This window comes from Pangasianodon hypophthalmus, chromosome 4 (assembly GCF_027358585.1).
Source record: "Pangasianodon hypophthalmus isolate fPanHyp1 chromosome 4, fPanHyp1.pri, whole genome shotgun sequence".
In the NCBI taxonomy this organism is placed as follows: Eukaryota; Metazoa; Chordata; class Actinopteri; order Siluriformes; family Pangasiidae; genus Pangasianodon; species Pangasianodon hypophthalmus.
Window position 1 is genome coordinate 15,908,244 of NC_069713.1, and position 72,089 is coordinate 15,980,332.

Here is a 72,089-nt window from a genome sequence, read left to right on the forward strand (position 1 = left end):
TTAGACTAGACCTCTTAGTCCAATACACAAACAAGTGCAACATGAGCTTGCAAAATCTGATGTAGTACAATACGGTTTTACAATCAATATCACTTATTTACCAGTAGAAAACAAAGGCCTATGGGATTCAATTTAACTCACAGCCTACAGAAAATACCTCTGCATTAATGGGCACCTAAATATTCACCTGTGGATGTTTCAATTACTAATATTAGCCTTACAGTGGAAGTGGGGGCGTGGTCTAGCATTGGCTGCAGACGGAGAGGAGGCGGGGGGACCAGCAGAGGGCCGTGAACCAGAGAGGGTGATCTGAGTGGAACTCCGTGTTTGTGTGTGCATGTGTGTGTCCACAAGTGAACGCTGAAAAGCACTCACCGAATAAATTAAAATAAAAGGAGCACAAAGCTTTGTTAAGAGTCGCTGTCTCCTGAGTCCTCCTGCCTACTCATACACGCCAGGGTTCTACACTTACAAACTGGGCATGAAGTAGTAGTGTGTGTTTGTTCAATAGCACTGGCAGCACAGTGTGTAAACCACTTTAGCAAATATCATCCTAGAGCCTACAGTCAATGTCAGGCAGAATACTTTGAAAAAGTATTGATGGGTGAATATTCTGTCTCAAATATATTCAGTAATGTATTCTTTTACTACACATAAAAAATATCTTATTCAGAATATGTTTTAAATAAATTCTGAAAAGACACATGGCAGACAACTGTAATGATTCAGATTTAAAGCCTAATTCAAATTTAAATTTGTATTAAATTGGTGTCAGAAGTATGGAAAATTAAGAGTAGCTGTAAGTACTCAAGACCTTCTGAGGTATCAGTGGTGAAAATACTATATATTGGTGCTAACAGATTTTGGTGATTTTTTATTTATTTATTTTTTTTTTATGAGTAGTATACAAGTCAGCAGTTCTATTGCCAAGACAGCTAGAGTGATTCCCCCAGAGCACATGGCATCACGGGGTTAGCTTTAAATGCCAAAGATGATAACATAATATTCAACATATCCTTATAGATTACTTGCATAAGACTTTAGTAAGGGTTTCTTTGAGTCATACCACAAGCTTTCATAGGGAAGCTACCTTGCAAGCTATAAAATACTCATGATTTAACATGGCTAAGCTACAGCTAAACTAACCTTTTGAAAAAGTCACTCACTACACTACACGTTAGTAAGAAAAAGGAGCCAATGACACTGAAGCTACTTTGTCAAACCGAGGAAAGTCAACTGTGACATTTTCATTTTATTGTGCAGCTAATACAAAAGATACAGAGAGGCCTCAGTCCATTTATCTTGCTTCACTTTGTTTCTGGAAACATCTAGCTAGCTGGTTAATGTTAATATTCAATATAACATGGAATTAAATAGCTATGTGTGGGCATATCAGTGGTAACAGATATTGGTGAGTTCATATATATATACATATTTTTTTTTTATTAGTGGAGAAGTATTCAGGAGCATCCTAAAAATGTAAAGCAACTGTTTTCTGAATACAAATCATGGACTGAATGCAGATATTCCTACTTCAGGGGGTTGTGTTATGAATACCCAGTGGCACAGTGACTCAATGTAACCAACATAATCTGAATTTAAATTGTTTACAGATTAATTTTTAAACCGACTCATTTCAATAATAAGAGTCATTTCAACTCTATGAGATATATGTTAACACTCTATTTTAAGGAACACATATAAGGTAGTCCTGTAGTTTGCTTAATAAAGTACAACTTAGATACTTGTAAAAGGTTTATTCACTATATATTATCATTTATTCATAAATACATGCATTGCTATATAAATAAAACTTTTATCATTAGTTGTGATAATGGGGAATAAATAATAATCTAAACTTTTATAGAGTGAATAATGACAGTGTGTTTTTAAAATCTATTCTTTAGGCCTCTAATTTTCATATCTACATCATATAATAATTTTCCCCCAGTATAACCACCTGATGCTTTTAACACATAAACAATAATGTATTTCCATTAGGTCATGGTTTTGACTCTTTAGGGTTTTGATTGTTGTGCAGTTTTATACTTCAATTGTGCTGTAATCTGTATTTAATTTATTGTTCATATCAACATTTATTTACACTGCAAAAGTGATATCTTAGAAAGTGTATCTTAGCAAGTATACATAGCTTGAATATTGACAAATTCAACTAATATTTCTCTTTATTAGATTGTTTTTAAACAAATATAAGATTATTAATCTTATTTCTAGATATTTTGTACTCATTTCAAACTTGAAATTTGTTTTATTCCTTTGACAGATAATTTTACTGATTTCAGCTGTTTATTTCGAGAAAGAAGCAAAATGATCTGCCAATAGAATATGATTTGAAATGAGCTTGAAATTTTAATCTTGAAATTAGTAAATATGTCTAGAAATAGGGTGAACGGTTGTATATTTGGTGTACAATAACGTCATAATGAGAAATATATGATATATTTGATTCAATATATCTTCACTTGTCAAAATATCATTTTTTGCAGTACGGGCTAATTTGTTTATTTAGTGTCACTTCAGCATCCATGCTGGTTCATTGTGCTTCACTGGAACAGTCAAACTATGCATCCCACCATTCAAAGAAAAAAAAAAAAAAGAAAGAAAATGTGAAAATACAGTTAGTTTCCAAACACTAGTCTATAGAAACCTAAAGTTCATGGCTGACCCTCATTGCAGTGTATATACAGTATAGGATGTATAAATGCAAGTAATTCATGCTATACTTTATTTTTTCCCTCTACATATTTTCAGATTAATTATCACTTTACCAATTACATTATAATAAACAATTTGTCTTAAAATTTATATTATGCTGTATTGTTGATTACTTAGTTTTCAGCAGGCATTTATAGGAGAAACTATTTCTGGAGATGAATCTCAGCACTACTGATAAGATTTGCTCAGTCTGTGGTAACATAGCATTATAGACTCATTAATATTTATGGCTGCAGAGCCTTATTTCTGGACAACAGAAAATGCTGTGAAATAAATATCAACGATGATTAGGCGCTCGTTGCATTTGTGGAGCTTTATTCTGCATGCTGTGCATATTTTTCCATCCCATATACTCACCTCAAGAACACACAGCACAAGACAAGAGGCAAAATGTAAATGTTCACACATAGCATGTACTCATTGCTATTAACCTTCAATAGGAGACTGCAAGTAGTTCATTTTCTCAAAAAAAAAAAAAAATCTAAGGAGAAAACATTATCCCACACAGGCATGCTTACATCTCTTCAACAAAACCAAAGCTAAACTCAAAAAAAAAAAAAAAAAAAAAGGTTGTTTTCAGGCAGCAACCCACTAAGGCACGCACCTCTGTGTGTAAATACAAAATTACAATTGGCCCATCATGGCTGCCATATCCAGCAGGACATGTTCTCTCTACCTGGCAAACAGGAAAAAAGTGCTTGGCCTTTGAATCTCAATATTTATACTGTAGTCTAGCGTGCAGTCAGCTAATGAAATTGCAATCTGTGCTAAAGAAGTCTGTCTGGACCTTTTACCAGCTCAGAACAGGGGTGGCTTTGAAGGTTGGATTGCAAGTTAAATTACATCCCCGGTTTAGCGGCTGTCTCCTTTTGCACTTACAAGAAATATCGGGTGCCCTTTCGGATCTCAACATGCGGTGCATATGCTAGGTGATGCAGGAAGGAGTGAGGGAGGGAGAGTGAAAAACGAAAAAGTGTCAGAGTCAATAGGAAATTGCCATGTAACACATTCTGCTTTTAGTGGAGGTTGGTTACCAGGGTAATTGGTTGAATATGTATCATCAATAATGTCAGGTCACCTAGACCCTTATTTTCACTTCAATTTTAAATATAAAAGGTTTTTTTTTTTTTTTTTTTTTTTGGTTGCTGTGTGGATATTTCTGGAAAGCATTTTGGCTGCACTGTATAATCATGTCTTTGATCTGAGCCATTACATCTGGTAGTGTTGAATCTAATTAAAATCTGAAAAGAATACGAAACCCCACCAATAAGATGCATCTCCTTTATAAATGCTAATCACATGATTGTCAGTTTGCATGAATTTTCATGAGCTCCTAATAGTTAGAATAAGGACTAACACATTATTTGATTAGTCCATTTTAGACAATCTACAAACAGTCAACTAGCCATCTAGAGTTTGTCAGCAACCTGCAAGGAGACTATCATGAATGAGCCTGTGAACTAATGCTCAAAAACATCTTTTATGTTTGTTGATGTTTATTAGATAATCTATAGGCCAGGAGTATTCAACTGTAATTTGTAAAGGTCCAGTTACATAAAATCCCTTTCATACAAAGGTCTGAATAAGCGACTGACATGACTGAATTGAGACAACAGTTAAGAATCAAGATTCCAAATACTTTAAAGGTTATCCACTCTGATTAGTGCCTAGGTTTCAAAGAGACTTATCAGGGCTCCTAAGTGACACACAGAAAAGCATTCACCCCATCACCAGGAGATTGCTAATTTGAATCCTGATGATGCCACATCCATCTTTGACCAGAAGTCTAAAAAGCAAACCTGGCTGTGCTCTCTGGTGGGAGGGATGGCATACTCTTTCTTCCCTGTCAATCTTAGTGACACTAGACAATCATGGTCATTTGAGAGCTCATGTATGTGGAAAAGGGCAGATATCACTTTCCTCTGAGTGTGTTATACACTGCCCTGTGATACAGCATGAGCAGTAGTTCAAAAAGATGTGGTGGCAGTTATGGCTGTTGATGTTTAGCAGACTATTACCTTGTCCCTAATCCTATTGCAATCTCAACTCAAGTCCATGTGGACCATTTATAACCTGCTGTTGAAAGGATACATAGAATGACAGACCATAAATCATTTGCAGAGTATCTAAAGCAGACTATTCAAACAGAGTTACCAAATAAGGTTAGATGAGGGTCTATGTATTATAGATATATACTATGCATTATATATATCAGAAGAAGGTGGTGCTTATGAGTCAGCGGAACAGAAAATTAAATTAATTATTGGCACTTCCTTTGAACAAGGTTGATTATTGCATGGGAAGATGATCAATCTGTCTTCCCTTTAGAATGCACATGTTGTTCTCACATACCAGAAGGAAGTACATTTATATCATCTATATTTTAGAAACCCACCCCTGCTCTCTCCTGTAGTCCATTCGAGTGAGACAAGAGTTAGCGCTGTTTGAATGCTAGAACCTGCTGTGTGCTTGGCAGGCACAATTCAATATGCCTCATCCAGAGATGTGCCAATCAACACTATTAGCACTACAGGACAACTTAGTAGGCATACACTGTGCTCACTGGAGGTGAAAAGCAAAGGAAGCATTATTGATACAAAAAAAGTACTTTGACTAAAAGTTTGAATGAGGAACAAATAATTATTGATGTTTCCTAAAACCTGGAAGAATGCATTTTACACTTTGATGGAAGTATTAATCTTCAGTTACTGTCATTGACCACTTTAATAGGAACACCTGCACCCCTGCTTGTTCATGCAATTATCCAGTCAAGACACCTTTTGATTTGATAATTGTCTGAATGTTTGATAATTGCCTGAACTGATTTGATAATTGCCTCAGTATGTTTACATGTATTCCTAATAAAGTGGACGGTGAGGACAAATCTTTACTTTTAACATCAAAGTATATGAACACCCGAGAAATACGTTTTAGCATTGAAGTTAAACCTCCAAAACCACTTTTCCCCTCACTACCTTTATAGTGTATATATTAAAGACCTCGCACTGCTTTTCACCTATTGCATTGCCCTCCTCATTTCACTTCTGTTCCCGGTGTTACCACTCTACATGGCAATAGAGTCAAGTAAATCCATTCCTCAGGTGCTAACAATAGAAATATGCATGTATTATGTGTCTGAAGGACACAGAGCAGAGCAGACGTGGGAGGTCTGGGTGAGAGCTGAATGGATGCCATATTGCACCAGGCTCCTGTAACATCCGACTGCTAAAATGCTGAGTGGGAATGCGCTGTCTGGCCCGAAATGTATTCAGGGCCCCACGGGTGACACGTATCTCCAAGGTGCTGACACTCCCCTTTTCCCTTTTTTTCTCGTCCTTCAATTCCTTTTATAAATTTTAGTTTCTAGTCTTCATCAGGAGGAGTTCAGCAGGTATTGAGATGGGACCAGCTATGACACAATTCTCCTTTTATTTCTCTTTGCTGTTATTATTATTATTATTATTATTATTATTATTAAATAAGATTAGGTGCTTGTTATTATTATTATTATTAATAATAATAATAATAATAATAATAATAATAATACCTCACTGCTTCTGAGCTACTGATTTGAGTCTGGCCAAGTAACAAGGATGGTTCATTAAGCCAGATGGGCCTCGATCTGTCCTCAAGTCCCCTGGAACTCATAAACACGAATATGGACATGGTCTAAATAAACAATCAACTCACGATCTTAACATAAGCACACCTCCAACAGGAAGATTAGGTGCTTGTTTTGTCTTACTTGTCTTCAGAGTGCCCTTTGCTTCTGTCATGTAGGCCATTAAGAGTCTCATTTCTGTCTCATAAGGGCTATAATTGAGGGGAAAACAAGGCCTGTTTACACAGCTGGGCTTAGGTGGTGAGAGCCAATGTGTTGTGGTGCTAATCACTTTTCCATAGGATCTTCTGTCATTTGGAAAAGGCTTATGACAGGCTTTCTTGCTGCCAGAGCTTTAGACTTTAAGCTGTTTTGCAAATTGTGTTGTTCATCGAGCCTTACAGACATAGTGGACAGTAATTGTCCATGAAGCATTGTAAATCTTGGAAATTTGCAGACACTAATCAATAGGGTAAAGAGGTCTGCTAATTTTGGGCTAAAATAAATAAATGATAAATGACAAATAAATGATTTACCATTGTAGTATATCTGGTAGTTTGATATTTAGAAGTTGGGGGAGCCCTACTTTATTAATACATGCCAACAATGGCATGCATTAATAATGTTGGCAATGGCAACAACAGCAGTGTTCATTTAATCTGTTATTAAATGCAGTTTTCAATATCGATCTCATAGAAATGTGCTAAAAGAAGTTGTGAATATTTCTGTTTCTTTCACAAGGGCTTGATTTAATTGATTACAATTCTGTGAAGTTAAGTTTTCAGTTTGTTTGTCAGTTTGGACATTTGCATTACATAATCATTATTATTATAGCCAGTATGTTATACTATGATTAACATTTCCATCATAGCATTGGGGCTCAGCTTCACTTGTCATTCACAGTCTGGGAAAACCATTCATATGGTCAAAACTGTGACATTTTTTAAAACTATATACCTATTGCTAAACAATTACAGATTTTTGTAGTCTGATTACCTCAAGTAGTGAAAAAGCCGAAAATTGCATTTAAAGATTCCAATCCAATTTCACAGAAACTCACCACCACAATGATTTTCTAAAAGTAACTTCTAATTACTTATGTCATTTGCATTTCATTTTAATGTAATATTAAACAATAAAACAGTATAACTTGGAAATGACCATGAAAACTATATTGATCTTACTAACTGACTGAGTTGACTAACTGACTGAAGTCAGGCAACTCTATATTATCTCAGTTGGAAATATCATACCTTACATACCTCTCAGTTTAGTTTGTTCCTTGTGAAGTCTTGTTTACTCCCTTCAGCCTACATTTGTAAGCCTTTTTGCATTTTTATAAATTGCCATTGTGTGACTTTTGTTTTGTTTTCTCCGTTTTTGCCCTTCGGATTTCCCCTTTGTACCAACGCTGTGTTTTTGGGTAAGTTTTTTGTTTCTGAACTTTGCCTGTTTATTTCATTTCGGTTTGCCAAATGCCTTGCATTTTTAGATTATTTGCCTCGAACTGCTTTTTAATAAAGCACCTTTCTGGTTTTTACCAGTGTACATCTGACATCCTCAATGTATCTAATGTAGATAAATCTTGCAGAGACACAAAGATTACTTTTTTCACAGGGGGTAAAGGCTGACTATGGAATGCAAACACGCGTGCTCTCCTGACCTCAGGCACAAGAGTTGCATCGACCAAACAAGCCTTTCTACCCAAAGCTAGATTCTTGGTGTTTTCCTTCCTCCATGCAAAAGTAACATTGTGCAGTGCTAGATTAGTGATCTCAACTCATCTCTCATGCTTTTATGTAAATCAGTGCAATGCAGAATGAAGACTTTTATGTGTCATGTACTGTATTATTACACTTCATATGAAATATTTTTTGTGGTGTATTTAATAAATGATTTGTCTTTAAAAAATATAAAATTCATAATTGTGATTGGTTACATGAGTTTGCCCACTCTGAAAGCATTTACTTTTCCCTGGGAATCCAAGATACTTCGCCGTTTTCATTTGGCCTAATTTACATAAAATCTGAATTTTTAAGATATGAACTCTTGAGATTTGTATTTAGGGTTCTGATGTTTTAAAATCTCAAATCCGTAACCAATAATTTTGAATTATATGTTTCTACTGAATTTTCTTTGAATTATATGGTAAAGGCAAATCTTACTCCTAGCAATTTCCAAACAAAGAAAAACATTGTAAAGTTTTTTTTTAATACAGCACTTCAAAATAATTTGATTGAATGTGTATAATGCGTAAATAATTCAGATATGCACAATTCACATTTAAATACTTTTGTCAATGTCAGCTCTATAGACTGATCCCTGGAATACAGATGAGGGCATAAACTTACATTTATATAGATAGATTGTATAAATATATTGCTTTGTACAGGAACGCATCTATCATTTATTATTCACACTATTCATAATTTAGACAAATGCATTAATAAACAATTTGAAGTATTGACATTTCAATTTTTCAGTGATTTCTTCGCGTTTGATTTCTTCAGTTTCAATTTTTTTAGTATTGGAGAGCAAAAGACTTTTCTCTTTACCTGCACTGCCATCTCTTCATTGCAAAAAAAAAAACAACAAAAAAAAAAAAACACCAAACAAACAAAAAATCCTCAATTGAAATTGCAAATCCTGCAAAGATACTGTAAATAGCCTTCAGGCTGTGGGAAAGGTTATAGACAGGAGTTATACATGGCACTGAGACAGCTTGGCCCTAACCTGCTGTGCTCAGTACTCTTGCAGCCCCTCTCCTGGGGGCATTGCTAGGGGGGATTTTGACTTCCAGGCCTCTTGTTGCATCACTATGGTCCGTATAGCTCTGCAAATTGCTCTCAGGGGGCTGTGAGATAAAAAAGAGACATATGCCAGAGATTTTCTCTTCTGGACACCTGTCCATTACTTCCCTCCACTATCAGTGGTTGCCAAACCAGGATTCAGCAGCCAGCATTCAGTGCACAATTAGGTGACAGCCAATTATATGTGGACAAACCATCCAAAGGTCAGGGAGCATAGCACTGTGTGACCTTGCACTGTAAATGTGAGAGCGACTGCAACTGTGAAAATGGCTGTATGTTCAGGTACAGATCTTTATTATAGTTTTAATACATCTCTAACTGCTTTGCACAAACACTGAACAATGACTCTCAAAGCAGACATGGAAAGTTTTTTTTTTTTTTTTTTTTTTAAACCAGTTAGACCAAAGTTTCAGAAAGCCAGCTCTTTTATTAAGAGATGAATTTGTCTGGAAGACATAAAGTAATTAGTGTGACCTGTTTGTATTGAATCACTGTGCAGACAGAAACAAGACGGTTTCTCAAGTATGACTCTGTTTCAGTCTTCAAACATTATGTGGACTGCAGTATTGTATATCAAATCATGGAAAGCTTTTCTGCTGATGCTCACAGTAAAAGCACTGTGATTAGTCTGGGGGCAGTGTAGGACGTACTTCATCAGACTTCATCATACATTACAGTTGAGCTTAATTTCATTCAAACTTAAATTGCTGCTAATGTATAAATTAAATAATAAACCAGACCAAATAAACATTTGTTTCTACATCACCATATGTTACAAACTTTATTATTATTATCAAATTTCAGATATGAGGTGATTGAAAGAATCTGTGTTATAAAAGTAATTCATATATAGTATGTAGGATAAGGAGTGGTAGGTCACAGCCTTTGGGCAACTTTGTCCTGGAAAGCTGTATTACTTGAGTTCATTTCTTTGCTGTTAAAAATTGGACCTCAAATATCAGGTTTCTGAAAATGCACATTTGTCTACACCAAGCATCACTGAAATGGGACTCTTTGTGATGTAAAAATCTACTAATGAATTTATTCATCATCTCCCAATCACAGGCACAAAATTTGGAATAATTGCATGGCTTTGTGCTTAAGGTTGTAGTTAGGGGCAGGGCTAGCAATCATACCTTTTCTTAGAACTTCATTTGTATGAAACTGAATGACATCCAAACACACTGCTCACATATTTGAGTTTATACATGTTCCATAATTTATGATCTATAATCTGTAGTAAGACACTATCACAGCAGAAGTAAAACAAGGGTGTAGTTCTGGTTCCCTTAAAGACAATAGCTGATGTATCTTAGATAGCATCAGGTGTGAATAATATTTTAGCTACCTCATGATCAGCTTTACTGTATATGTACTTTTGACATGATGACACCTGGGCTATTCCACCGCACTCTGCTTTGTTTTTAATGTTTTTAATGCTAACCTTGTTCCTGTAATTTCACATCTTGTGAAACATCATTGGTTTTATAGGTAGTGCCTTTATTGCTTGTAAAGTCCATCAAGCATCTGCATCTGACCTCTTGTATCTAAGTCTTTCCTCTTTATTACAAATAATGAGTGCTGTGCCGCTATAGGTACCATTGGTCCATGTAGGCTACTGTATTAAACAACAACTATATGACATGGGAGGTTTATCTTATAATAATCTAAAGTTCAATGAATTATCACTAAATCATTACTGGCTGTTCTGTACAGTTTTCTAATCTTAAATAAGAAATTAAGTGAGTCACATTTACAGTGACCTACTGGCAAATTGGCCTCGTCAGCAGCTCGAGAAGAACAAGCCCTCAGGGTAGCGGAGGCATGAAGCCAAGCAACAAACCTTCTCCATCTTAACCTTTTTACTCAAAGAAGTAGACTTCTGCTGAATATTGAGAACAGGGACACAAGACACAAACAAATGCACATACAAATACATGTCGTAGCCCATCACCTTCTCTCTCTCTCTCTCTCTCTCTCCCTGACACTTCCTCTTCATTTTAACCTTTTCAGTAAGAGGAGCAGGGTGCAGCTGAATGCACACATGAAGAGTTGACATTAAGAAAGTGCGGTCATGTGGTGCAGGGAAGGCATATTTTTTTTAGCTAACATAGAGTGTGAAAAAAGCTCCATTTCATTTTATTTTTATTATCTTGTTATGCTGAGTGGAAGACCGAAAATCTGAATGGAAATCATGAGGCAGCATTTAACTGTGAAACAATCAAGCACTGTAACAGTGATATATTTATGGAGTATGGAAGCATTGGTATGGGATAATAGGGCTACTGAGGCTGGTGGTAGAGGGCTACTACACACTGTTCAACCTCAATGAGGAGCTTTCTGCCTCCACAAACCCCCAGAGAACTATTACTGAGGAAGCAAGCAGCACATTGTGAACTATAGTAAAGTTATCTCAGTATCACCACTGCTGTCTGGATCTCCCACACAAAAAGGGATTTCCTCTTTTCCCTTTCTCCTTTGTTTTCTCAGTTTATTACCTTTTTGTCTTTCTGCTCTTTCTTTTGTTAATATTATACTGGAGATTACAGCAAGTATTTTAAAATGAGACTACACCAGTTTTATGATCAGACATTTACAACTTTCAGGAACCTAGCAGACTCTGATATCCCATAAGAAATGATCAATAAGTTAGAAATCCATTGTTAGGATCTGATTTTGTGTATAGTATGTATAGTAAATGTGTGGTGGTCTGGGAATACCCATCATATGTTATGGCTGAAGTCTGGAAATCAGAAATCAAAAATTATTTGGATTTTGATCAAAACATAGTTTATCTTCCAGTACTGTACTTTGACATCTCTACTTTAAGAAAACATAAATATATTGTAGCAAAACATGGAAATGTTTATATTTAGGTTGCTTTCTAAGCTTTCCTTGGCTTTCTGCGTGCTCAACAAATGCGGCAGTAAATGCAGTCAGTCTGATTGAAGTAGGTAGCTAAGAATGATTTCATGATTTGATCAAGCTTTTGGATAGCTCCATGAAATGAAACAGACATAATATTAATCAATTCAGATATCAGCTGTCAAAATGCCCATGATGCTCCTGCACCATCACATCATCATCAAAACAGAGAACAGCACTTACGAACTCTGTACAGACAACTGTGCGCAAAGTTTTAAAAAGTTTAAATGGTTAAAACAAATCATAAAAAAATTTATTCAACAGAACTGATTGAATTAGTCAGCAGTTATTTTTCCACCAATGTTAGAGTGATCAGAGATCAGTCGAGTGAAGAGATGAGGCTTGTATTAATTGCTGCAAGTGACCTCAGATTTTGAGATTTTGGTGTTGATGTGGAAAATAAAAATGTATAATTCTTTAAAAAATTTGGGGTGAAAATGTAGAGGTAGGACAGATTTCAGTGAGGTTGGAATGAATCTTTGTGGATAGCCAGATGTTAAAATGCTAGAAGAGTATTTGTGGTTGAGATCCATGCAGAAAAGAAAAATCTCAGTATAGGAAAACATATAGTTTTTAGTACTATAGTAACAGATGTCAGCATTTTATCATGTGAAGGGTTTTCCCAAGCTGTCACATATATCTAGGATAGGATACAGCAGCTGTAGCTTGGTAAGTACAACAAGAAGCAATTTGTATTTAAAGGCAGAGAGCAGTCACTCACAATGAAGGGGAATACAACCAGATGAGCGCTCATAATATTACATTGCAACAACAATCACTCAATAAGTATAAAGACCTCTCTTTATTCAACAGTGGCACTGTCTTGCATAAATATATAAGAATTCATGCATTCACAATATTGAAACTGAAAAAGAGGGTTAAGGAAAATGAATATTTTGTAACCACTTGTCTATGCTTTAGGCAGGATCACATACAGAATATTGCACACAGAGACAAAAATATTAAAACCGCCCTTTCTTTCAGAAAAGAAAAACTAAAGTTTCAAGGATGTAGCTTCTCAAGCCAGCATACTAACACTAGTGCTACTGTGTTAGCATGCAGAGGATCTAACAAGAAAAACATTTCCCAGTTACTGGTTCTATTTAGGTGTAACAGCATCATGCAGCTCTGCAGGTGGTTGCAAGGCTCAAAGATTTTCTCCTACAGAAACTGAATCAGTTCCAGTTTTCCACAAGATGAGACTTTTTACAACTCATTGCCGGCTCCCATGTTTAAAGTTATACATAAAATCATCATTCATTTATAATTTTTCACTTGTGTCTGGAAGGTGTAATAAGGTAATTTTAAAATTCAGCCAGTTCGAAAATCAACTAATTCCTGAAGCCTCTATAATATGTTTTCGAAACCACTTTCCTAGGGGCTGATACAGTGTAATCAACATGGTCTCACCCTAGCAAAAAATCTTCAAAAATGGCCCAAATCCTTTAGCATTCATACCTTACGAATTAAATTATGTAAAAAATTATGTACTAAATCAAACAAAATCCAATTTTCTCATTCAAACTCAGCCTTTTTTTTTAATGAGATCAGTGTTAGTCTGATATAAGAGAATGCAATCACTGTACGTGGTGTTTAGACTTTTAGACCCTCAGCTGTTATAGATCAAGTTAGATGCTATGTTTACAAGCAAATATTTTTATCAATCTTAATGTGTTCATTCTGACTGCAAATTCTGAATTCTGTTTATATGCTGAATAAACTTGGTTTATATGTTGAAAAAAAATGGTTTGTGAATTTTCACAATTTACCAGACTGGTAGATGGTAAATGCAAGTAATCTGTATCAGTCCAAATCATGAGACAATGGTGTAGTAAAAAAAAAAAAAAAAAAATTGAACTAACAAACACATAAATACAGATTTTGTTCCCTACATGCCACTGTGCTTCTTTTTTACCCAATAAGCATTGTGATATGAATAATGTTGTTCCTCTTTCAGCTGCTCTTAGAGAGTCACCATTGTGGATCACTGGTCCATGTATTTGATTTTGGCACAGTTTTTATGCTGGATGCCCTTCCTGATGCAACCCTCCCCAATTTTATCCAGGCTTGGGACCAGCACTGAGAGCACACTGTTGCATGTAACCCCAGTTTCTGGGAATTGAACCCAGGCTGCAGCAGTGAGAGCACTGTGGCCTAACCGCTAGACCCCCAGGGACCCAGTTGGGTGTGAATGCATGTTGATAATTATTCTTGTACCTAGTAAATTATTAAACCCATTAACCACCTCATTCAATCAGTTAGACATTTTATTTGGATTGCCCTCAATCAGATAATCTTTTTCCAATGTTCCAATTTATCTGTGTACATAATTGTTTCCAACTTTATGCAAATTAGGTATGAGACAGTAAAGTAACAAATCCAAACAACTGGCTCAAATCATTCCTCACACCAATCATATGGAGTTTGTGGTATGACTTTTTTAATTTCCCCACTCATAACTTAATGACCTTCCCTTTGTAACCAAAACACATTGACCAAGGGTTAGGTTGGACCCTTCTTGTTTACATAAACTCCACTTTCTGCCTGCCTGGTATGGTCATAATTACCCTTTGAAGCCCACATGAGGTTATCTGAAAGACCACTGAGGCTGTCTCTCCAGGAAAGGGATAGGACAGAAAGTCATCCAAACCTCTGGTGTCAGGAAACACTTTTCTATCAAACAAATCAAATCTAAAATTTGCTCAGGATATTCATAATCTCTCTTTTTTTTTCATATTCTGTGTTGTTGGTGTGACAGTTGCATGCTCCATGAATGTGTGATCCCCTTGATTTTCTCAAAGGCACAAGGAACTCAATAACTAGGTCATGTTTGGTGTCATATGCATTGTAAAATCGGAAGTTTTCAGATGCATTGTAAAATCAGAAGTTGTAAATTCAGAAGTGCTTAGAAGTTTGGAGTGTGTTCCATGAATGCATAACATAAGCGGTTCATGATCTAGCCATTTTATGACCATGCAAAAAGTTGTCCAAAAGTGCAGTCCTTGAAGGGGTGTGAATTGGAATTCCACAGGACTTGCTTTGAGCAACAACAGCAACAACAATGTCTAATCAGCACCACTGAATACGGAGAGGCAGGAACCCTGCCCACCTCATCACACCTTAGTATAAAGTTCAGAAACTCACAAACAACTGTGAGGTGGGAATTAGGTTTCTATCCACCTGGCTGTCCAATCATCAACTTCAGAGTACTGTTTTCAACTCTTAATTCCTGCCTTGATCTCAGCCACGTCTTCACCACTGCAAGACACAGACGCAGAAAAACTTCAGACCATTAGTGAAGATAGTAAATGTGCATAGTGAGTCAAAAAGGTCTTGTCCACGATCTCTGGACCCGCTGACACAACTAAGGCTACGGCTGGAACTCTGGCACGATTCCCACTGAAAACTGTCCACACAGCATCATAAGCCTTCCTCCACGATCCCTGGAGAAGCAGATGCAACGCTATGGCTAGACGTTCGGCAAGCTGTCTGCTGAACTGTTTCACACTGAGCACACTGTTTCTGCGATCCTCCACTGATGCAACGGCTGACTACACTGAAGTCACTTCACAGATCAGAAGTGAAGAAGTGGTGCCCTGTTTAACAGAGTTGTTATTATGAAAAATAATAATAATTTCTAATATTTAATTTAATAGTAATAATTTACCCATCTACATACACATCTTATCCTGTTATATAAGACCTCTCATTCAATGTTTATAGAGTCATTATAAAGGAAAATAAAGCTTAGAAGGAAGGAGCAGAGATTAGTGTCTCTGGACAATGTTTGTAGCTAGTACAGTTAGTTTGCGCTGCTAACATGCTAATAGCTAATACCAAGCCTGGTCCATAACATGTAAATCAAACAACCAATTTTCATACTTATAAGTGCATTATTTTATATTTTATATTTATATTATACACAGTATATAGGCATATGATGATGCCTCTGGTGAGTGTATGTAGCTAGTGCAGTTAGCTTGTATTGCTAATCTGCTAACAAAGTCAATACAAAGCCTGGCACGTAATGTACATCAAACAATTTTTACACTTTTTTTTTTACTTTATTAAAATATTTGAATACATTTTAGATACATTTTTTAAATGAAGTATTATACTATAGTAAAGTGTGTGCTGTAAGCTATACAGGGCTGATTCCCCTTCTCATCTGAAATAAAATAGTGCACGGAGGGTACATGGCCAGAAGTGACAACATTAGCACTAGCTCCGCACCCACAAGAGACAAGCTACAAGCGACATGTGTCGCTTGCTAGTGTGAACGCAGGGTATGCAGAAAAGCTTTAACACCACACACACACACAGATTTTATAGGCCAAATGTCTTCTTGTGCCCTCATCTGCTCCTGCTGACTGTGGGCTTTAGCAATGAGGTACAGTTTCAGTGCAATACCATTACTCACATATCATACGACCTTGATATCCTGCGCAGCTGCTCTCCTCTTGAAGTTAGGAAGTGAGTGCCGTAGCTGGGGGGAAAGGGAGAGAGAGAAAATTGTGCACAGAGAACAAACACAAGTACATGCTGATGTCAGCAGTATCAAAAGATGAGACATGCAGGAAACTTTCTTGAAAAACATCCTATCTGCACTTCATCTCTCCGTCTTTCTCTCATTGCTTTCTTCTTCTTGATCTGTGACTTTCTCCTTGTACAGTCTTCTCTTTTACTCTCACCTCAGACGTGACATAGCATGGCATTGAAAAAAGACTGTCAGCATGTCTCCTTCTGAAAACTAGTTTCAAATTAGAGCTTCCTGCTTACAAGGTGAGTCAAATTCTTCGTGATGATAAGTTAGTTCATGTATTGCGTTAATCTATTTATAACACATTAATACACAATTTATTACGTAGTAGTAAGTATGTAATGCTCTGTAATAGCACAATTATTTTACTGCATGTGGTCAAGATTGCATTTATTGGTAAAGGAAATAGACGGATTTGAGGCACACATGTCAAACCTTTGCTTTAAGTATGAACATTTTTTTATTTTACTTCTTTCCTACCTGAGAGGAACTTTACATGTTTTGCCAATTCTACGACTTTGGCAGATGTGATGAGATAATGAAGGATAGTAGTGTCCACAAAGTGAAAGAAAAGGGTTTTCTTTTTGGTCTGCTATATCAACACCTCTATATTTTATTGGAAAAAATTATGACAGTGGATTGTCATACTATTATTCTGTTCTGGCTGGTGTAGAAGCAGAAGAGCACAGAGCAGATGGAAATAGGTAGTAATTGTATAATAAATGCCTTCACATAGCAACTAAAATTGAAAATGGTTATTTTTAAGCTTCACAATGGCAATTTACAATGGCATTTATTCAAGGATTGATCATTACAGGCTCACGTTCAACCAGTGTATTTCTATCCAGCTTTAACGAAACTTAAGAATTTAATGTCCTTGTCATTAAAAAAATACTACACTCTCTTTCTTCCACTCAGGATTTCAACAGGCTATAGCATGATTCGCCAATATTTTTATTGGTTGATCTGTTGAAAAATAGTCTCAACTTTCACAATAACTTGTTTGCAGGGTGAAGTAACAGAAAAGCACAGCCAGTGGTGGCTCATTGGTGGCTTAAGGCTCTTGGATACTGACTGGAAGGTTGTAAGTTCAAATCCTGACACTGCCAAGCTACCATTGTTTGACAGTTAATCTGCTGAACTCACTTGTAAGTCGCTTTGTATAAATGCATCTGCCAATGGAATAAATGTATGTCACCAAAGAAAACTGCTTTTTTAATTGAGATTTTTCAGTGTTGTATTAGGAACAATATTATATACAAAAAATCAGAAGATACATGTAGCTTACAGGTAATTTGGTACACTAGTAATTCCACTCACAAATATTGTAATAATCATTGTTAACAGATTGCTCTAGAATGGACCATATTTTTTTTCTTTAGCACAACATGACTTCTCACCAAGTGAATTATGCTGAAAAATCTGAATTCAGTCGCAATCAGCTACATTTGTAAAGCAACAGATGTCAACAATTACTGCATGGATGAAAAACAACAGAAGAATGAACTTACATTTGCTGTTGCTTCCTGGAGAGGATTTCAGGCAGATCCAATGGCCTCCATTTGCTGTCTTTAAACAAAGGCGCTCTTCAAAAAAAGCATATGTGGCAGCGGCAAACAAGGAAAGAAAAAATACAGCAACTGACATAGACTGTAATGAATAGCGCTGAAATGTGGAAAGTTTAGTTTAAAAACCCAAGCAGGCTAAAATTTTTAGGTATTTATCAACAGATTTGAAAACAGGAACTATGTCAGCGATACTCTGTAGACTTCCAATTTATCATCATCATCACCATCATCATTATCATCATCACTACAAGTACAGACCTCCATGCTCTAAAAACAATTTGAAATGGCATGAGGAGTATTAATAGGGTCATTTTTCTATAAAACACACAAAACACCCTAACAAACCATTTTGATTCAAATAAAATTGCAAAATTAGTGAATAATATACTTTAAGAAAACTGAATTTTAATCTCAGAGTTTTCAGATCTTTAGTTTAACACCTATGAATCAGTGAGGGTAATTATGTGAATCTTCCTCCCTTGAAGGCTCAGACAAATGACGGTGCATAAACAGACAATAAACATAATGCCAATAACCAATAGAATCTCAGTAAACTGTTAATCTTTATGCATGGATCATTCCGCATTACCATTTAGCCATAGCATTTTTGATTTTTGACCCCTTGCTATACAGAGCACACCTGACAACTCTACATTTCCAGATAGACTCAACGCAAATAAAGTTCATTTATTTTATATTATTATAACACAAATAAAGTTCATTAAAGTTCATGCTTTTTGCTGATTTTATCCAGGGGAACTTTGACGTGTGAATTCACAAGCCTTGTGAGCCAGTAGAAAACAAGTAGGCAGGATTGTGGTCAGGACTCTTTGTCCAGATAAAAAAATATGGAGCTGCTAATTATTAAGTATTAAGTACACCAAACGTTTGCCTCACTGCTCACTGTTTTCTTACGGTTGGTGCACATCTACAAAAAAATGCAGCTAACATTAACTCTGCATATAGCTGAGTTTGAAAAATTGAAACTGGTTAACTGTATGAAAAAAGGTGGGATGTGCTTTTTGATGTTTGGTGTTTAGTAATAGAAGTGTAATACAATAAAAGAAAATATTGTTTGCTACTCAGATCTACAAAAAAGTCAGTTAATCAACAGTAAATATTGTTTACTGTAGCTGTAGACACTTTCAATGAACCAGACTGCAGAGTGGATATGCACTTTTGTTAATTTTGTAACAGTTGTGTGAACTAAGCTTATACACTCAGCTAATTGCTTATATGTAAATCTAAGCATTTCTGCATATTGCAGTTAAATATCAGTTCAGCCAAGATATTTTATCATTTACAGTATGCTGTTCATCCCATTCACTGACATATGATTTTTCTAGTACAATTCTGTTGTTTCTTTTCCTCTGCCTTAGAGATGTTGGCAGCTCTGCATTATGTCAACTAAGGAGACGTGTACATTGCCTATATAGCATTTTATTTTAGGAACTGAGATGATGATTTGGTTCATTATGGAGAGATTTAAAAACACCCCTTGATCCTCTACCTGAAAATATTAAATTTACAATTAAAATGTATGCCAAACTGTGTTAAGGGAGTTTGGGATTTAAATAAAAGTATTTATATCTAAATATAGCACTTTCCTTTAGCATTATATGGAAGTGTGAAAGTTGTTCATGGAAAATATCCAAAAAATCTTGACAATTTGAAGCAAAATCATTATTTTGTGGCACCTTGCCAGAAAACTATTCCAGAAATGGGGAAAGCGTGACTAAAACTAAACTGCACTGGTCATATCACATCAGCTCTGCCAAACTACTAAAAATATGTAGTTTCTAACAAAATAATCTGTTTTTCAGAGTGGAAAATATGGAGTACAGTTTTTGCCAATTCCCACACTGATATCCAGCCCCCCCAATCTTTCTATCTCTATCACATGACAACTACCACATGACAGCTATCACCCATACTTCCTCTGAGACACACAAAGCCATCCACATAAGATGAACAATTTTTCAACATTTCTACCTCAGCTGTGTATTCATATTTAATTTGGGAGAAGTACATAATGAATTTGTTTTAACTAACATAAAAAAGCCAGTGTGAGAAACTAAGAGGGAAAACAATACAGATTAATTAATGCATACAGATTAATTCTGTGCTTGGTATGCAAGTTGATTTATGCCAAGTTGCAACAGTATTTATTATAATGCGCAAGGTTCGAATATAGCTGATGACAGAAGAAAGAGGGCAAATAATGTGTAAGTAGACCATTATAATAATTATTATTGAGTATGATGCTAATGGCTGTTTTGTTTTACTGAATCTAAACGCAATATTAAAGATGAGGACAAAACCAAACAAAAGCATGGTAGTGAAAAGAAAGTCATTATTGAGTCAAAATGCAAAATCCAGAACCTTGTAATTAAATGTATTTGTGCATTGTGGTTAAGTAGAAGCTTTCAGTTTCAAAAGCAATGAATGATAATGAGGTCTTTCCCATGGCAACAGTCCGTTTCCTATATTATACAACAGTGTGTTTCCTATATTATATAGCATCATATTTTATGCTCTCCTGAGTGCAACAGTAAAGGAAATGCAATTGCCGCTCCTGCTGTTACATATTTAAAAGTCTCAGCCCATTAACCATGGACTTGCACATAAATTGCTTTTAGGTTAAAAGTTCCTAATTAGGATTATTTGCAAAGGTGAGAATTTCATATAGTGGGCATGTTTTTATTCACTTTCTATAAATAAAAGTATTCCGCTATGCAAAGATACATTTTTAGACAGCTCTAGAAACTACTATTACTATTTAACAGTGTTTAAATCTGTGTGCATTTGAAATAACACATCCCTTCCATTTTTTCCAACAACACACAAGGACACACACACACACACACACACAGATACAAATCCTCTCGCCAGATTTAGGCCCCTGTTGTGGTGCCATCGGGCCTGTGTGTCTCGTCCCCTGTGGACACTCTTGGTTATTGGCTAAGGCTGTCCCCTTGACATTTTCCTCGCTCTGATATTTGGACGTTGCCAGCTGTCACATTAAAAGCAAGGCTGCTGAACACACGGTTAGCAACATATGCCTTGCTTTTGGGAGCAACCTCTGAGCCCTTTACTCATGCTAGAAAAAAAAAGCTCACATGATCCATAATGTCCAATTTTGTCTGGGGAAGTGGGTGCCATATGCACTCATTGTGAGCTCAGAGGCCTAAAATGGGATATCAGAGACATTTGTGATGTACTGGGTTAAGCATCATTATAGCCTTTGCTTTATTGGGCAGAATAATCACCACCCTTCAAGAATGAATGAATGGGCAAAAAATGACAATGATTCAAAATGGTTCCACTCAAAAAAAATAAAGACAAATAGATAGAATGTTGACTAGTTCAACAGTCAGGTAATGAATATAAAATAGTACATAATCAGTATAAATAAAGCTTCAAAAATTTGGAAAATTTGCCAGGAATTTACCTGGGAGAAAAGTTACACCTCAATTTTGGAACGGTTGTCCAAAGGAAGCCCTTTCTGAGATCAACTCAGAAACTGTCCCACTGAATTAAATCATGTGTTGTGGTCAGATGATACCAAATCAAACCTTTTGTCCTTAAACATCATCAACATGTTTGGAGAAAAAAGTTGGCTGTATACAAGGAATAAGCCCCTAAACCCACTGTACTTAGTGGTCGCTGTGATTGAGAAAGTCATAAATTTAACTAATATATATATATATATATCAGTCCAAAACCTGGTTGCCTTTGCCAGGAAGTTCTTTCAACAAGATGATGGTTACAAACAAAACAGGCAAATTAACACAGAAAGCACTGCATAAACGTAAAATCAGTGTTTTACAATGGCCACCCCAGTCTCCAGGTTTGAACCCAAGTGAAAACCTTTTTTCCTCCTCCTGAAGAGGGAAGACCACATGCACAAACCTAAGAATATCAAGGAGATTCACATGGACAAGGGTCTAAGATCCAGATGTTTTCCAAACTTGTTCACCGTTACAAGAGGAAAATCAGTGATGTTTTCCTCTCCAAGAGATTCTTCACCAAATAATAATCATGGGGGTGCCATTAATTCATTTTGATCAGCCAGGAGGGGGCTTTGGAACAAATACCATAGACTGGCAGTGAAATGCCCATGCCAATGGCCAGCGCCATAGCAATCAAGCTCACACTTTATATTTACAGATTGCCTAAAAACTGTGTGAAGCCTTGGTTTTGCGTCTTGCCATGAACTTTGTGCCATGGTTTCTTAGTCATAATGTACCTGAGCATATTATTTGTGTTTGGAATTCCATGAGTGATTGGGAGTTTGACTTTGCTGTGTTCCTGTATTGTTTGTGAGGATTCAGTTTGCCCTTGAACTTTGTTTTGCCTTTTGCTTTGTTTTTTGCACATTTGTGCTCTCTCTCTCTCTCTCTCTTCATTATACATTTTGTGATTACTAAATTTCAAAATGGATGCCAATAATTCTGAAGCTGTCTATTTAAATACACAAAATGTATATAATGTGTAACGCCTGACATTAGGGTAAATCTCCTCCTGGTTTAGCTATGATCTCTTTATGCTCTACCAGAGGTAGACCATGCACCTTGGCCTGAATCTAGCAAAGTGTGTGTGTGTGTTTGTGTCAGCGAGTAGCTGTTAGGATCATTTTCAAGCTCAGGGTCAACAGCCCTTTTCAGACACACAATCGTTCTGTCAGAAGTGTCTCTTTTAGCACATGATGGATGATCTTGGAGTGTGTATTCATTCATACTATTGATGCAAAGTCATTGTGGACTATTCTATATTGATCAATGTTGCAAACTTGTAAACATCTAATAACACAGATACTCAGACACAGACACGGATAAACCCTAAACATTTTAACATAGTACTGTATTTTTTTCTGTTCCTTGTCATGACATAGTTTACATTATATGTGCTTGTTGAACGTCCCATTCTAGAGGTAGCCCCCCTTATGCTGTTATAATAACCTCTACTCTTCTGGGAAGGCTTTCCACTAGCTATGAGCGTGATTGTGGGAATTTGTGTCCATTCAGCCACAAGAGCATTAGTGAGGTCAGACACTGATGCTGGGTGAGGAGGCCTGGGGTGCATTTAGTTCATCTCAAAGGTGTTCTGTGGGGTTGAGTCAGGGCTCTGTGCAGGACACTTGAATTCTTCCACTCCAACCTTGGCAAACTATGTTTTCATGGACCTTGATTGTGCACAGGGGCATTGTCATGCTGGAAGAGGTTTGGGCCACAGAGTTCCAGTGAGGGGAAAGCTTAATGCTACAGCATACAAAGACATTCTAGACAAATGTGTGCTTCCAAATTTGTGGCAACAGTTTGGGGAAGAACAACATATTGGTGTGATAGTCAGGTGTCCCTGTAGTGTACGTATTATCCTATGGGAGTAATGGATGGGAGTGAAAGCAGTAAGTTGCACTGTAATTGTAGGCCAGTATGTGGAAGTACTGTAGAGACTCAGGCCGCTGGTTGTCAGTCCCCTAATGTAGACCGAGTGTTAAAAAGGCTTTGATGTGCACTCCTAATAGATTACACATGCAAGAAAAGTTCAAAGGCAGTGTCAGAAATTCGGAGCGTCCCCAGATTCCTTTGTGGTTTCTCTCTTCACACTCTCTCCCTACTTTCTGTCCCTCTATCTTTCACTTTTCAAAACCAGCCGCCTTCCCCAGCAGTCTGCACATTATAATTTCCAGCTCCACTTTTTCCCCCTTATCTCACTCCATCTCTTTTTGAGGAAGCCTTATACAAGGTTGATCGATTTAGAGAGGGAGTGGGAGCGAGAAAGAAACCTCAGTTCCCGTGTCCTTCACTAAATTAGGCCCCTCTGTCAGTTACTCTGCATTTCATCTCCTACCGATTAGGAGGGAAATAACATGCACCATTTTCATCGCACTTTCGAAGCCATTTGAAGTTTGCCTCCTACACAGCTTGGCTCAGTGCAGCAGGCTGCCAAAATATTCTCCGATGCAATACTTCATATATTTACATATAAAATACATGCCTATACATATACATGCTGACTTGCCAATTTATTGGGTACATCCATCTAGTACCTGATGAATCCACAACCCTGCGTATTTATTTATTTCTTTATACTGTTTGCAAAGCTGCTCTGTTTGGTCCCTCTTGACTGCATTCTAAAGCCGATGTTCAACTGAAAGGTCTGGAGCTACAAAATCACATTTATGTTTTGTGATCAGCAAGAGAGAAAAAGCACACTGCAGTGGCCACATTTTCTCTAGGTGGACACATTCTTGGCCAGAGTGCCTATGATTTAGGGGACCTTATGCATATTTACAGTCCCCAGTTGTGTTGCTGGATTTAAGCAGAAACCCTAGAGGCAGAAAGTGCTTTATGAAGTTGCAGTAAAGTGATTGTGTTTAAGAGAGGAAAAGGGCATGTCAAATATGGTTTATTGCACTACATCACATATAAATTCTTCTTTATTCCTCATTTTAGCAAAAAGGCTTAAGGACCAGAAGGCTCCAAAGATGTCATAAAAATTTTACAGAATTAAAAAAAGATATTAGAATTAAAGAATTATCCTTTAGAATTATGACACAGTCTTGTCTACAATTTTCACTTTGTGTTTCCTAATTTCTGTCGTTTGTTGCATTTTATGGTTGGAATCCCTGACTTATCCCTGCACACAAATAACTGCAGTGTATCCAGCAGATGATATGCAGAAAGAAAAAAGTAATATTGATAATATTGATAAGAAACTCACACATGTGACAAAGAAGTGTCTTTTCAAGGCATGCAAACGATAAGATATTTTAAGCAATCTCTGACAAGGCATGCACTGCCATTGTGGCTTGCCTCTGAGCTGCACATTTCACATAATCCAATCATGTAAATTCATCTAAATACTGCATAACAACCACTACCAATTCCATTTGACCAATACATTTTACAAAATTGTGCACATTTCCACCTTCAAAGCCCAGAGATTAAATGTCTACCTTCCTGACTATACAACTGTACCTCAATAGCATCTTTTCAAAACCCTTAGAGTGACACTGTGTGCTCAAATAGAAATATAATCATCTGGTTGATTTAATTTAAGAGATCACAGAAGATCTCTCATTAACTTACATTAATAGTTTTTAGGTGGGATTAATACATGAGATAGAGAGAGAAATTAAGGAAAACATAAAAATGATATGATTTTAAGCTGAAATAATACCATGACCTTAGTATTTTAAGGTTATATTGCCCATTCTTTCTCAATCCAGATAGACCAGGGTTTCAGTTTATATTAAGGCTTTATTATATTACAGCTAAGATAGAAACTAATATAACCATGGACCCATCAGCTAGTCCTGGGAATTAATGTGTTAACAGATTGGGTGTATGAGAATTTGGCTGTATACTGGCTGTATACTTAACACTTTAATTCCCAGGACTGGCTGATGGGTCCATGGTTATATTAGTTTCTATCTTAGCTTTAATATAATAAAGCTTTAATATAATGAACTGAAACCCTGGTCTATCTGGACTGAGAAAGAATGGGCAATATAACCTTAAAATACTAAGGTCCTGGTATTATTTCAGCTATAAATCACATTATTTTTATGTTTTCCTTTTTTTTTTTTTTTTGTTAGCTAACACTGTAAAAAATCCTTACTCTTTGCAATAAAATACTGTGCCTTTTGAAAAAAAAAAATGCTTTGACAATATCATCAAACCAGGGATATAGATATAGAGGAAACCTGTTAGCCTAGGTACCTAGTGCTCTGCCATTTTAAACAGATACGCCATATAGCTACTTAAATATTCTAATTCACACTGGGTGTGAGGCAGGGACTTCACCCTGGACGGGACGCCAGTGCATCTCAGGGCACCAAACACTCATACGTTCACACCTAGGAGAAATTTAACATTGCCACTCCACTTACCTGCATGCTTTTGGGATTAGGATTGGAATTATATCAGAGAACCCAGAGGAAACCCACACAGACACAGTGAGAACATGCAAAACTCTGTACTGATAGTAATCGAAGCTCAGGATCTAACCCATCATCCTGAAGCTTTGAGGAGCTACAGAAATTATAAATACGAATTATAACCAATTTTTTTCATTGAAAACTGGATACTCTGACTGATAATTAGCTAGATCACACCGAATGAATCTATACTGTAATTAACAGCTAGCAGGTGAAGTAACATTAAAATAGTTAGCTAACAACTAGCCTGTGCTAATTCACGCTAATTCAGCATTCTAATACTTAGCCAGTAAAGTTAAATAGATTGCTTTTCAGGAAAGCTGTTGAAATGAATTGATTGCTTTAATCACATTGTATAGGATATCTCAGTCTTTAAAAATGATTTAAGCTGTATTTTTGGGAATACACAAGCTAAAAGAACAGTATAATTAAAAATGCAGCTGTGATGTGTATGCTAATATACAGTTAGGAATATGAAGTCTTGTAAAAGTGCAGTTTCGCAATCTATTTAAAACAGTACAATGTGCTATAACTTTCAACAAAAATTACAGAGAATAAAAATTCTGTAAAAATAATAAAAAGAATGATAAGTACAACTAAATTGCCAGTTAGGATCATATGTCCAAATAAGTCATATCAAATTCTTGTGAATAACTCTGAATAACCTCTGAATTATTATAGACTACTATAGAGGCTATTTGCTTTATAATGTTTGCTTGTTTATAACTTTCTGGAGATGAATTTCTGTAATGCAGACATTGATGGACTTAGCTTATGGTTTGCATGTATAGTGTTGAAAAAGAAACTTTTTGTTCAGGTTGTTTTCCTCATTTATTCAATAAAAATGTATTTTTTTTTAATTTTGTGGGTTTTGGATTTTGTTCAATGTACATCAATACATTATCTAAAATAAATGAATAAGTAAAAAGAAGAACATGATAAATTCTGAAAAAAAAAAATTCTGCTGAAATAAATTTTTAAGGTGATATAATACTGCAAACCTAAACCAATGGCAAAACTTTCGAAAATACCCTAAGACTTAATTACTGTTAAAAAAAACAAACAAACAAATATGTAAAAGTTAAAGAACAGTTCATTTTGATTTTATTACAAAAAGTAGAGCTTGTCAAATTGATCAAAATCCAGGAATTCTATTGGAATGAAAAAATTTTACCCAACTTTTATGAAAACTGTTGAAAGGTCATGATGTGCTGGGGGGTTAGTAGCTTTTCATGTAAATGAATTCTAATCTACAATCACAAGACTGTTGAACACGTATAACTCAGATGGTCTGTATGTGTTTACACACTGAAGTCAAACCTAAGTGTCCCTTTCTGAGGCCACAGCACCTGTTCGAACTGATGTGATAGCAGTCACTTAATAAGCTGAATTCTGGCCCAAGAGGGCTACGATCCCTAGCAGACTCATACAATAATGCCATCAGGACTCAGTACACAGGAGCAACACTGTGAGCGATTTAAAGTCCCCAGTTCACTGTTGCTCCTTTAGAACACTGCCTATTGATCTTCTCATTTCTCTGTGGAGTCTGACTTCCAATCCAGTGAATCTTGACTTCTTTCCAGTCTCTCTCTCTTTTTCAGATCACAGTAGTAATGCAAAATTTACACCCCCACCTTTTCTTCTCTTGCTCTCTGCTTTTTTTGTTTATTGTATAAGCCCTGCCAATAATTCTGGTATTTAAAGAAATTCTTATAGAGCTTCTTAAAGTGCTCATTATTTCTTTATTTAGTGTTTTTTTTTCTTATTAAAGTATGTCCAGGAAGTGACTTTTAAATGCTTTGGTCTAATATATTCTGCTGTGTGTAATGAGCTCTAGTAGTCCTCTAGCTCTAGTGCAATAGACACCACACATGTATTTCTCTGAGTAAAGAAGGTGTGTGTGGCTGTCAAGTGATTCTTCGCAAAATGACTCCGCTGGCAACATGAATGAGAGCTGGTGAGGTGAGATCACGCTCTTCTCACAAGAGGAATGGCACTGAGAGAGGACAAGAGAGGGCACAGCCTTTCCTTTATCTCTGTATCTATGTGTAAAATTGTCAGGCTCCTGGAAAAAAGGGGGCTTGATCATGATCCTTTATTGACACTTCTACATTCATAGTTTTTTTGAGAGATTTAGAAGGTGACCTTTTTCATGCAACCAAATTTCTGCCTTGAATAGAAAAAGAAGTATTTGCCTATTTTTCCCCCATGAAAGCTTCTTCTGCAGTGAATTTTATAGCAGCAGTTTCATTTCAAAATGAGCATACTTGATTTTTTCCCACGGTGCTTGAACTCCAGCACTCTGTGTGAATGCATTTGGCTTTCAGCACAGGACAAAATCCTCTTGTCACATTTCTTTTTTCTTCACTATTAGAAAAGCAGCCAAACTGAAAAATTTGTCCTTCACTCATCAGGTTTGAGACAGTTAGTCAGCGATGCAGGTAAACTTGTTTACACATGAAGATGCTACATCCAGAAATGCATTCATTCAAACCTGGACTAAGAAGTGTATATGATTTAATACACCGTTGTGGCGGTGAATCGTCTGTGGTGGATAGTGACGCATACTAATCAAAACACAAAAAAATAAAAATACAAGATGCACAGTGAGGCAGTAACTCACTCTTGCCCTGTATAACCAAGTCTGAAATAGAAAGATTTTTGAGAAAAATGAATTTGAAAATCAAATAATAATAATAATAATAATAATGATAATAATAATAATAATAATAATAATAATCACTAGCCAGCTATCATGAATTCTCTAGCTAATGAAAATTAATGAATTGACTATTATTCACTGAATTCACACGAAATTAAAGAACACATATAGTATTTAGCTTGTTCGGTAGAAAATGATCTTCTGAATTCATTTCCCTTTTATATTATCATTTTGACTCTCAATCTGATTCCCATGATATAGTCTGTTGCTCACTCGCCCCCTCGGGGTGCTGGCTCCCTCCTGCCATTGTGTAGTTGTACTTCTTTCATGCCTAAATTGATGAGGTTTGATGCATTCGAGCTGGGATATGACATATGCGTAAAAATTCCACACCAGTTCTGTCCCGACACCCCTGACATAGCTCTCACTATGCATTACAATTACAGGAGTGTCAGAGGAACTCACAGCAACTCAGGAATATCATATTATAGAGATTGTTTTCCCCTTGACCTACCATCTCTGCTTTTTTGCTTTGATATTTGTAACTCTTCCTACAAACTGAGTCATGGGCATAGTTATAAGATTCGCTAGTGTGAGACCATGTTGATACTTTCTCATGCACTGAGGTTTCAGGTTCCAATCTGAGAATGATCAGTAGTTCCTGGTTATATGCTGTAAAATGGACTGCTAGCACTTCAGCACATTAGAGATTAGCTTTAGATGCTCTTAGTGGTTATTATCCTGTAGAGACATCATTCTGAATATATTTCTTGGCAGTGGACATTAAAACACTGCTAAAAAACAACTGCCTGACTACTGTACCATTAAAACATATCATAGAGGCTACAGTTCAGACAACTGGCTATGGTAGATGTTTTAAAAAAAGTTTGTTACATGCAGCACATGCAGGAGTATAGCGTACAGTTTAGTAAGCCAGAAGAGTAGTGTAGCCACAGAAAAATGTGGAAATGTGGGAAAGCATGTAATATGGAGTGCAAAAGTAAATATATTTTCACTTGAATTAATCAAGTTAGTCTTTTCCACTGCATTAGGTAATCCAGTACGTTTCACCAAACTCATCTCATAGGATAAGTGTCCCTCTGGCAACAATTTTGCTGAAGTGGAATTATGTGCTCTGAGGACATTCTTGCAGCATTTTATGCATTTGTTGAATTTCTCTCTCTCGCTCTCTCTCTCCCACACACACACACACACACACACACACACACACACACACTGTCTGTCTGAAATCTAAAATGTATAGACTGTCCATCCATCCATCCATCCATCTATCCATCATTCAGCCTGAAGACAGTACTACTATAATTTGGCACCAGAAACCAATTACATTCTTCAGTTAAAAATAGATCTCTATGGTTCCCATTTAATGCTAGATCAAGTGCTATAAAATGTGTTTGCTGCATAATTCTTTCCTTAGAAAAAGTGAGCAAGGATGTTTATGATGTGTTACCTAAGAAGAGGCTTGTTAATTCTCTCATTCTTCTCGCTTTCAAGGGTTTTTTAATTTTTTTTTTTTTTTCCCATTTGGAATTTGAAGATGTAGTTGATCCATTCTCATATAGGAACCTCCAAAATCAAATGTCTTCCATGATCCAAAATCTTTTTGCTAAATGGATTACCAAATGTTTTTTTTTTTAAATTTGCTCTTTTATTTTGTAGTATGTTCCTGCAGTATTAAAAGGATCATTAGCTGGATTTTTGTCGGCGTGGCTGGATTCTGTCATAGCCATCTGGTGTGCTTATTTACAGAAAGAATTAATTTGAAGGTGGTAGAACCCCGAATACTGAACTGATGCCTACTAATCTAGTGTAGATTTATCCATTCAATCTCCTCCATCCTGTTACTTTTCACTCTTGATCACCCTTATGAGTCTGGTGCAACTCATAAACACATTTTTGCATTTGATATTTCTTTCTTGGCCCTCTGTAGGAGCATGTAGGTGCATCATGGACAATTTATCTGATTACAAACTAAATTGATTGGACTTACATGATTGGACTTACATAACTTATGTCCATTTTGATATGGCACATATAGCTATCCAACAACTCGATTCGCTGCTTGAGAAAAGCACACTTAGCTAGAGAGGTTTTAGACATCTTTAGGCAGACTGACTGCATTTACTGCTGCGTTTTTTAAACTCGATCTTTACTTAAATAAAAGCTAACATATATTTTCAATCAATTTTGGTCAAAACTCAACAAAAGCTTTTCATCGTTTTCCAGAATTTAACTGCAGAATATTGTTAGGTTTACACACATATATTCTATACACATTAGGTTATACTGTAGCTTCTATTCACTGAGGTCTACATTGCCACTGAATTAAATTCACTTCTTGGTTCCTTCAAAATGCTTCTTGTATCCACGCTGAAGAGGCTGTGGCACTGAGTGGGAGAAAGTCACCAACAAACAGTTCAGCCTTGTTTCTCCAGGGAAGTCAAATACCAGGAATCACAGTCAATTTGGGATGGCTCAGTAAAAAGCCTGGCTTCCATCTGCTCCCTTGTATCTCGATAACGAGGCCTGAACCCGAACAAAAATTGCTTTGTCATTCAGGTAAATGAAACAATAAATTCAGTGTAGGTGAGAAGGCCTGGCCAGACAGAAGCAGACAGCAAATCTGAGCCAAAGAAAAAATATTCTATTTTCACCGGTTTATTGAAAGAGCTCTTTTATTTTCTTTTTGCTTTCTCTCCATTCATCAGTAATCGCCTTATCATAATCTTATTCCCATGCTTCGGACGCTGCTTTCAAAGTCAGTGGATGAAAATCAAATAAAAAAAGGGCAGGGATGTTAGAAAATCAAGAAAGCAAACCACCAGAATGCATTCAGGAAAAAATAATAAACCAATCCCTGTGACACCTGTGTAGGTCAAGGTAGAGAAAAAAGCGGTGCATTTTCATGCATGGTTTTGGCTTTGCATATAGTATAATCTCTCAACACTTTGTTTGACATCCTAAGTAAAAGAGGTATCAATCCATATTTTCTTTTCTAAGGCCATTTTTTATGGCACATCTTTCTTCCTGGAAGGTGTCTTCGGTGATCAGTCAGACACAGGAGTGTGAACACAGAAAATAGAAAATAGAACACAAACACACAAAAAAAAAACAAACCAGGAAATAGAAGGTGAACACTTTGGCTAGTTATTGCTGTGTGAAAGGAGAAAGATCATCAATTCAGGGAAATGGCTGTTGGTGAGTTATTATAGTATAACTCTGAATAATATATGAATAATAGCATGTACTCCTGTGCTGTTTCTCATGTGTTGAAAAAAAGTTTTGGTTTTTTTTTTAGCTAAATGGAAAATACAGAATATATCTAATTAGAGGCTCTCATTAAGTGTGTCCCTTTCTATCTTCAGAATAATGCGAAGCATTTTTTTGGCTAGTTATGGTTTTCTTCAGCTTGACCTAAACCCCAGCATCGATAAAACTATACCACATTGATCATCATTCTTCTGCAGTAATTCTAAACCATGCATTAGGAAAACAATAACCTTTTACATAATCATCTCTAAATGTTCTAAGTACACGTGAAAAAAAATTCATCTAAAAGCAAAAAAGTGTTAAAAAAATATTGCAGTGATTCTTTTTCAGTAGGTTTCAAGCATTGTGTGTAACTGTGTGATGTGAAAGAGGTCGGCTTAGACAGGGAGCATCTGTAAGGTGTGTAGAGGAACCTCTCTCTGCCCTCTTCCTGCCAAATCCCACAACACACTCTTCCCTAATAGTTTGAGACAGCTGACGCGAGGGGTGGAAAGTCCATTAGCATGTGATTAGTGGACTCTCTCTCTATGAGTGTGTGTGTGTGTGTGTGTGTGTGTAGTCAGTAGGGTTGGCAGTGAGGCCTTAGTGCTGCCAGTAACTGTCCTTTCAGAGAGATTGCAACACACACACACACACATTCACTTTCTTACATTCTCAGTTGTACTGTAAAACAAACCAAAAGCCAAACCAAACCAAAACCAAAATTCTCGCCAGCTTTACGAAAGTGTTTGTAATGCTGATTTTCTTGATACTCACGTGTATAATGACTGCTGATTTGCATTTAACTCCTTCAAAGACAAAGCTCACAGAGAGATGAAAACAACATGACAGCTAAACAGTGAAATAGCGAGTGGGCCTGAACTAAATCTTCCAGTAATGCAGCTCAGCCACTGCAGTGTGTTGGCTACCACAGGCACAGACTAAATCTTCTTCTTTTTATAGGCTGCCATTTCTTTCATCCTAAATAAATGGCTAGTCTTATTTATCATAATTCATGGATTAGTTCTGGATTGCTTTTTATTAAATTATTAATATAATTTTCACAAACATTTCATTAAATACCTTTATGTAATTGAAATAAGATTATTAAAACTGACAGTGTAATCTGTATATAAAATTGCAGTTGCAACAATTCGAAGTCTACATACTGAGCTTCATATTAGTGAGTTTCACATATATAAAACACCTCTAATGTAAATATAGTATAATGCAAAAGGGGCTATATTTTGTATTATGAAAATATATAGTGATCAGTAGTTCTAGATATTAATAAACGCTAATGCTATCCTTCATTAGCGCAGATAGGCTGCACTAAATCATAAAGGACCAATCAGTTATTCTCATTGGTCCCTAATGTGTTTCTGTGCTAAGATTGCTGCTACACAGTATATCATTCTCATGTCTGTTGTCAAGAATATAGCAACACAATATAGCAGCTTTGCCATCTAGGTAGCATCCAGATCAGTAACAAAAAGTAGAAAAGTGTGATCAATAATGTAACAATGGAAACTATAGATAGGGAGAATTAGGATCCATGTGTGTAAAGTTTATTAACAGGATTCTGTGTAACCAGATGCACAATGGTCAGTACAATAATAATAATAATAATAATAATAATAATAATAATAACAACAACAATAATAATAATAATAATAATAGTAATAATAATAATAATAAAATCATGGTAAACATTTTCAAATGTAGCAATCCAATATCAATATCTTAGAATAAGGCAAGGGTTAGAGTAAACAATATGACAGTCAGGGATAGAAACACAAACAGAATAGTCAGCAAAGCTTTACAAAGACACTGAGATTTACAGTATATCTACTTGTACATGGTAGAAACAGGAAGTAAATATAGATGTGAATTGTGCTAGTATTCAAGAGATGGTGATCTGTTGACAATGTTGGAAGTTGATGTGACAAAATAATAAGTAACATTATCATGATTATCATATAAAATCTTTTTTGTTGACTTTTCAAAAAACTACTCAACTAAATCCAAAACTATTAAATCTAAAACCCTTATGTGTCCTTCAGCTTGTCCCTCTTGGGGAATCCTTACTAGATCTGTTAAGTGCCCTACAACCTACAACCCCTATCGAGAGGGGTTCAAGTAAGAAGCAAGTAACTCCTAAGTATTATTTAAGGAACATGTTTTTCTAAGAGTGTTATAAAACTAAGAATAAGTATAACATGCATCAGAGTCTACAATAGAAATATGATATAAATTACATATAGATTGTTTCAATGATCATCAAATATGAATTCTCATACATATTTCACATTCATGTATCAAAAATTATTACCCATACTTGTCTACATATGACTCCCATTTGTGCTATACATAATAGACTACACTATGTTCACTCCCCGAGTGTGCACCATGGTGAACATTAATGCTGTTCTTTTTCCGGTACAGCAGGAGAATAGCAAAGCAGAAAATATAGCAATACCCTCAAGAGAATCTCCTGTTATATCCCTGGAGATACGGCACACAGTCAGTGTCATCTGTGACACACACTTTTAAATACTTACACACTCCAGTTCTCTCCATCCTCTATGCACATGAACCCACTGGGAAATAATGGCAGACATGTCTCAGCTCTTTACAGTAGACTTACCCATGTTCACCCCTGAGGCCAGAGGGCCACAGTTAGCTGGAAGAATCATATTAATAGCCACAGCTGTTAACCCTTCATTTAATTTAATTCTGTACATCCATTTATAACAAGGTGCTCTCTGATTAGACTTTTATGATGCTCTTGCCTTCTTCTCAATTGTCCTTGGCACTGTTATGAATATTAGATGTAAATGGTAGAAGAGAAATTGTTTGAGAATATTAAGTCAATGTTATTTCATCTAATGACTGTAATGGAAGTTTGATGTAGGTGTATAAGTCTAAGCACAGTTTCCTCTCCCACCAGCTCTTCTCATCTAAAAATCATCCAAATGCCTTGAGACCCAATACGGGGGTTGAGGATAAAGCCTGCAGAGATGTTTTTCGTCAGCCTTCTTGCCTGGAGGACGCTGCCAGGTGCTGTGTTTGCATAGTGCCTGTGTCCTCATGGGGAAAAAAAGACTGATGCGGATCACGACCATCCATCAAAACCTGAAAAAGGCCGGCATTAACTTTTAACAAATGCCTCTGCCAGGAAAAGCCAACGACTCAGCACTGGGTCCGACCCAGCTCTCTTTATCAGCAATATCCATCTCCACCCATCACCCTAAGAACACAGCCTCTCTCTGTTTATTTATTAGTCTGCGTCTTGCTGTTACTTAGATACATTTCTCTTTCTCAGTGAGACACTACCAATTATTCAAGCTTTAGGGACTTCAGCAGTAACTTGCAGGGAATTGAGAAGGTAAAATGTGACAGCAGTGGTTCTTGGGAACAGTGAAACAATCTTATTCTGAGAATCTCTTCATTTAATAATACCTCCTAACAACCTCTGTGACCTGAGTGTTCTCCGTCTTCCTAGCAACCTTCATCTTCCTCTAACTACTGCATTACCAGTACCTATGTTTAGCATCGTAACCTTTTCTCTGCTGGTGTGTTTTGAGGCAACCACACCCCCCAACCTTCCACCCACACTTCTCTGCTCAATGGCCATCAGAAGCTCTCGTCCTTGCCATCATGTTCCATGTGATAGAGTGCTAGTAATTATGGCAGCTCTTCTCTCAGAGTGCCACTATTCACATTGCTTTCTATTTCTGCCACATGGCTGGATCAGGTTGAGATTAGAGGCAACACAGGGAGGCAGTGTTTTTGTGCTACCCTGCCTGCATGGCACTCTAAAACTTGTTAGCCTCAGATGTACAGCAGTGGTTTCTACATGTTTTTTTTTTTTCTTTCTAATCCTTACTAATGAAAAAAAATAGAAACTGCTCCTGGCAACAGGCATCTTAGCTGCCTGGTGAAGTATTGATTTCCCCCTGTTGTTAATCAAGGGTCTTGATTAGCAAATTAATTAGTTGACTTTTCTGATAACTCATGTTTGCCTTAATTAAAAAAAAAAGGCCTGACATTTAGCTTGTTATTACTTCAGTATTAGTTAAAAAGTATTACATTTTTTATTTACTACTATTATAAGGTGTTAGGTTATTCATATACATAATCTGAATTCCAAATAAAGGATATTAAGGAAATTATTTCAATGGGAAGACATGCTTAATAGTAAAAAAAAAAAATTATTGCACCTCTATTGACCTTATCAGTATCAGCTCTGATCTGGCACTTAAGTATCAGTGTTGGCAAAAGAACATAACAATATCATGAAGTCATTTTTGACTCAAGCTCAGTTGAAGCCAGCAACATATCAGTGATTTCAAATTTCTTCAAGCTTAAGACGAGCAAAAAAGTTTGTTGCATAATTTGTAATGGAAATGATTCAAGAGGGGGCAAGAGGAGCAAGGACTTCAATACATTCAATTGAAGTAAGCATTTGAAAACTAACAGTGCCAAAGAGAACAGCTATTTCATCCCATACTATGAAAAAGCCAAGGTAAATGTCAGCAATAACCAGAAGAAACATTTCACAAACACATTTCAAACATGACTGTGAAAAAGAGAAACAGGTAAAAAAAAAAAGATCTCATTGTAGGATCAGTTCTTTACAGTTATAAATAATTTAGGTTTTTGTCAACAGATTGGCTCTACCAAAGCTGTACAATCAGGTGTCTGAATACATGAATGAGTACTTGAATAATGTCACTGCAATTAGCATCACCACCAACATTTCGAGTTTATCCAATGAGTTTATTAGATGTGTATCCAATGCCATTTTTAAGTCTGAATGCTACTTTTCACTAAAAGTGTAGGACTGAAAACAAAAATTTCATGGATCAAATACTGCAGAAGCTGCAGCAGCACTTGAAGGAATGCTTAAAGTATGGTTTATTCTGAAGAACTGTTTTTTTTTTTAAAACAATGCAAAGAATTTAGGCCATGTCACCCATTTGCTAAATATCATTGTGCACTAAGGTCTATTGGTGATGCTCTGGCTAGTCTGAGGAATATTGTGTCATTTCAAGCACTCCCTGCTAGAATACTCACAACTGGAGAATAAAAATACCTGTTAAGTGACTGTACGAGGATGTTCAAAGTTGGTTGAGCAAAAACCAAGCTCTTCGTCTGCCTCAGCTGCTGATGTAATACCTGGTGCCATTGCCATTCCTTGTTATAGAAGGCTATGCTGACTAAGGAATAAGGACTATGAACATCACCTTGAGGGATTTAGAGAACAGAAGAATTAGCATGATTGAGGCAGAACAATTGTACTCTAGTGGACCCAAGATATAAAGACAGATCAGTATTTATTAACCACCATGTGTAGGCCTATTATTAAGCAAATTATTGCTTTGTGTTTAACAGATTTTAATAGACTACTCACTTACTCGTTTCAACTTATTTAGGCTTATAGGTTTATGAAACAATGAAAGGAAATTTGTTATTTTTCACTAAACAGTTGTCTATAATAAATGTGTTTGTTTTACATTTAAGTAATTATTAATTTGTCTATGTGCCCTGGATCTACATACTCTGCTTTAGCACTTTATTACTTTAGGCATGTCACAAGCTCAGAATCTTTGCAACAGACAACGATAACTTTGACACAAGTGGTTGAAAAGATAGTGGAAAAAGCTCTTGTCACTGTCTGAGATGGTAAAAAAATACACATTTAGACTCCAGAAAACCAGAAAAGAGCTATCTTGGTGGATTATCTGATGAAATCCTGTAAGTGTGTCAAGGAGAATCTAGCCATACAAACATGAATACTGCAGTTCAGGTACATACACATATTTCTGAGCCAACAGTTCCTTGATCAAGCAATCCAGTGAGGTTCCGGAGAACCAGGCAGACCAGATTTCCTTCACTGGCTACTCTATATGCCCCATGCACAAGTACTGGAGGCAAACAACCTTTCAGTTCAACTTCTTTTATTTTGGATGAACAGACTAACAAGATGCTGGTTGACTCAGGGGGAATGTTGTTTCTTCTCAACAAGAATCTTAATTTAGTGGTGAAATGATTATAACTGGACGAACATTTGCAAACACTGTACAGCGAAGTACTGTACAGTGATTGTTTTTCCTATTTTTGTGAAATTACATTTTGACTTGAATGTACTTTATGAAATACTTGAATGTTAAATTGTGATATAAACACTCTAGTCATTTTATTTGTTATTATTTTATATTTCAGAAACCATTCAAATATATATATATATATATATATATATATATATATATATATATATATATATATATATATATATATATATATATTTTGTATTTTTTCCAATTACTATCCTTAATTCATCTACAAAATCCCACCCACCAGCCAGCTCTCCCCTATCTTATTATAGCTACCAACCAGGGAGGGTGAAGGCTACCCTGTGCTTCCTCCAAGATATGTGAAGCCAGCCATCTTTTCAAACTTCTGCTCATGCTCCGTCACAGGGCAGCATAACACAGTCAGTGAAATGCGCTATCTGCCCTGTTCTGCATGCAAAAGCTCAATTGGCTAGTGTCATGTAATTTACAGGACAGAGGGGAGAGTATGCTGTCTCTCCCACCCAGAGAGCATAGCCAATTTTATTCTCTTGGCTCTTGGCCACAGATGGCTATGGCATCATCTGGATTCAAACTTATATTCAGAAATTGACCTAATGAGACATTATGTCAAAACCAGTTAGAATCAGCAAATACCAGAGAATCAAGAATCAGAATCAGTATCAGTATTAGAACATTGGAAACAGTACTGATGCATCTCTAGAAAGAATCAGAGCTGTACAGTGTAGAGAAGCTCAAGCTGACAAGAAGTTAAAATTCAAGCTCTGATCCTGCGATGTACTGACAGAAGAATGTAAAGACCATCCATTTAACTAATAGACTGCTATTTAAATTCATCTGCTCTAGCAGAGCAGTAAAGCACATGGAAAAAGGAAAAAGTGCTGACATTTTCACACTAGCAAAAAATAGACAATGCAAAAAATAGGTGGTGGGGTTTTCATTATGTTACATTATCATAAGAAATGCAACAACGTTCACTGGTGACATTTCCACAAGTGAGAGTTGTCTGACTCTCTCCCTTCCATTTATTTTATCATTCTTTTTTCTTTTTTTAAAGCTTACCTGCTGCATAGAATGGGAGGGTCTGGATGTCTCCATAGTAATAACAAGGGTTATATTATCTAATAATCTATAGTACATAAAAAAGAATGATCAATAATCCTATGTTTAACTGAATATTCACTAACTTTGCTCAGGTAATTTATAGTTTGGTTGACCAATGCCTAGTGTTGTGTTAACACAAAATGAGTTACTGTGGACATGTGAGGTAACCACTATGTACTGTCTAGGCAAATGCACACTGATATCTAGGCCACACACCCATACAGCAATACAACCAAAACAGTTTAGATGGATGCCTTCCTCAATTTTCTCCCCTAGTGTTATAAATAATAACCATTCCATGTTTTTTTTAAATTTTTTTTCATAGAAATAATTTACTCAGCTATCCTCAAGCCACACCACAGCCTCTTTAATCCGCATCTGCTTTTTTTTTTTTTTTTAATACCGATTTCTTTAGTGCACCAGGAAGCAGAGAGAAATAGAGTTTGTGTGGGAGGGGGAGCCATGCTCATAAAGCAATACAAAAAAATCGACATTACTTGGTATGCATGGAGTAGGTTGAGCTATCGTGTTATAAATTGGCATGTGGCAGCCAGCCAGGACTAAAGTGCATTAGTCAAACGGCTTGCATATGTAATAAAATACAGAAGGGAGAAAAGAAGGAAGAAAGGGAGGGAGGGAAAGCAACGGGGAGAAATCAGCTCTTAGTAGATTGAGATCATAAGACAGCTACCTGCTGTACGATATATTTGAAAGGCAAACTCTGGCTAAATCCAGTCAGAGAGATCCTATCACAGAACCAACTTAGCAAGGCTAAATTAGATGACATTCATTTTGACAAATAATTTCTTCCCTACCTATCCATAAGGAGAGGGGAGAGAGGCCAAACAAGCTAAATTTGGTGTCAAGTAAGATACACTTTAAGGAAAGGTAGTAGAAGAGCTCAAACTTTTTGATAAAGATAAAGGAGTCCATAGAGGGGAGAGTGTGTCTGCAATGGGAGATTGCAAGGGCACGCATTTGGCTTCTGTTTAGTTGTGGGCAGCAGTGAGCTAATGCAGGAGTGAGATAAGCTCATGAAATAATGAGACATTAAAAAGCTACTTTAATCACACCCACTGAGGCGATACAGTGCCCTACAGAATTATTGGCACCCTTCAAAAAATGAGCAAAAATGATTGCATACTGAGCAAAAATATATTGTATAATGATTAATAATAAACATACAAACACAATAATTCAAATAATTCACTAGGAGAGACAATTACTATATTAAATATCATTTTTTCCCTTTCTCATATATATATATATATATATATATATATATATATATATATATATACAGTCAGGTTCATAAGTATTTGGACAGTAACTCAGTTTTTGTCATTTTGCATCTGTACACCACCACAATGGATTTGAAGATCTGATTGAAGTGTAGACTTTCAACTTTAATTCAAAATTCAATATTGCATTAACAGTTTAGGAATTACAGCCATTTTTTACCTTTTCACAGGCTCAAAAGTAATTGGATAAACTAATATAATCAAAAATATTAGGATTATTTTTAATACTTGGTTGCAAATCCTTTGCAATCAAAGTCTGGAACACATGGACATCATCAAATGCAGAGTTTCTCCCTTGAGATGCTTTGCCAGGTCTTTTCTGAGGCCACTTTCAGTTGCTGCTTGTTTGTGGGTCTTTCTTCCTTCAGTTTTGTCTTCAGGTCATCAGACGTTTAAGAATATTTAATTTCTTTGCCTTAAGAAGCTCTTGGGTTGCTTTCACGGTACGTTTTGGGTCATTATCCATCTGTACTATGAAGCACCATCCTATCAGTTTTGCATTTGACTGAATCTGAGCAGAAAGTATAGGTCTGTACACTTCAGAATTCATCCTGCTACTTCTATTAGCAGTCACATCATCAATAAACACCAGTGACTCAGTTCCACTGGCAACCATACATGCCCATGCCATATCACTGCCTCCACATGTTTGACAGATGATGTGGTATGGTTTGGATCATGAGCCCTTCCTTTCCTTTTCCATAGTCTTCTCTTCCTGTCATTCTGGTACAAGTTAATCTTGAATCAGAACTGGTCAGGCTTTTTTTCAAAGTTTTTTTTTTAGCAAGTCTAATCTGAATTTTCTGTTCGTGAGTGTTACTAGTGGTTTGCCTCTTGATGTAAACCATGTGTATTTACATTCATATGTGCAACATTGATCTCACCAAGGCAGCCAGTCCTTGATAGGGTCAAGAGCCATGTACTGAAAGAGTGCAATGACCAACTAGCAGATGTAGTTACCAACACATTCAACCTCTCATTGCAGCAAGCTACTGTCTCCACCTGCTTCAAACCCAGCACCATTGTCCCTGTGCCCAAGAAGTTAGCAGTGCAATGCTGGAATGACTACTGCCCAGTTGCCCTGACACCAATAATCATGAAGTGCTTCGTGAGGCTGATAATGGTAACATCAGAACCATAATCCCCTGATATAGATCAACACCAGTCTGCATACCGAGCAATCTATGGAGGACGTGGTCTCTATTGCACTTCACACAGCCCTTGTGGACCTGTAACAACAAAGCATGTCTGTGAGTATGTTGTTTGTTGATTTCAGCTCTGCTTTTAGTACAATAGTCCCCCATAAACTGGTCAACAAACTCAGCAGACTTGGCCTGGGAACCCCACTTTGCTCATGGATTATGGCCTCATCTGTTGGTCAACCAACAGACTGCAGAATGTGAGGATTGGAGACCCCTTACACCCTCATCCTGAACACGGGAGTGTCACAAGAGTGTGCCCTCAGCCCTCTCTTCTTCTCCCTGTTTACACATGACTGCACACTGAAACACAATAGTGAAGTTTGTGGATGACACCATTGTTGTTAGTTTGATTTTTAGAACAACAAGGTGGCATACAGGGAGGAGATGCAAAAGCTGGTGAAGTGGTGCTCAGAGAGCAACCTAGTCTTCAACACCACTAACACCAAACAGCTCATAGTAGACTCCAGGATGACCAGGAGATCCAACCATTCTGTCTTCCACATGCATGGAGACGAGGTGGAAAGAGTGAAAAGCTTCAAGTTCCTGGGCATCCTTATCACAGATCTGACATGGTCTCTCAACACATCTTAGGTATTGAAAAGTGCCTAGCAGAGCCCATGTACATCCAATGCTCTTGACAAACTTTTACTGCAGCACCATAGAGAGTATACTCTCCTACTGTGCAATGGTGTGGTTTGCCAACTATAATGCACCCTGCCCTACTGCAAAAATTGTTCAGGAATGGTTTGAGGAACATGGCAAAGAGTTCAAGGTGATGGCTTGGCCTACAAATTCCCCAGATCTCAATCTTATTAAGCATCGGTGGGATGTGCTGGACAAACAAGTCTGATCCATGGACGCCCCACCTCACAACTTACAGGACTTAAAGGATCTGCTGCTAATGTCTTGGTGGCAGATACCACAGCACACCTTCAGAGGTCTTGTGGAGCCCATTCTTCGATGGGTCAGAGCTGTGTTGGTGGCACAAGGGGGACCGACACAATATTAGGCAGGTGGTTTTAATGTTATGGCTGATTGGTGTATACCATCTCAATATCCTCAAACCATGGACAGAGGCAGTTCCTGTGGCTTGGAAGGATTCACAAGGGGGAGGAGCGGGGACCAGAGGTAAATCTAAAAGATGCGGTCCAATTCAGCCCCGTCCCCTGTGGAGACCACCTCTCACTGTCCCAGAGAGCACAGGTGTGGTCGTTCACACTTGCCCCAACTGGTTACCTGAACACAAAAAAATGTGGTTCAGGATGAACCCAAGGCTATGTTCAACATGGAAGTAGTCAAGGAGTCCTACAATGATTGGAGCAGCCCTGTGGCTCCCCAGCCTGAGTCAGGCAGTGGCGGTGGGGTGTGGACAAGCATCAGCTGCAGACGGGGAGGATGCAGGGTGGACCGGCAAGTAATGTATGATGATTCTCACCTGTGTGTGATTAGCGCCAGTTTACTTATGGGTTTAGTCTGTCCTTACAGTAATGGCCAACAAGAGACCAAAAGCTGGCAGAGTTTGTGCTGAACCATGCACCCACACAGAACTTACTGAATTTAGTTGAACTTAACTTGAATGAGGCAGGAGCCGTGAACTAGTAATAGGGCTATTTGTGTTTGATCTGGTTTTGTGACTTGCACTGTAAAGTGTAGCCAAAAAAGGGAGCCTGAAGCTCTGAGGAAAGTCCGCCTGTCTCCTTCCTGAGTTCTCTTTCACACCCAGACACACACCGGGTTCTATACAGAGTTTAATTGATTCTTGTGGTTGTCAAGTTTCAAAATCATTTCATAACAAGCTGAAGTGAAGTGTTGCTAGAAAGAAGCACCTAAACTTGAAGCATCATTAGAACTACAATTAGCATCATCTGTTGTGGTCAGATGAGACCAAATCCACCAACCACATGATTGGAAAAAAAAGGAAAAGCAGCCGATATCAACTGTTAAATATGTATGTGGATCACTGATGGTTCAGAGATGTTTTTTATTGCTGGTGGTTCAGGAGATCTTGTGAAGACTGATGACATCAGCAATTCTGCTATGTACCAGGATATCTCAGCATAAAAATGGTTGCATCTGCCAGGAGGTTCAGACTTGGTCACAGAGCTTTCAATAAGATGATGAGCCAAACATACTTCCATATCAACACAGAAAAGGAAAAAAACACAAAATCAGTGTTTTGCAATGACCATCTCAATCCCTGAATTTGAACTCAGCTGAAAACCTGTGGTCTGAATTAAAGAAAGAAGTTGACATGCTCAGCACTAAGAATATAAAAGAGCTTAAAATGGTCTGCATGGAGGAGTGAAAGAAGAGAAATCCTTCATTTTAATAGTATGAAAGTGCACGACAAAACAATCAGACGGCCTCCTCTTGGTTTACTGGATTGTATCTCTTTCAGGAGAGACCATAACTCCTGCAGTGATCCTGTGATTTTAGTGACTGTGTTGACAAATTTGCATACTGGACATCTAAAATAGTTGCATGCAAGTGTGCTGTAGATTCTATTAGACAGGAATGTTTTTTTTGTGCATTATTTGGGAGTAATGGTTACAGTGAGGATTATTCACAATTAGATTTAGTGCAGTAGGCTATCAGGTCTAAGTTGGCCTGCTGTGGATGTCCTTCAGCAGGACATCTCCCTGCTTCTGCACAAAACCATTTTGTGGATAATCCTCACTGTAGTTATTTCTACTTTCTCCCCACAATACACAATCATTGATGTTCCATTGTATCTACTTGCTGTTGATCTCACAGAAAAATATCCCAATTTCTAGATGTTTCCAAACCCATTGTTCAATTTTTACCTGCATTTTTTAAAGACCCTTCACATTTCATAAGTTCTTTAAAGATTTACAGAACAGTCCTTATACAACAACACTTTATTATTTTCTATGGACATCAAAAGCCTTTATACAGTCAGTCCTAATGAAGATGGATCGAAAACTCTAAAACATATTCTCAGTGCACAACTGGAAAAGAACCCACCCACTGTAATTATCTTAATACTTTCAGAGCTGCCTCAACTGCTTAAAATCTAACCCTAAGTTTTCCTCACTGTGTCAGTATGAGCATTAAAATGAAAATTTTCAGTGTAAGCTTGTTTGTTATATTTGTTTAGAAAAAGATGTATCATCAACCACTAATCATCAACAATTTCAAATATCAACTTGTTTCATCTCCTACAGTATTGGAAGCACTTTGCCTTCACAGTGACATAGCTAATGAAGAACTGAAAGAACTGAAAAGTCCTGTTTCTCTGGAAACTTTGTGTACTGTGCTTCTTCTTTACTGTCTGTGGATAATTAATGTCTAGATATTTCAACCTCAGCTATTTAAAAATATAAATTTTGGCCATCTAATGAGATAAAAAAAAAGCATGGCCGAACTGAAAATCTTATTATTTAATTATCTAATACCAAACTGGCCATCAGTGGGAGGGGTGTCATTACTGTCTTACCTGTCAGTCACATAAACACTAGTCAATTGCTAGCATCTGTGAGCTCACGTATGTGGAAGAGGGCAGAGAGCACTTCCCTCAGAGTGAGTTACTCTGTTCTGTGACACAGAATGTGCAGCAGTTTGAAAAGATGCAGTTAGCTGGCTTCACATGTCTCGGAGGAAGCCTTCACCCTCTCTGTTTGGTATGTTGTATGATATAGCTGACTGATAGGTGGGATTGAGTGGTGACCAAACTGGAGAGAAAAATGGGGGAAATTTCTGGCAGAAGTCACACACTCCCATATTGTGATCAGGTCTATATCAGGTCATATGATTTATGTTTTGGAAAAACAAACAAACAAACAAAAACTACAAAGCAGAGGAACTTTTTTTTTTCAGTTCATTAATCATGAAGGAAGCAAAGTTTGACACTTAACTCTCTTTAGGTATCTACAAATATTGCATATCTATAAATTGACCTTTATGGTAGTTTATCAAACCTGATAAAATGAGTGTAGCTATATGGTAGGTCTACCTAATAACAGGCAACTGACAGTGTGTGTGTTCATATTCCTTTCAGTGAAATGACTTCTACTGATTCACTTGAGTTGTAAGAGGACACATAGGGTATATCTTTATGTATACTTTATTCAATCTGTATATTTGCTAGTCTGTCTGGACTGCTACACTATGAAAAGGAGAGTGTGCTTGGCCTCCTCCAGACAAAATCACACCATTTTTGTCACAGACTCAGCATGAGGAGAGACATATTTTTTATTTCAATGTTTCTTAATGTTTGGAGAAGAGCACAAGCTGCTGTGCTCTGTTCATGGGTTTGGTATCCAGTAGTGATTGAGTAGACAAAATCCAATCTGCTCTACTTGCCAAAGAAACACAGTCAGTGTCAAATAAAAGTAAGGTAGGAATACAGAAAGCCACTAAAATAGTGCTATGAGTAGGGATAGGGTTCCCACCTTTCTGGGCTTTTGTGGCTCAGCAGTTTTCCACTCACACTGGTGGAAAAATATTGTCCATTAATATGTACATATATCTGATTATGGTTTGCCGACTGCATTATGTATAGATTGGAGATGCAGTGCACTGTACATCAACTGTGTGTGTGTGTGTTGCATTATGTACAGAACGGACAAACAAATAAGTTGCTGAAATGCTGAAATTCTCAAACGTAAAATTAAATCAAATAAATTGTGTGCACAGGGTTACAATCATGTCTGTTTGTGAAATACTTACTGAAATATTTGCACTGCTGAAATTTCATGTAAAATAAGATTATGTCAGCATTGCTAATGCTGACTGTTTGTATATATTATTCTATTTGTTGTCTTTCTTTATATATTGATTTATACTCTGGAATGTCAAATAAAAACACTCAATTTAAAAAAAATGCAAATTTCAAAAAAGGCAGAAATAAAAGTAAAAACTTTAAATAAAAGCAGCGAACTTAAAAAAGTACCATTTTAGATAAAAGGAAAAATAACTAAAAATGCAAAAATGAAAAAAGGTGAGCAGTTCCTAACTCCTGATCTCGACACTTGGTGGAAACATTGGCATGAAAATGTGCTTTATAACACTTTTACTTAGTGAAGAAGTTCACAGTGGTAATTATTACACTGTATGATAAAGTATGTACAAAAAGGAGATGAATTAAAGGGGAAAACTGGAGACACTGATGAGCTGTGGAGGACATTTTGCTGCCATAGTTTTATTCCATTTGACTCCTTATTCATTTATTCATTCATCTTCAGTAACCACTTTATCCTGGTCAGCGTTGCTTGATCCAAAGTATATGCCCAGGGCATGAGGCAGGAACACACCACACACACAAATTTTCAGAGTCAGTCACACCTGGGGTAATTTAGAGTATCACGTCCATCTACCAGTATGTTTTTTTTGGAGGTAGGTGGAAACCAGTGAATCAGGATGATTCTGGAAACCATTATGAAAGAAACCATCCTGGTGCTGTGGAATGAAGGGAAGTAGAACCATGATTATATGCGTAACTGATTTTGCAATGGCCATATCAGTCTCTGGATTTGAACCCTGTTGCAAACTTGGACCAAATCTCTGTGCAGAACATTTCACACTCTATTATATTATTAGGTTTGTCCATTTAGACACCTTCTTCAATTTGTATAAGATTTTCTTTCCCCCAGTGTATTGTAAGCTTGTAACATTTCACATAAAAAATTAACTCCTTTTTAAATTGACTGCTTTTTTTCACCTGTTCACCTGCCATTCAAGTCCACGGCACCCAGCAAGCAGCATTTTAGCATATAAATTCTGGTTTGACCATTTTTGACACCAGAAATTAGTGCAATTAGGCACTGGGAGAAAAATATATCTCACATGGACACAGGAGGAAACAAAGAACAAACAGATTATACTCTCATTTTTGCCTGTCGTTTGTGAACTAATCAAGAAACCTATTGTGCTTCCAGTAATAATTACTTTTGCAAACAGCAAGACCTAAATAACTTCCTTAAAATGATGATGAGCAAATATCAAAACATGATTAGTTTGTCTCCATGTGAAATTAAGTGGCTTTATGGGTTCAAGGATTACAAAGCCTGTAGGCACAATCATTTTATTCACAGTAATATGACTATAATATGTGATGATGGCTTTGATGTTAAGTGCATGTTAGCTTAGAGATATTCAGTTTTGGGGGAATTTTGAAGGAAATAATTTTAGCCGTATCATTTTAAATACTAAATAGTCAACAATAATGCTTACATTTAAGATTACAGTAGAAAGAAGCATGAATGATTGCAGCCTGAACAATGTTGCCAGATCTTCCATATATCCTGTATATGCATAACTATGTATGTATGTGTAACTGCTGTGTACTTAAGATCAGGCGGTGATTATCTTCAGCTGTCCAGTTTCAGTGAGCCTGTGCCCACTGTAGCTGCAGATTTCTATTCTTGGTTGACAGGAGTGGAACTCAATGTGGTTTTCTGGTGCTGTAGCCCATCTGCTTCAAACTTCAACATATTGTGTGTTCTGTGATGATTTTCTGCTCGCGTCTGTTTTAAAGAGTGGTTATTTGAGTTACCGTTGCCTTCCTGGCAGCTTGAACCAGTCTGGCGATTCTCCTCTGACCTCGCTCATCAACAAACCCTAACCCTAGCCCTAAGTAAACTCTAGAGTCTGTTTTACTTGAAAACTTCAGGAGATCATCAGTTTCTGAAATTCTCAAAACAGCCCGTTTGGCACCAACATCCATGGTCAATATCAGTGAGATCACTTTTTTTTTTACCTTTTCTAATATTTGATGTGAACATTAACTAAAATTCTTCACCTGTAATTGCATAATGTTATGAAATGTACTGCTGTCACGTGACTGGCTGATTGGAGAATTGCATGAATAATCAGGTGTACATGTGTACCTATTAAAGTGACCAGTGAGTGTATAAAATAATCTTCAAATAGTTTTAAACTAGCCTTTTAGGACACTAGTCTTTCAAGCCCTGTTTTATTATACAACAGAATATTGTCATTTATATGCAGCCTTTCTATTAATTTGTCCTATTTTCAGTGATCAACCTAATGAAATTAAATAACTACAATAAAATATAGAGTTATTTATAAGAGTAAAATGTGTCTTTGAAAACAGTCTAAAGCAGCTTGTCTACAGCTAACGCTGCAGTTTTTGTTAAGGCGTAATTTAACTGCACAGTACAGTATGTGAATGCATTCTTAGTACATTTTAATGATTGTGCACCTATTGCACCTCACACAGGCTTTCCTCGCAGGCCAGCGCAGTGCTTTCTCAAGCCTGTTCAGCCCATTGCTCGCGTTTATAGCTGCAGCAACATCAGCAGATCTGGAATCACTCACACTAGTGCTTTGAGAAGCCACTTAACTTCACTTAGTGCAGTACAGTTAGAACAGATACACAATGTGCATCTGTGTAACTGCCCCCTGAGACTGGAGTCTGCAAACCGGAGTCTGTGTAACACCATCACAATCCATAAAGTATAAATATAGTTTTTATGTGGTAATTTCTGCTTTTTAAACAACTAAGTGATCAAGATCAATGCATTGATTTTGCTGTGTGTTTAAAGCTGAATGCGAACTCCACTATTAGGTTGTGTGAAGATTCAAAATGTAGACTGGAAAAATTTACCATGCAAAATCTATACATGGAGTGTTAAAGCTGTGGCACTGGATTCATTCCTGTGGTGGACATGTCTCTAACCAACAGCCAGCACTGTGGATAATATGTACCATACAATATAAAATGAGAAGCCTAATGGCTTTCATGTTGGAATATAATCCTAGAAGACAATGTGTTACAATGTGCCATATTTTTGGCATATGTTGTTGAATACCAAAAAAAAAACATATCAAATAAGTTTTTAATTCATAAGCATGAACACATGCACATGCCTTCACATACACACATGCATCAGCTGAATGCTGGGATGAGCATTATTGCACAGAACATTAAGTTGGGCCTCTGCTGACAGCTCTATGGACTGATGCTATACAACTGTGCAGTCTTGCTTTGTGCTTATTATCAGTTCCAGAAGCCTTTAATTAAACAGTGTGAATGAGGTCATTTTGTTCATATTTTATTTTTGGTGCACACATTATAGATTTAGTGGCCAGACAAGCCAAACAAACCAAATTCTATGAACTGCCTCCAATCTAAACATGTGAAAGCCTCGATTCCTTAATAGGTCTTTTTTTATTGCTTGTTTAATGTTTGATTTGCTCTTAATTGCAGTGTAGGTGTGTGGGTTTAATACAGAAATTAAGTCTAAAGTCTGAAAACCTCAGCTGTTTTCAATGTTGATACATTTTTCATTTAAGGGTGTAAATTAAAAACTCACCATCACAGATGTTAATTAAAAGCAAACAAACAAACAAACAAATGAATACACACATATGTATTTATATATATATATATATATATATATATATATATATATATATATATATATATATATATATATATATATATATATATATATATATATATATATATCACACAAGAGACACTAAAACAAACAAGCAAAAAGAGAAAATCACATTTATAAAATTGATTGATTACAATGATGATTTTTTTCATGTCATTTTTTTCATTAAAAACTGGCAAAGATATTCCAATAACTGCAACTGTTGTCTTTGCCAGTTTGACAATAACAAATGAGACCATTTTATATAAAATTTAACTTACTATATCTCTGTGTTCACATGGTCTGTGTTCACATCACCACCAAACAAAGAACATATTGAAGTTTCAAGGCAGCACTGTTTACAGATTTATTTTTTTTTCCCAATGGAAGATTCTTTTTACACTATTAAAAAAAGAGATGCAGCATAATCATGCCAGTATGACTGCTGATTTCTGTGTATTAATAAACATATTTTTAATGGTCAAAGCATTGCTATACAGGTTGTAGAATTCAGTTTGGCTGAATCTATTGCTCCACCTCAAGTCATTATGATATAGAGGGGGATTTGCCCTTCTGTTATGTATCAGTGGATAGTCAAGTCAAGTCAGGTCAAGTGGCTTTATTGTCATTTCAACCATTTACAGCTGGTACAGTATACAGTGAAACGAAACAACGTTCCTCCAGGACCATGGTGCTATATAAAACAGCACAGAACTACATGAGACAGTGTTGGTGATGGGGACCTTTCAATTGTCAATGCCCCTAAATACAAAATATAAACACAATGCATTGTTTAGATGCTCAGTGCTACTAATACTTTCTTACTCATGTTTTATCTTCTCATTTATTCAATATATTGTACATTTTTGTTACTGTTGTCTTTTACACAAGAGTAATGCTTTAGTCAGATGCAAAGGGTGGAAAGATAAATCTGCAGACAGGATGTTCACAGCAGATGACTTTTATTTGCAGAAAGCTCTTCAGATGGAAAAAATACAGGAGTGTAGTCAGAGTTCTGTTTCGGTCAGGTGACTTGTGTCCCTTCCTAGACTACTCAATATATAACAGATTTTTAGGTCATATATGCAATAGCATATTCAAAGAGGCTTAGCTCATGTATGATAAATGGGTCCTTAGTAACATTCTATCCATTTATCTTATGGCATGACATATCAGATCAGAACACCCTGGTACAGAAAACACTCTCAAATAATAAGAATCAGCATAAAGAGAAAGTCAAGGAAAATTAAACAATTCCACATTACCTAGATTTAGCATTATTGTTATCATAGTTTTTGATAGCTAGGTAATGCCATTTATTATGATATTTTATATGATATTGTCAATTTAAAACTCTATTCAAATTGTTCTCTATTCAAAACGTATTTACCATACCATCAACTAAAGCAAAAACTGGATTGCAAATGGCTCCTTTCTACCTACATAAGGGCACTATATGGACTATGTATTGTACAATAGGAAGCCATTAGAGAATCAGTCTTGGGCTCCACCTATTTAAACCACGCTATCAGTTAGATTACCTGGCTGTCAGACATCACAATTACACAAGTACGCTACAGGTATTTGGCTCCACTGAAATGTCTTTTTTCAGATAATCACCACCTGCCTTAGGATTCACTTAGTGGGAGAGTTACTCGTCACATTTACTTTTTTAAAAAGTTGTCTGTGTTATTTCAGGACATATACATATGTGTATATATTAAATACATTGGGAGATGCTGTGAGAGTGAGGAATGTAAGTCCGGTGCCACTGATGGCTAACAGACTATGTGGAGTAACTGTCAGCTGAATGATACGAGAGATGTGAAACAGTAACAAGGCAACTGCAGATACAGAAATTACAAATCTCTGAATTCCTGGACTGAACTACCGAAATAAGTATTATAAATAGATTTATTATATTTATAATATATAAATATTCCAACATAAAGTAATACACAAGATGAATACAAGTTATCACTGTTTGTGTGTGTGTCTGTGTGTGTGTGTGTGTGTGTGTGTGTGTGTGCGCGTACGTGTGTAAAATTCTGACTGCCACAGAGAAACAGCTTATCTCAACAAATGTAATTAACCTACATGTGACCTTGCTGCCATTTAAATATCATTTTTTGTTCGCAAGATTATCTGCATTATTCTCAAGTCAAAATAAACTACATTAGATAAATAAATTACATTACATTAGTACATTAAATGACTATAACTATATAGAGGTGTAAAAGCTAAACTTTGCTCTTTAACCTCAGGGAGCCCATTTGTTGTGTGTTTACAGCATTGCATTAATTGAGTGATATAATTTATTCACAGCCTACGTCAGCACTAAGCTTCGATGGAACCTAATATTTCCCCTTTTATAATGCACACGCCACTGTAAGAGCCAAGAGCACTTGCTTTTCCGGAAAGTACCATTTTCTTTCTCCCCCAGCTCTTTCCTTTTCCATTCCATTAGCCTCCATATGAACGATTCTGCATCATTAAATGAAGACGAGGCGAAATGTATTGGATTTACTCAGGGATAATGTCCTTTTCTCCCACTGAGATTCCCCCACAGCACCGCCAGACACTGGATGCATTTATTTTCACCCCTAATTGATCAGATCGTTCTCAAAGGACTGCACAAAACTGTATCTCAGAAAGCCGAGTGTGATGAATCACAGGGTTTGTCCATTCATAAGCAGAAGTTGCTCTGGGCTCAGATTCCAAGCATATTTTGTACATGCTGGTTGATTATGGAGCACAATATCAATGTCAGGGTGACTCAAATTGTTATTGTGTTTGTGTGGTGGCAGAAAATGAAGGGTCATATGGTCAAATCGTTCGGATTATCACTGAATAGGGGATCTCAGAGATCACACGGCGGAAAGTGTTGTCAGTGAATGAATATGATCATAAATGAGAGAAGACAGCGATTGCAACTGAGAGCATATCCCTGTATATGGCCTAAACATAAGGCACTGTTTAAGACACTGTTATGTGTCTATGTAGCTGACACTCAGTAAAACTTCATACACATTTCTTCTCGCTGTAATGTAATGTAAGTGCCCAGTTTCAGTCTCCTTAGGAAATATGGATGTGAATCCCAAACCCTGATCGATACATAAGAAACTTTGTGTGAATTTGCTACCTATTGACTAGAAACTGCCAGTATAAGCAATAGCTAGAATTAGTCGTTATGTAAAACTCTATACAGCTTGATGGGTAACTGTAGTTTCTGTCATTTGGAAGATGAGTGTGAAATAGCTTAAATTCAGCCACCTCTTTCTTGTAACCTTACTGTAGCAGAGTGTCCATAAACTCCATTTGTCGAAAAAAGAGGTAATATTTTAACGTTAGGATAAAATATAATGACAGTCATTGCATGTGAAATACGTATAAATATTTTGATCATTTAGTTACAAAAACCTTATAATCTTTTTTTTTTTTCCATTGTAAGAATACACAGAGACATAGAAGCTTGATCAAATGTTACATTTAAGACAAGTTATCACTGTCAAATGGCATACTGTTATATGAAGACATGGTAAACTAGTTAACTAGCACACATTAGCTCTAATAGAAGCTTAACCAAATAACTTTATTATCAGATAACTCTACAACTCCAATCACAAATAACAGGAAATTAATAACTTTGATTAAATATATCTCTATCACAGCTATGAACTAGTCAGTAGCTAGCTAGTAGGCTAGAATAGTAACTATTTAACTAGTCAGGTTTCACAAACATCCATGTACCCACACAGTACACATTTATTTTACAAGCATAATTCAACTATTCAAATATTAAGCACATTATTTAAAAGTGTACACTAAGATTTTTCTGAATTTTCCACCAGTAGAACACATTATTATTAAAACTGTCTTTAGATTCCAGGAGAAATTATTTATAGCCATAATAACTTTGATTTCTACAAGTGTAACAAAATCATAGACCTCCTAGGCTATGGATCTAGAGCTATTTACCTACAGTGCCTTGCATAAATATTCACCCTTGAGCATTTTCACATAGTGTTACAACCTGAAAAAGGACTTAATTGGGATTTTATGTCATGAATTTACACAAAATAGCCAATGATGTGGACATGGGAGGGGGAGCAATATAGTTTGCAAAATTATCTGCAAATGAAAATGCAAAAGTTTTGATTGCATAAGTATTCACCCCCTTGCTGTGAAATCTCTAAATTAGTTCTGGTGGAACCAGTTGCCATCAGAAGTCACATTACAGCAGGTCAGTGGAATTCATCTGTGTGCAGTTAAAGGGTCATGATCTCAATATAAATATACTTGTTCCTGAGATCTTGCAAGGCCCCAGAGAGAACATACCTAAACAAACAGCATCATGAAGAACAAGGAAATATCAAAACCAATCCGGGAGAAAGTTCAAGAATGTATCAATCAGGGTAATTTTATGGAAAATCTTTGAACATCCTGCAGACCACCATCAAATCCATTATTAAAAAATGGAAATAATATGGAACTGTGACTCTGCCTTGATGAGACTGTCCGCCAAATGTCAGTGACCAGGTAAAAAAAAGCTACATTTTTTTTTACCTCTGTGGTGGAACCAACAGAATCTGTGGCAGAACAGATTCTTTTCATCAGAGTTAGTAAAAATAACCATGACATTATAAATCTATTGTATAAAGCCTTAATCATGTGACGATTTGCATGCCAAGAACAGTGTGCTCCTCTCTAAAAACTTACAGCAATGTTTGACGCAGATGGATGTGTAAATACCTCCAAATGTGTGTTTATCTCGTTTATCTTTGGCTCAGTAAAAAGCACACAAAAATAGTCACAAGTGTGGATATTTCTGACAGTTCAGTAGGTGATGGAGTTCATGTGTGAGTAAGTGCAAAAGTGTGTCTGTCTGTGGGATATGTGAATGAACCAGGCGGTGTATAATTGTCAATGGTTTATCCCTAGTGTTCTGAACTGTACTGCCCTGGCCAAAACAACACACACACACACACACACAAATAGAGTTGCTGGAGGTATAAATCTCTGAACCCTAATGACTCTGCTCCATTTTCCTGTATTTTAATCAGCCAATGTATTTTATGAACATAAACTGAGTGAGAGAGAGAGAGAGAGACAGAGATGAATGAAGTGAAATCATTTGTGAAATCAACTGTATGATGTGGTCTCAGAAAAAAATGCATGCTAAACTGTACTACTCCTTGTGACTGGTGTGGTACAGTCAAGTGTACTCTAAAAGGTCATTAGGGTATAATTATATACATTAAATATTTTTTTCAAAGTACACTATGCCCATGTTTCCAGGTGAAACATACAAATTAAAGGTACAAAACATAAGTGTATGAACTCAGTGACATGGAAAGGTACAGTCTAATACCTTTTTATTCATGAGTGCAGGGGTGAATATACCAGCAGGGTGCATAGTTACTCTCACCTGTAATGATGAAAACAAAAAAATCATGGGGGAAAATTGAAATGTGAACAGTGATGTGGGAAATATGTATGTTGATGTATAATCAAACACAGCAGCAAAATGATGTTCATGCTGTATCTAAAAAAATCTACCAAATGTAACAAATGGAAATGAGCCAAAATGAATGACATGTACATCGTCATAATAAAATTAAATCTTGATTCCTTTCAGATTTCACTGTCACCGTCTCTGTGGACTTTTATCTGATTCCATTGTTACGATAGAGTTTGTGTTAAAGCTAAAACAGCATCTTTGTCTTTCCTTCACTATGATTAATCCCTGCTAGCCTGGGGGCATTTTCTCGCTATCCATCTTAGTGAGGCCTACAGTCCTTTGTTACGTGCTGATGGGCTATGGTTCACTGTCCAACCCCCATATTTAATGTGGTACTAATTACACTTCTCCTTCTTTCTGTTACTCACCTGCCCCCTCTCTCACTCTCCCCTTTCTCTCCAACTCTCTCTTAGTTTCTCGCTCACTCTCTCTTAGTGTCTCTCGTTCTCCCTGCCTTCCTCCGCAGCCTTCTTCTGAGTACTCCTCCAAGTCCCTCTTGAGAAAATGAAGGGGCAGACTGTACACGCGTGATGTTTAAAGCTGGATAATATCGCACTTGTTCAGTGTAATTGGACCGGAAACACACTGTAATTTGCGACTGGAGAGCAAGCCCTGCCGCCTCCTACTGCCGTAAATTTGCATTCGAACGCCCACCCTCGCTTAATCAGTTCTCATAAAGAGAATGCTCTTGCTTCATTAGCAGTGCATTTGCATATTACCCTCTACCATAAAACTATTCAAGCTCAAATAAAATATTCGGCTTCAGCTAAGAGGAGAACTCAGTTCTAAGTCATTCCAGAGCACTAATTCCTGTTTAAGTGAATGACTTCATGCCCTTTCATGAACACACCTACACAGTGTATTACTCATTGGGCATTGGGTTTTACTGCCGCTCCTTGGGCACCATTACCAAGTGATATTTATTTATTTACTATTTATTGAAATCAGTTTATCTGTTTTTGAATTTATCAATTTTCTAGTAAGGTGTACACAGTAGATACTCAATCTACAGTCTGACACAATTAAAGTGTAAAATAACAACTAGAAACCAGGATGGAAGAAGTAACTATTCTGAACTATTATAGAAAATTCCCAGTGATACATGGAAAATTTAGCTACGTTTTTGGGTCCCACTGATATTTACAATTTACAAATATGTATGTGAAAGAAAAGGTAAAAGATATTTCAAACCTACGTGCAGGTTTTAGAAAAATAAGTTAAAATATTAATAAATCTATAGCTTAGAAAACACCATTATGCCTGTACGAGTCCACTTTAAATACACTTTATCTTGAAATATTAACAATAAAATTCTTTAGAAATTATTTTTCAGTACTATGTGTATCAACTTAATATACCATGTGTGAATCCATTAAAGTTTCCATTTATTGTTCATTATAGATTGTGTCCCACAGCATTCACTCAACCATGTTACTTAAACACATTCACCCCTATGCAGTATTGGGTCACATATTTAACAGGAAGTTAATTTTGTTTGGCAGAGAATCCAAATTTCCTTGGTATCATTGGAAGGAAAAAAAAGTTTTAATACTTTTTGTATTTATTTTCAGTGATATTGTGATATTTGACTGATGGGGTCACTATAAATTATAGATACCCAAATTATGGATTAAATAATTATGGAATGCTACTTAACCACAATTAAACTTTAAGCTATGAGAGCTAAATGACACTGAAATCATGGATTCAAGTGATTCAGATATGTCCAGTGCCCTGTTTTCTCTCTGTAATGCTGGCTGCCTCCCAGACTTCTGAGAAATCTCTTTAGCCTTTTCATTCACTGAATCCTGCATGTCTAATGCCAACAGGAAGCTAATATCTTGCTAAGAGGAGGAGGGGGGAGGGTCTGGGAACATGACTCCTACCCGTAATAGAGATTGGTTGTTTGGCAGGTTTTCAAGTCAGCCAGGATGGGGAAAGTCAGAGCAGTGTCAAAAGTGTCAAAAAAGCCATGTCACTGGCAGAGTCAGCCTCGCTCTACCCCATCCTTCAGTGGAATGTGACCAGCTAAACCATGAGGATGAAACTATGAGAGGAACCAGACTGAAAAGGGAACCCATCCACTTCTAGGTGACACTGGATAGTGGGATTGTAAATCATTACAGTCTACAGGTGTGTTGAAAGGATGTTCACTGTGTTTCCCTGAGTGGCGGAACAGATACACGTTCCCTCTATCATCCAGAGATCGCAAGTTTGAATCCCAAGAGAGCAAAATTGGCTGTGCTCTCTGGGTGGGAGGGATGGCACATTCTCTCCCAATCATGGGTGTCTGTGAGCCCAATGCATGAAGAAAGGGGTGGATAGTGCTTTCCTCAGAGTGTGTTACACCACCTGCTGATGCAGCATGAGCAGCAGTTCAAAAATATGCATGATTCTGAGGAAGGTTGTGATAGCCTTCTCCCTCCTGCATGGAAAAAAAAGGATGAGCATATTGTGAATAAGAGTCCTTGAATTAGAACATCTTTATGATTAGAGCAGGTAGCACTTCAAATGTATAGATCTACATTATCCACTGAAGGAAGGGCAAGACTTGTGAATAAATTGGTTTTGGGAAATTAATTTTTTAGGGTATCCATATGGGACCATCCACATCAGCAGAAGCTGCATCACAACTGCAGAACTTCCAACCAGATGTAGAGCATCAGGATGATTCTGGTAGGTCTGGAGGATGGAGGCGCCACAGCAGCAGATGTGTGTCAGGATCTGGCACAAGTTCATACATAATGTACATCATATTTTAGTTCTGCTTTGTGCTTTGCAAGAAATCACTTCCTGTTTATCGGTTGAGCAGTTTCATCATTTTACTTATAAAATGTAACATGTGTAGAAGTGCTGGACACAAGTGTGTGAAATCTGTATGTACTTTATTAGGTGCAATATTTAAGGAATCCAGGTGGGACCATCCAGAGCAGTAGAAGGTAGGTCACAAATACAAAAGCTCCAAAAGAGGATCCACATCATTATTAAACACATCAATGCCACTGCTGGGTTGAAAACAATCTGATAGCCCAAAATCTCGGATCTGGTAGTAAGCTGACACTGACACAGAAAAAAATTAGCTATAGTATCTAACAGTGTTTAACTGTACTAACCTTCTAGACTAAAAAGTTAGATAAATATAATAAAGTGGTGAGTGAGTATATGCAGTGTGTATACCCACTAGCAGCACTGTGCTATCTGATACACTTATACCAGTCCCACACACATATCAGTGATAAGAAAGGTCCAGTGCATATGTAGAGAGAATCTTGCTCAAATCAGCTGCTTTAATACAGGCTGCCATGGTCAAAGAAACGATCTCTTAACAGAATAATCTCTTAACAGATTAGTGCTAATTTATTAGGCAAAATTTTACCTGAAAATGGAGGAAACTAGTTAACTAACACTCACTGGCTGAGGTTCGAGCTTAACTAGATAATCTCATCTTCAGCACGATAGAGATCAGCTAAAGATGAGGTTATCTAGTTAAGCTTAGATTAGATTAGTTTAACTCGACTTATTTAATAAACATAGATTAAATAAGTGGAGCTAGTGTATATGTAGTGGTATCTAGTAGGCTGTTATAGTAGCTATGTAACTAGTGTAGAGCCAGCTACGTAAATGAAGATGTAACCTGAGCTGCAGAGTCTCTTACTCAGAATTAACATGCATGTACCCAAATATGCCCCAAATGCAGTTTGTTGCATATGACAAATTTGACAAATACAGTAGAGGATACAGTTTAACTTGTAGTTTACTTGCTTATAGTCAGTCACCCATAACACTTATGTACAAACAAATAAAACACATGTGTAAAATAAGCAACTTTATATATAAAATCCCACTAATAAGTGTTTAAATGCACTTGAATTTATTATCTTCAATAGTTTACTGACAGAAGAGAGCCCAAAGAATGAATGATTATGGTCTAATCACTGGATTGTAGTAAGTGTCACTAGGTTTGGGTAATGAACTAGTAAGAAAGGGATAAAAGTTGTTTTTATGAAACAGAATTCATTGCATATAAAAGGACACCTCCTTTTAGTCATTGGATATGGACACTGTCCATATGGACTCTTTGAGAGGCAGAAATGGCCTTTAATAAACTCTAGACTTTAACTAGCTGAATACTGGCATGAACAGCTGAGGTTGCTGTGAATGGTTTGAGTGGGTTTGCCAATGAGCTGTGAATGACTAATTCCTATAAAAGAGCCTGGTTTCTCTGAATATCTGAACACACTGGTAGTACAGGAAGATTAACAACAACTCTGCCTTACAAAGGCTTATAGCCTACTTAAGGCTCTTTACAGCCACAAGAAGAAAAGGCATCCACTTCATCATATATTTGCAATGATGATGATTCACTTCTATGAATGAAAATTTAAGTTCATCATCATTTTTATATTTATTTTCCATTTCTGTCAGTTGTGCTCCACATTAGAATCTATGGTGGATTCAGTGAAGTGCTAGAATGACATCTCTCTATTACTCTCTCACTATATCTTTTCTCGAATTCTCTCTGTTTCTTCCTCTTTCTCTCCACCTCACTATAGCCCCCTGCCTGTGTTCCTCCACATGGTGGCCATATGTGCAGTTTCACAGTAGCATCCAGACATGTCCCATCTCAGGGCCTGTCACTCTTCCCTGGACCAGGCATGTGTCAAAGACAGACAGACAGACATACATACACACACACACACACACACACACACACACAATCCACTCAGCCAGGGAGCAATTGGTGGCCAACCAACAGAACAGCCTGCAAGCATCCGGCAAATTCTCTCCTACATGCACTTGGCATTCAGGTTCTTTCTGACTGTCTGTACTTTTGCAAAGTTTTCTATAAGCAAGTTTTAGGTTTTAGTGTTTCAGTTACAGCATGGTTATTAGTATGTACTTGAGGCAAAGATTTATAGGGTCTAAAAGCTGTTCTGAATGTCATTTTACTCTTATTTCTGTGTTGTATATATGGGCAATGGTGTAGTACGTAGCACCTCTCATCTCTACCTCTCCTCTCTAAGGTTGGATCCTGAGGTCAGGATACTGTCTGTGTGGGATCCTTGTGTTCACATGGGTTTCCTTTGTGTTCTCTGGTTTCTTCCAACTGTCCAGATTTTTTTTTACATGTTTTGTTGCAATAAATTAGCCCAGGCATAGGTGAGTGAGCAAATGTGTGTGCATGGTGCCCTGCAGTGGCCAGGCATACCATCCAGAGGGTATTCCTGCCTAGTGTTCCTAAAATAGACACTGGATCCACCACGACCCTGACAAAATGATACAGAAAAACAATTAAGTATAGAAACGTACATTTCTGGAACTTATTAACTGGTTGCCCTCAAATCCTGTATGTACAGTATGTATATACTGTATATGAAGAGGTTCAGGACACAAAGCATGACTTGTTGTGGATTGCAAAATATGCTCACACTGCTTCTGACATTAACATTCAATTTTCTAAGGCTATAGCTCATCAGGCAAACTGCGCCTGGGACTGCCTGCTAAATGCACTCTACAGGAGGTGCAAGTTGTGGTTTAATAACATCATAAATAATTGTGCTGTGAAATGATGGAAATGGTCAATCACTTGCAAAACTGGCCACTGCTAATTGCACATCAAATAGAATAAATAATCAGATTCACTTCCTATTTCTTCATCTGTGTTTTGTGCCGACTTCCCACATCTGTCCTCAATTGCATATGTATAAAGGTTAGAAGAACACTTTGTGTGTTGTCATAAGCATAAGACTTAAACTGAGCACTTAAACAGGGGCAAGCAGGTTACATCAGTCTCTACATGTTGTGTAAGCAATTAATTTGTTTGAGAAAGAAAAAAAGGGCATAGGATGAGACAGACATGAGTTACACACTGTGAACAGCTCCATTTTACCACAGATGTTCCAGGTAACACCTCCTTATTTCCCATTGAAGGACGTCCTTAGTGTCTCTGGTCCCTCTGTAGCATCCCGCTGCAGTTGGGTGTTTCTTGTCTACAGGAAGGGACAGCTTGGAGCTCAGCACGCGGCCAATAATGTCTCTCCTCTCCTCTCAGCGGCACTCATTTGGCAAGTCACATGCACACGTTCTGTTTGCCACAGAGCAGCTACCTGCTCATGAGCTGCTGGTCACGGCTGAGCTGGAGAGAACGCCACAGGCCCTCACCCCTTTTTAGCAGCCAGACAATCTGTCCCACACACACAGCGACACACGCATGCAAACACACACTGACATTTGAAAGATAATCCAAATCTTTTTATCACTGCTCATTCTGGCCGGGTATCAGTAAGCATTTCAGAGCTGCCTGATTCTCTGCCATGCTCAGTTTGAAATTGAAAATGCATACACGGTGTAATACACAGTACGCTATTGGGAAAAAAGGTTCTCCAAGGGTTCTTTAAGGTTTGCTGGGTAGTTAAGGGTTCTTATATTCCACAATGGGGTTTGCTTGGAATCCTGGAAACATTCTGTAGAACATTTAAGGGGACATTCAAATGCCAATTTCAAGCATGTGCTTCCTCGGAGACACATGAAACCAGCCACCGCAGCTGAACACACTCGGAGGAGAGTGCTAACTACCCTCTTATGCATACATGAGCTCACAGACAGCCATGATTGGTTAATGGTTCTCTGACTGACAGGAGAGAGTAATGCCATCACTTCCACCCAGAGAACATGGCCAAATACACTCTCTTGCACTTTCTTGGACCCTTGGCTACAGATGGCTGTGTCATTGCAGGGATGTGAATTCACAATCTCCTGACGAAAGCTTTTCTGTTGCATCACTTGGAAGTTTACACACTGTCTACTTCCTTTTCTTTCTGTTTTCCTCCTTTAATGTGACTGTAGCATACCTACTCTTCCACTGATTCTTCAAACATGTATATATATGTATTTATATTTCATATTCATTTTGTGTTACTACTACTGTGCAATATCTTTCATTCCTTTATATAACAATTTATTAATTGAGTATAAATACAGAATATGAGTATAAAACATAGATGGCAAAAACATTGTCCCGTATCCACACACATTTACTCAGATTCATCTAATCAGCAAAGGATTTTCAGAATTCAAAAATAATATTCTGGCCCTGACTCCACCAAATTACAAACCCTCTCCACCTTTTCTCTTCTTCTCCACCGCTTATTCACACTCCCTATGGATTGCTCTGTGTGTATCCAAACGAGCCATCTGACCACATGGATGGCCAACACTTTAGGGATATGGTCGTCCCACTGTGGCTGACAATGAGGAAATCTCTTTTTCTCAGTCAAAACATGTAATTGCAGAAAATAGTATTAGCTCGATATTGGGAACACACATTACAGAGTACAGAAAAAGTGAAGGAACAAAGAAGTTTATGTTTTGAAGCCTTTAAATGTCAGTTGCATTATTCAGAATGGTTGAAACTGCTCGTGTTTATTCACTGAGCTATTATTTACAAATTGATTGTGATAGTTCAAAATTGGCCATTTCCACTTTTTCAAATTCTTGGCAAAATGTCAAAACAACTGTCCTGTTTCTACCGCTGTGGCGATCAATGTAGCATTTCACTGCCATCCCCTACACAGTACTAGCATACAGGCAATTATTGCTCTTGAATTTGAGAAGCTCGAATTTGTATCGCTAAGTTCACCTACACCCCCCCCCCCCCCCCCCCCCCCCCCCCCCCCCCCCCCCCCCCCCCCACACACACACACAGAAACACACACACACATATAAAGTGTAGATGGGTTTTGAGTGAACAGCTGTTTAAATTAAATTCAAGAGAGTGAATCTGCAGTCCGTCTAGACAGCTATGCTGAAGTGATACATGTTGTGAAGTAGATGAGAGCGAGAGAGCTGATATTAGGACTTTTTTATTATTAGTGCTTTTTATTACTCTCTTTTTTTTAACAGCTGAAATTTGGAAATGTGAAGAAATATTAGACTGCCAGCATTTATTTACTTATTTGAGAGCCAATATTAATTTTAAATCTTTTATTTAGCTTGTTTTGGTCTGTTTCATTCTACAGTGCAATGCTCTCCGATGTTCAATTTAATTTGAAAGCAGATACACATTTTTTTTTTTTACATGTAATAAGATTGACATGGTAGTTTAAAAAGAGGATATGTACTAAGTAAAAATCCTTCAGATTTTTTTTTCCAAAGTTTTCACACAGGTTATCACACCTACGTCTAGGGTTCATATTCTGCTACACCGTGCAGGACTAGACATGCCTAATTTTTTTTCTGGACTGCAGTGCACTGGATTGTGTTGCTCGTATTACTGTAACAACCATAACAAAACTATGGATGGAACTTTAGAAGTGTCAGAGATATTTTTCTTTTTTTCCCCCATCCATATTTTGACTGATGTCATTATAGCATTGCTGCTTCTCTGTTCCCTGGAAGATGTGCTTATTTTTCTGTGAAAATAAAACCATCACACTAACTAATGAATATCACATATTTTCTGACTGACAGAAAAATTTTGTTTGGTTGGTTCTGTGATTATATAGTATATCTGCTACTGACACATAAAATTCAAGGTTATAATGAATGGCTTAGGAAAAATCCCCCCCTGAATTACTTGCATATTATTCTTCAGTGGTGTCCAAGATTTATTTTCTAATGAAATTCTGAATTGACTGGTTTTTAAGTTTAAACTTCTTCCACTGCTCTGATGGTTAATGATTTCCGATATTACCCACAATGCCATTCGGCTACCTACTGATAGTGGTGCCAACGAGAATTAGCCCTTTCTTCATCTCTACCTAGAGATGAGCGCGATGCAGCAGTGTTTTATTCCTTGAATCTGTCCAGCTCTCTTACCGCTTCATCTGCACACACTCTGCTCAAACACATCAGCTTCCAAAGCTTCAACTTTCATGCTAATACTGCTGATACTAATAAAATGACATTGCTGAAAATTGTGTGAGAAAATGTTGCTCTTTGAGGAGATAACAGCAAAATCTATCCATTATCTCATGATTCAGATTGCTACATTTTTTTCTGCTATTAAATGCCATTGTAAATACAGCACCAAGCAACAAATGCATCAGAAATGCTAAATACGTAACATTTAAGTATAAACATATTTAAGGGCGGAGTTAAGGTGGAGAAGCAGGTGGGTGCAGGTTTTCATTCCAACTGAGCAGAAGCCACACCGGAGTCTACTGAAAGCCAAAATCAAGTGATTAAACAGGTGGAATCAGGTGTGGCTCCTCCTTGATTGGAATGAAAACCTTCACCCACACTGGCCCTTTGTGGAGAAGATTGGACACCCCTGCTTAACAGTTTCTAAATGTAACTTTTTTTTTTAATTAATTACTTAGGCACTGAGTGTGAGGCTGTAATGTACTGTATTATGCACTGTTTACATTTGTGTGTGTGTGATTGCAGAGTGTTGCTGTATATCCGGACTTTGGTTGACAGTATGTGTTGACAGGTTTTGGGCATTATGATTCGACTCGAACCGTTTTTTCCCTATGCCTGAGTGTTATAGCATTGTACTTTATGCAGCACATGTCAGCTTTACTGTGCTTCTGCTGAAATTAATGCAATGGCAAAGAGTTACACTAAGTTACACGATTCCACTTACAGATCTCAATGACAGAGAACAAATCTGGGAGAGGAGAGAGGAGGAGAAGAGGGCTGTAGACAATGTGCACTAACCGCAGCCTAGCTCGCCAGCCCGCTAAAATGACAGTCCAAATCTGACAGCTAGGATTATAGTGGGCCTCCAGTAGGAAGGCTTCTTACATGGCAAGCCTCTGGTGCAATACACGGAGCTATGTTATAATTAACTCCTCTGCCAAGAGATATATCATCAGCCGTCCTCAGGACGACGGAAGTGCGTTAGCTAGAATGAAAAAAAAAATAAAAATCATATCAGTGCATTGTTTAGAGCATAATCAGGTCATCACTGTGGCAACTTGGATTACAGTTATTTCCAAGGTGCTGGTTAGTGTGCATGACAAGATCATATCATGTGTCATCGTGTTGTTGGTTTTATTTGCTGATGATTTTGTGGACAGGCGTTTTGCAGCAGGCATAGCAGACGGCAAGCAATTAGGCCCAGATTGATAGTGAATGACAGGAGCCATTCGGCAACTGCCGAATAGTTAAATAACAACAATTATGGACTTTTGAAAAACAGAGTGATGGACACAAAGATGATAGCCATTTGAATGTGCTGTCAGCATGCCATAGAGCTATGTCTGAGACCAGAGCAGTGAACTTATAGCATAATGGACATTAAAACTAAGTTGTTAATGTTTGGTACACAAGTACACAAGTACCACCACATTGCCCACTACACAAGTACCACCACGTTGCCCACTGTGCACAATTAAGATCTTTTTTCTTTAATAGAATTCAGTGTTTGATAAATTATTTAAGAATAATTCTAATAACTCTATGGTTCACAAATTAGCAAAATATTAATACTTAACTACTGCTTTCATAAAGATTATATAATACACACACTACATAAGAAAATACTGAACCATATATATTAACAACTTTTGAGTTATTAATGAATAGCCATTAAAATGCTAATAGTTAAGTATTACCATTATATTAACTCATTATGTTAATTATGTGATATTAATTAATATCATGACATATGCAGAATTAATAAAGATCATTTACACTGTTTTTTTTGTTAACCAAAAAAATTACTTATTTAACTTTAGACAATTCACAATGAGAAGCCAACAGTATTAATATGTTTAGATTATCCAAATCAAACCACTTTATTGGTGTAATGTTACAAAAATGTCCCGTAGGTGGTTGAGCCATTCTTACACATAGTAAGGACCGTGTTATTTGTGAATAAAATAAGTTTTTAAGGCCAACATTAGAGTTATGTATAGTGTGTGACGTGATTTTAGAACACTCTATTATAAATTGTATGTTTCATTTTCAGAGGTGAAATGTATTAACAATATGTCCGGTATAACGTTTTTATTTATAACACATCCCAGAGTTAGGGTTAGCTTAGAATTTGGGGTGCTGGAAAACAAATAATTGAAATTAGAGTTAACCTAGATTGTTTCCACACAAATTTTTCATTACATAAATGACTACATTAATTTATTTACTAATATTGATTTATTGCTACTGCAGTCATAATATTAATTAACAAGTTAAGAAAATGTTAATACTACTGTTGGCTTTGCATAGAGAATTGTGAATTGTCCAAAGTTACTTAAATGTTTTTTTTTTTTTTTGTACAAAAAAACAATGTAAATGATCTTTATTAATACCGCATATGTCACTGGGATATTAATTAATATAACATAATTAAGACAATGAGTTAACAAAATATTTATATGTAACTATTAGCAATATTAATGGCTTTGCATATTATTCATATTCTGGAATAGTGCATGTTTTAAGTAATTGTTATGAAAGCATTTGTTAAATATTAATATTTTGTTTATTTGTGGACCTTATAGTAATGTGTTACTATGTATTATGTATCACAAATGATCTAATCTAAGAAAAGTCTTGACAATAAACCTTACGCTGTAACTTGACATTAAACTCAATTTAAGTCAGAGGTTTAAATTTAGCTCATATATTCTTTAGCTCTCTTTCATTTCATGCCCAATGTTTGTTTCAGCAAACCTCCAAAGACTCGCTGAAAGGTTATGTAGTGTTAACCTTAGTATTGCTTTGTGTGTGTATGTGAGTCTGTATTATTAATGTACCATCTCTAAATAAACACAGTTGTCATAATGATAGCTTATATCTAAAGCTCTTTATGACACATTTGCTCTTCTAACTCCAGTTTGATTGGTTACAGTAATCAGTACATCACAAATTAATGTGCCAGTTGTGCAAGCACAGCCTCTGAAAGCTTAAAATACACACCGAGACACAAGTCTAGAACCTTCAAGTCAAGACCAAGAAGTTTTCATTATAAAGATTTCCACTTTTAGTATTCCAGTAACACAATAGTTTCAAATTAAACTTGCTAGTCTTATTTTTAGTCTGCTTTAGTGTGTTAGAGACTAAACAAAGGATTACTCGCTTTACATAACATCAAATCAAAAACCATCCTTTTCATGCCTGAGTGTTTAAATAGTGCTGGAGAAGTCTGCGATCAAGTCAGTGGTGCATTATATCTAATTAGATTAAGATGAAGGATAGTTGTCTTTTTATTTCATTCTTATTTCAATAATTTATATATCTCATGTCGCTGTCTTTTCCAGCACATGAACCAGCCAACTCATGTTCGCTAATATGTTCACATCATCAAAGTTTTTTTTTTTTTCCCTGCACTTTCCCTCTCTTGCTCAATTAGCCAGGTGTGAATACATATCTTTCTGTTCTTTGCCTCCATGTTTAATGCAGCTCTCCTGGTTTAGGCCAAATTACCTGCCATTTCAAAATGGCAAAAACTTATTCAGCCCTGTTTACCACTTAGTGTGAATAATGAATTTGACAAATGGAATTGCTCAGGAGTAATGGTACGACTGGCTTTGAGCCCTGTTTCGTTAGGCTTGGCTGAGTTTTTTAATTATGTTTTCTTCCCCTTTTTTTTTTTTTTCGTTCTCTCCCTATTTCAGTCTTTCTGTTTGAATTAAAAAAATCACTGAATTTGAAAGGATGAAGTTGAAATATGACACATTTTAATATTGGTTACATTACTTTGGGTTGGCGGTTTTATATGAGCCATGCAGCACAGAAAAAAAAGATCTCACAGTGTGAAAATGTTGCATGAATAAAGATGTTGGTGCTGGTCAGAGTGAAATCATGGACTTCAGAACAATGGGCCTCATTTATCAGTCTTTTAGGAAAGTTGTGAATTTGTGTGTAAATGGTTTTGTATGCCATACCAATCAAAAAAGAAAAAAAAGTTTTGGTAATGCTGATTTTCTTTGTACTGATATGCAGATATTGAAAGACGCCTAAGTAATAAGCACCTTCACAACACAGCTAATGGTCTACCAAACTGATGATGGCAAAATGATGAATAAAGTGTGAAAGAAAGCCTCCTAAATGTGGCATGTGTCAAATTTTCCAGTAATGCAGCTCAGCCACTGCATCTCTTCAGCAACAGACTCACCTTTTATATGGCTCCATTTCTTTCGTCCTAACTGAACAAATATTTCTCTTATTTGTTTTAATATATGGATTTGTTTTGGGTTGCTTTCTTTCAAGTCATTAATATGAAGGGACTGAAAAGTTTCACAAAATGTGTGTGTGTGTGACTTTGAAACAAATGAGCTGTTTAAACATGACAGCGTAATCTGTATAAAATTGCAGTAACTCATACAATTTAACGAAAAGGCATATGACAATGTTGGATTACATTACATACACAAAACGTTAAGAATAATAGCATATTTACATTGCAAGTCAATGCTTGAAGTTTTTGTGTGAAGAAGGTTGTTGGCTAACCAAATTTAGCTATTTTTTTATCTTCAGGAAACTTTGGGTTCTCAGCTCAGTAAGTTAATAAAGAATAAGAGCAAAAGGTTGTGCTACTTTATTTCCCAACTCTTTGTTTTCCATTCAGCTATCAGCAATAACTAACATTCACCTGCAGATCTAGAGTCTTCTGCCAAGAACTGTTGTATATGCTGCAGATCTTTCTCCTTGTAATGGTATAATTATTGCAGTGTTAAGTTATTATTTCAAAAGTATTGCATGTAAGTATTGTATGTATACTCTCATTTTATCTCCCCATTGCTTTCCAGTTGGTTAATTGGTCAATTAGTATGGAGGAATGTGACAGACTTTGAAGGGAGCACTTGTGACTTGAGTGGGTATGGATTCATTAATAATAACATCTGATTGGCTCTTTCTGGCATCATGACAATCTGATTGAGTAGAAGGTCACACAGTGAGGTCTTTCTAATCATAGAGGTTGTCTTGAATTATGCTCATTATAAATCTGGTTGAGCAGCTAACGCATTAGTTTTCCATATACGCTCTAAGAAAACTTGTTCGGGTAGAGGATACTTCACTGAATAAGTCATAAGAATGGAATATATAAACAAATTACAGCATGTTGGAAGGTGTATTATGTGTGTGATTGGTAACCTTTGTCCTGGAGTATCTCTGGTCTGTGTTGCATAAGAAGACCTGCAGTCACTCACCCTTGCTTCTCACTCCTTGAACAGGGTTCTCCAGGGAAGGGCAGTTTATTTCAGTCTGTCCAATCATCCTTTTGTTGTCCTCCTCTGCTCCCGACTGTCCCTCAAAGACATCTGCTAACTAAAAAGTCTGTGGCCGTCCCTCCTGCTGTGCTCTGATGACTTACTCAGGTGCTCTGATCGCCCCTCACAGAGCCCCCGTCACTTCAGTGTCCACTTCCTGGTAGGACATGTCATCAGACACGGGGCCTCTACTGCTGACAACTCAATTACCCAAATTAGCCTCTGTCCACTCCCTTCACCAAACAGCATCTAATGGCTTTAATACTGCTGGGTAATCTCCATAATACAGACAGAGAGGTTATCAGACAATTTGTCTACACTGACATTTTATCATGAATGGCAACAGACAGTCATAACTGAGGTAGGATTGTGACTACATTAATGACGGAAATTTTTACCATAGATCTTCCGAGATACGATTTCTGGGCTACATTTGATGTGCAGAAGGGTTCATGCTGTTAAATAATGATAAGGTCATTTCTTGATAATACCATTCTGTAATTCCAGAAAGCATGCCCATAGAGTGACAAAAAATGGAAATGAGTATTGTATGAGAAAATGAGCTAATATTTTAAAGCATTAAAATCCAAGCACAAACAGTCAGGCTGTGGGTTCATGTATAGTTCATTCTCAGTTCTGAGTTGTAGGCCTTAGGGTAGAAATTAACTTGAGAAAAAGGTCAAATGTAAGTAAAAATGAAACTCTTTATTGCCCGCTTGGTTTAGTTTCTATTCATTTGATTTAGCAACAGTCGCAAGAAATTATTGTTTCCTCTGAGTGGTGTTTTCTCCAGTACTTCTTTTAAAAGATAACCATTTCTGAGCCTTTAATGACCTCTCCAATTAGCCTAGGCCTTCTATTCATTTAAAACAGCATGATATAAGAGCTTGAAGGTGGAGGGTGCAAGGTCATGGAGAACTTTTTCCCATTTTATTCACCCCCCATCTTCTCCAACTTACCCACTTCTAACATTAGTCAACTTTATTTGAGCACTCCTGTGGAGGCGTATGCGGTATACGGAGGAAAAGTGATCACAAATTCAAGTGAAGCATGCCTCCCTTCTGCTCCTTCGCTTTATTCTCTCTCACTAATTAGTTGTTTAAAAGAGCTCAGAGTGGACATATATGGCTGGTCTAGCCAGATGTTAGCCCTGTGTTTCGCCCCCAGGGAGGTGCTTTGTTTACTAGAGAACAAGAATATCATGCTAGCATCGGCTCATTTTAATGGCTTACTTTCCTATAAAGCTATTTTTCTTACTTTTGCTTAGTATGTTATATTAAATGTTATTAAATATTAAGCACAAAAACCTTTGTTGCTCTTGAGACTTTCTTTTATAATGAAACAAATTAGTGACTTAAACTGCAAATCTATACCCAGCTTAACAGCATTTTAAGGTGTTCCGTTTTAATTAAAATAATGCCAGACTGGTGTGTTAAGCCAGCTCAAGAAAGAGTGCTTTGGAAAGTGCACTAATAGCAGGAGCATCAGCAAAACGCTACACATGCCATCCATCCACTACTTAAACGAGGATATGGGCCTGCCATTACCCACCACAATCACTGCTACAACAATAGAAAACCCATTTAAAAAAATGATTAATTACTTTCTTACATATCATCACACAAAATCTATCTTAATCAAAGGTATGCATCAGGGGGTGAAGCAAAGTGCTTACAGTTATTTGTTATGGTTTGTGGTCACAAATTACAGGTCCTAGACGCAAAATTGCACCACATCTGCATTTCTGGCAGATCCTTAAAGTGGGATCAAAATATCAGGTCGATTGTTCCAATGTTGCATGAGGAGGTAGAATACTTAACTTGATAAAAATAAGGGAACATCGCACATCCAATGATTGTGGGAATTATTGGTGAACACTTTTTTACTAGTTGAGGGGAAATTAATGGAGTGCTATGGCTACCTGACAGGAGGCCTTACAACAAATGAGTTAGTCTTGGTATAATATTTAGTTGAACATCTAGGGTTCATGTCCATATACATAGGCTCAAGATTGATACACAAGTGATCATTATGACTGCTTACATGTGTAGCAGGACTGTGAGCCTCTATGTTACATTCGTGATTATTTTAGGCATAAACCCCATCAGAAACACATCTATTGCCATTCATGCACTAGTTGCCATCGACTCAAATGTACACCATGCCCACTGTTTAAAGTTTAACTACCCCATTAACCTGTCCTAATAGCCTAATACGGCAGTCTTTGTGTAAATACTATTCATATTAGCTTTCTACAAAATGTCAGTCCAAATAACAGCTTTCT

General features: G+C 36.9%; 2 long non-coding RNA genes across 3 annotated transcripts; one reads left to right on the top strand and one right to left on the bottom strand.

Moving 5' to 3' along the window:
* Positions 1-14,087: 14,087 nt before the first annotated feature.
* Positions 14,088-16,595, bottom strand: LOC128318083 (uncharacterized). Its single transcript, XR_008301562.1, has 2 exons — positions 16,493-16,595; positions 14,088-15,330 (listed from the first exon to the last, which is right to left on the bottom strand). It is a non-coding gene; the product is annotated as an uncharacterized LOC128318083 (long non-coding RNA).
* LOC128318082 (uncharacterized) lies at positions 16,528-38,143 on the top strand. Of its 2 annotated transcripts, none has more exons than XR_008301561.1 (3): positions 16,528-16,854; positions 17,622-17,760; positions 35,008-38,143. It is a non-coding gene; the product is annotated as an uncharacterized LOC128318082 (long non-coding RNA). The 2 variants fall into 2 exon arrangements; XR_008301560.1 differs by lacking the exon at positions 35,008-38,143 and adding an exon at positions 17,995-19,707 and having other exon boundaries at positions 16,529-16,854.
* The last annotated feature ends 33,946 nt before the right edge of the window (positions 38,144-72,089 follow it).